Source organism: Triticum urartu, chromosome 3 (genome assembly GCF_003073215.2).
Source record: "Triticum urartu cultivar G1812 chromosome 3, Tu2.1, whole genome shotgun sequence".
NCBI classification, from domain to species: domain Eukaryota; kingdom Viridiplantae; phylum Streptophyta; class Magnoliopsida; order Poales; family Poaceae; genus Triticum; species Triticum urartu.
The window spans coordinates 24,711,520-24,783,608 of NC_053024.1; the positions used below are offsets into that span (position 1 = coordinate 24,711,520).

Below are 72,089 nucleotides of genomic sequence, written 5' to 3' on the forward strand. Positions count from 1 at the left end.
GCTATCACTACATGCATATTTGGCTGGTGGAAAGCTCTATGGTTACAGTTTTTGTGAAAAGCCAATTTTTCCCTACAACAAAGGAATAGATTTTAATTTAACTATCATGGTAGTTGAAACATCATTGAGAAGGTTCCTCCAACTCAATCCCAATTAAAGTGATTAACAACCCAACAATATTAAATAAGAGTGGTGAGATACTTAAGATACTCCAAGTACTAGATACTCAAGATTGTCAATAACCGGGGACACGGCTAACCATGATTAGTTTATACACTCTGCAGAGGTTTGCGCACTTTTCTCCACAAGACTCGATCGCCTCCGTTGGATTTCTCGCACTAGATGATGTTTGAGAAACGGATGACCGAGACACAGTCTTTCAGAAACATTAACTCTACTTCGCGTAGACCATACCAAACATACAAACCCACTACCTATTGATCTACCTCTTCAAGAGCTTCACGTAACTTACTCAACTATGCTAGAGCCCATAATAGCTTGTGGCTGCACATGCAAGTTTCTAGCATGGAAATTCTCAGTTCCCTTTGAGCCTGGGTGGCGGTCCATAGGAAGATCACACGGGTACTCTGGGATTTCCAAAAAAATACAGGCAACACTGGGTACTCCAGGTGCCTCAATCCACCCAGATGTAAATTTAAGTTGCCACCTTAAGTTGAACCATTAATTAAAAATCTCACATCGGTCATGGATTTCACTCACCCAAATCATGTCTACGAGCATAGCATAGCAATATAAGCAACGCGTAGAAATAACTCCCCAGGGTTTGAATGTAACAGGGCAATAGGTTCTACCTCATCATATACTTCCCAACCCACAAGTTAATGTCATCCTAACCATGCAATGTTTGAGGATTGGAGCTAATGCATAAAAACTGGGTGATAAAGGGATATGATCAAAGTGTTACTTGCCTTGCTGATGATCCGTGTAACCTAGAGACTCCAAATAACACACTTCGCACTCCGAGAATTCTAACGCAAACAAACAATAGCATACATAAGCAACTAACAAAGAAGCACGGGAAAAACTCAAATAAGAAGATCTAACATGAAAGTTCAACTTAAGAACTCCGTTTTGCAAAAAGAATCAAACCAAACGGAGCAACGAAACTCAAACGGCGAAAGAAACAAGATCCGTTTACTAATCTCAACGAAGGTCAAATTTTACAGTACCAAAATCTTGTTCAAGTTGGTTATGCGGAAAGAGGGTCTCAAGACGAAGATCTAGGCGTTTGAATCGCCTGATTCCGACTAACGAGCGAAAAGATAAACTGAAAATCGGATCAGAAATCACGATCGAGAATAATCGCGGAAAAATCCGATAAAAGAAAACTGACGAACAGACTAATGAACGAGCGTTCGTTAGCTATAACTAACGGGCGAAAACCATTCGTTAAAACAAACGTATGGACGAACGTTCGCTAAATAGAAGAACCAGGAAAAACCGGCGAACCGATCTACAAAACGAACTAGGGGTTTTTCAAAAAAACCGAATCGGTTTTCTTAAGAAAAACCGGGCGGCGGCGAACGGCGAGTTACCTCTCCGGCGAGGCGGGGCTCGGGCGGCGGGGCAGCGGGCTTGCGGGGCGAGGCGGTGCGGCTCGGCTCGGGCTGCGGGGCGATGGGGTTTAGTGGTGGTGGCGGCGGGGTGGCGCGGTATATAAGGGGGAGAGGTAGCTTGGAGGAGGGGGCAAGGCGGCGGCGGTGGAGGAGTCCGGCTCGGACTCTGGTCCGAGTCGGGGCGGCGGCACGCGCGACTCCGTGCGGGAGATGGCGGCGGCGGCGGTTGGGCCGGCCCGGCTGGGTTTGCTCCTGTCGGTGCTTGGGAGTTCTTTTTTTTAAATAATTCTGCCAAACAGAAAATAAATCCTAGAAAATAAAATAAAATCTAAAAATGCCAAAATAAATTGTCACCATCTAAATAAAATATTTAGAACAAGATGAACATTTTCTTGGCCCTAAATGCAGTTTTGAAAAACGTGCAATTTTTTTAATGCAAACAAAATTGCAATAAAATCCAAATAAAATCAAATAAATTATTTTAATATTTTTCCTCCAATATTTCATTTATTTTGGAGAAGTCATATTATCTCCTCTCATAAATTTTTAATTATGAAATATTTTCGAAGAGAAAAATAATTAAAACCAAAATCCTCGTTTCACCAGTTGATAAAAATCAAATAAGGAAACCAAAATCTCCGTGGGTCCTTGAGTTGCTTAGGATTTCGAGGATTGCTGGACGAAAATGCAATAAAATATGATATGCAAGAATGACCTATGTATAACATTCCAAATTGAAAATTTGGGATGTTACAACCCCGCTGACTACGGGGTTTGACCTCCCCTGGATCCCTGACGTGTGGGCCCAGGCCCCGGCTTAATTAGTGTTAGTTTGGTTAGGGTTAATTAGCTTAGTTAATTAGATGAACCACTGACAAGTGGGTCCAGTCCTGCTAACATTTTAGATAGGGTTAGTTTAACACTAATCAACTCGGTTAACTAACTGAGTCACTGACCAGTGGGCCCCACTGGTCAGGTTTGACCCGGACAGGTGCTGCTGACCTGCTGAGGTCAGCATGATGTGGTGCTGACGCAGTAATGTTTTTCTGGGATTTTAATAAATCAGAAATGATTTATTATTTTCAGAAAATTCCCAAAACTTCTAAAATTCGTAGAAATTAACCTGTAACTCCAAATGCAAAGTTTTATATACGAAAAATGATCAAAAAAATCCAATCCATCCATCTATATCATTTTCATGCATGTTAGAACAACTTATGACTATTGTTTAGGCAAATCAAATGAATGGCATTAGAATATCCACATATGGGGTTTGAATTTGAATCTTGTGTTCAAACCAACTCCATTTAAATTGCTGCTAGTTGCATTGGCTCAAATCACATCATGTTGCCATGTCATGATCATGCATCATATTGTTGCATTGCATTGATTGTGTTTCTTCTCTGTTGTCGGTGTTTGTCCCCTCTCAGTGGACGTAGTTCCGACGATGAGTTCGATGACACCGATGAAGAGCTATATTATCTTCAGATGTGCCAGGCAAGCAGAACCCCCTTGTTCATTTTGTGCATTAGGACAACAATGATTCAACTGTTACATATTGCGGTAGTTGAACCCCTTTCCTCTGCATGACCTATCATTGCCACAGTAAATGGATAAAACCCACTAGCTTGAGTAGGAGTTGTTTGAGCCCTGATGTGCCTACTCATTCATGCCTGTTTGTCATGCCTGCTACTGCTTAGAGTTGAGTCAGGTCTGATTCATCGGGGATGAATTGGAATGTGGTGAACATGTCCTACTATTGAGAGCTAAGTGTGTGAACACGATTTGGTAAAGGTAGGGGTGAGAGGCCATGTAGGAGTACAAGGTGGGTTGCCTCATTGAAACCGTCCTCAGGAACTGAGTTCTGTGTTTGTGATCCATGAATAGTTACTACCACGCATTGGAATGCTTAAGTGCCCCTCTCGGCGTATTAACCGCCTCGATCTCTGTCCAGGAGTTGCAACTAGTTTCTGGTGTTTGTAGGTAGTGTTAGTAGTCTACCAAGTGGCACCCGGTACAGGTGGGCTTGGGACAGACTAGGCACCGTGGCCGGGTATGCCAAGCGTCGCCCGTTTGGTGGGCTTGGAACCCTGTACACATCGTTTGGGGCCGTGAGCGACACCCCGGCCGGATCTCCTTGCGGATGGAACCCGAATAGGCGATAAACCTGGACGAGAGACTTGTGTGGTTAGTCAGGTCGTGGCCGACTCCCTCGCCAGGCTTCCGCTTGAAGGTTGCCGAGATACACGATGTGTACATGGTGGTAAGTGGCGAGAGCGTGTGTGAAGAAGTACACCCCTGTAGGGTTAACATCATATATTCGAATAGTCATGTCCGTGGTAAAGGACTTCTGGGTTGCCTGTACAGTTCATAGACAAGTGGAAGTGGATACTCTAAAATGTGCAAGATAAGCGTGAGTGCTATGGATGATGTTCTCGTAGGGAGACGGGAGCGGATCCATAGTGTTGTATTGATATGGTGAATATGTGGACTCGCGTGCGCCACCTCGAAAGAGTTACTTGCAGTCGTAGTTCAGGATAGCCACCGAGTCAAAGATGGCTTGCTACAGTCAAACCCACCACCCCTTTGTTGGTACTGATGCATATGTAGCTAGTTCTGATGTAAGCCTTGCTGGGTACATTTGTACTCATGTTTGCTTAATTTATGTTTTTGCAGAGAGACTTCAGTCTCGCTAGTTTCCATGTGGACTTCGACGTTTAGCTTGTTACCTCAGCTACGATCTTGTACCCTTGGGAGGGTCTTGTAGATAGTCAGGCTTCTTAGCCTTTTCCTTTTGTAGTTGTCTGTACTCAGACAAGATAAGCTTCTGCATGTACTTGTTGCTTGTATGACTTGAATGCTGGGTCATCAGACCCATGTTTGTAATATCTGGCTCTTCGGAGCCTAATGAATAAATACTTTGAGTCGTAGAGTTTTGTTGTGATGCCATGTTGTATTTACATATATCGGGCATATTGTGTGTATGATTGAAATGCTTGGTATGTGTGGGATTCGACAACCTAGTTGTTTATCCTTGGTAGCCTCTCTTCTGGGGAAATGTAGTCTAGTGCTTCCACTGAGCCATGGTAGTCTGCTACATCCCGGTTTACCGGAGTCCTGCTAGCCCAGTTACTACTGCTCCAGAACACTTAGACTGGTCGGCATGTGATCCACTTCGTTCATATGTCTGTCCCTTCGTGGAAAATTCACGCGGTGACTTCCGGAGTCCTGCTAGCCTACTACAGCCCGGGTTCCCAAAGTCCTACTAGCCCAGTTGCTACAACCCGGATTCACACGCTGATGACCGACACGTTCGATGCTGGTCATATATGCATGTCCCCGTAAGTTAGCGCCACTTTGTGTTCAAGACTAGTTATGTCGGCCCGGGTTCTCTGTCATATGGATACTAGCGACACTATCATATACGTGAGCCAAAAGGCGCAAACGGTCCCAGGCCAGGTAAGGTGGCACCCGTGGGAATACCTTGCGTGAGGCCACAAAGTGATATGATGTGTTACATGCTAGATCGGTGTGACTTAGAAACGGGGTCCTGACAGCTTTGGTATCAGAGCCTGACTGCATGTAGGATTACCAAGCCAAACTGGTCAAAGTCAAGTCTAGAAGGGAATTGATTGTAGAAGGGAACGTAAGGCTCTTTTTACTCCTTTACCTTATGCCCTTCTGATCTGAGTCAACCTCTTCTTTTCTACGGGGGTTAAGAACTAGGCTTCTCATCTTTCTATCAGGTTCACGTGTTAGTAATCCATAGACTTATAGGATTGATGGTTTCAAGCCCCAGTTCAGTTCCTACCTACTCTCGTGTGTTGTTAGTTAATCTCAGAACCTTGATATTATGATGTTGAGTGGTTATGCCACCATTTTGCCGGATGTCTCAAATCTTTTTGAGCATTTACAGCCGTTATGATGTCCGATTCATCCCAGGTTTCTTACTAGTCTGATGCATTTGCAAATCCCTTCCTCCTGTTCTCGATGTCCCTTTGGGCCAGATTAAGCACACTAAAAGGTTTGTTGAGGTACTATATTGCCTTGACATATATGTTGGAGCTAGTATTATGACCCAAAGCATCTTAGAGAACCACCTAGTAATCTAGCAATGCTTTGAATCCCCGGTGTGATGATTCTGGCCACCATTCTCGAAAGCATCCCGTGATGCCATTTTGTTAGTAGGTATTCTATTCCTAGGTTCTTGAACCCGAGATTCACCCTACTTACTTCATGTTGATAGTGTTGCTAGTTCCTTTAGGATATTAGTAACCTTTGCGATAGTCCTCGAGGTCCGTGGTATTTCCTTCTTCCAAATATCATGAACTGCTTATGGCAGAATTCTCTGAACCAAAAGATCACAACAAAAGTGCTCTTGATGAGTTCTCCATTTTTATTGTGACTGCCAAATCTACCTTCTGCATGGTTTATCCGGAAGAAATATGTTGAACTTTGTTCGACATGCTAATCTATGCATCCACAACTATGAAAATCATATGTTCCTTGAGTTGTCCCTCTTTAGTTGTTTTCTGACCTCTGTCTATCAGTTGATAGTCAAGAGCATGTGTGCATTCATGTTCATTGATGCCTTTTACTCTTGTGGTACGTCAAGCCGTTCTGGTTCAGAATGACTAGGAGAAGCAAACTCCAGTACCTCATCCATATCCAGGATTGGGTCAAAGTAGTTGTATTCCGCAGATCACAATGCCATCCAGCTTTTGATTCTGTTCTACCCTGAAGTATTACCCACTCTATGTCAGGAATATCATGAGAAATGCACCACCTCTTATGAATTCTTGATGCAGTGATACTTCTTGCCATCATTATTCATTCATCGGTTCCCGGTTGTAGTAACCGGAATACCAACAAGGGAATCATAATGTGTGCAATTAATACTCCTAGCAACCCTGTTGCTTGGTAGTTAATGGACAATAATCTCATTCTTAGCGTGTTGGTTGTTGAATCATCATCCTAAGGTTGATCATGCCACCTAGTCCATTTTCCCTGGTACACTCTTCGATCAAGAGTTAGCATTGTGTCAATCCTTGCTTAATTGATCACATCATCCTGCCTCGAAAGCAAGATTGTTCTTGAGCTTAATAACATATCGGTGGTTCGTGATATTCCGAATATCTTCTTGGAGGTATTACCAGGTTGTTCCCTGACTATTATGTTGAGCTCGTGATCACGTTAGTTTTCTTCTAAACCACCCATTCTCCAAGATTCTGTGTTGGATACCTTGAGCTAGTTGGTTAAGTTGTACAACAACTTGGAGAGTTGGAAGATAAAAGCTTGCCTAACTTAGTTCATTCCAAAGGGATATTCTTGTGTAGTGTGCGTTGAAGAAAGATGATAGCTTCATCCATTGGTCCCTGTGATCAGTTGTTGGACCTATTGTCTTATCAATCCTTTGATTTGAGTGTGGGTTATCGTCAAATCAAATCAGAACCAATGATGTTCGTAATGTTGTCTTACTCGTGGTCGTTTCCTCGAGCATACCTCATTATATCCTTTGGGTCTGACCAATACTATCACCGTGTTCCCATAATTGTGGAATTCCACCTAGATGGAAGCCTGGATGGATTGTTGTTGAGCCCATTCACAAAAATTTCATCTTGTCCATGATTCATGTTGAACATCTAAGCTAGTGTTGGAAACTTCTATAAGTATTATCTTCATGTTCCGTTCATGAAGTATATGTTTGGATGAAAGTAGTGACTTCCTCTAAGTTCACGTGCAATCGATGCAAGTTGCCGCCATGAATTCGAGAAAGTTTGTTTTTGCTTCCTCTGGAATCATCCCAAGTTAGTCACGCATATGTGCGAAGTACTCTATGGTTTGATAAGTTGGCCGCCTCCACTCCATATGTGTTCCTAGCACACCAAGCCACTGATTAATTTGTTTGAGGAAAAGAGTTGTTGTGTGAATACTAGTTCATGCACAAGATTCCAATATCCTCGATGACGGTTCCCCACCTGAACTCGGTAGTGTTTGTTGTAAGACTTCTACGTGATCATGCTTGTCTTGGACATCGTGTTATTCACATGTATGCAGCAGAACGAGCTCATGTTTTGGAGCTTGCTATCGTACTAAAAGAATCTTGTTAATCCATGACGGCTACAATCTGTCATGGAACAGTGCAAAACCGTCAAGGAGGGTTGTCCGTGATGGATTTATAACTCGTCTTGTATATCGCGTCATAATTTGACAACTGTACCACCATGACGGATCCTAGCCGTCACCGATCATTCCCTAGGCCCGCCTAGGCCCGGTCCTCTATGACAGACTAGTCCGTCATGGATTTAGACGAGGCTGTACAAAAATGGGCTTGACGTGGCATCTACATGGCACCAGCGTGGATGTGACATGGCATCCACTTTTTTTCTCGTGGTAGTTTAGAACATTTATTTTAGTCCAGCCATGATTTCCATCCAACTAGTTAAAGCGCCACCCATTACACATAATCAAACAAGCTTTCACAACACAATTAATTTCTATTGAACAGGCCCATAATTTGAAGCATTTCACAAATTTCTATTCAATTATTTCACTAAGTAAAGCCCTTTTAAAACGTGGCCAATAAAACATCCAACATCAGATCATAGGCCCTTAGTAATAATTACACCATATTACATCAACAAATATACAAGATTAATAATTACACCAGATTACATCAACAAATATACAAGATTGTACAGACCCTCTTAATCATCAAGTTCATGCCTACACCTCGAACTTCCTTTTTTGCCCTGACCACCAAGTAAACATGTAACAGACAATACGCTTCTGTTACAAAATGGCAAGCTGATTGCAACAACATAAATAGTAGGTGTAGTTATTATCATCTGAACCACCATTTTTATTTCGCATGGTTTGAACCTCACTCATGAGGCCTATATACTTAAGAGTTATGCCAGGATTGCTTATCTTTCATTAATCAACAATATTGTTTCATTGCAGCAACACAACATCAACGACTAATCATGAGTAACCTAGTGCCAAATAGTTCAAATCATCCTGAAGGGCATAGGAGCTTACCCATGCCAAAGCGCTGAGGAGCTCCACCTTGTTGTGCAACAGTAGGTACCTTTGAAAAATTATCATCTCAAAGATTAGAGGGGTGTTGACAAATAATAAAGGGATATGGGAACAAGATAAGTTATTGTTTCTGGAAAACTACTTGCAACAAAATTGTACTTTTTACCATAGTGCACACCCTTTTTTTCCTAAACCATGATCATGAACTAACTTGGTGTCATTTTTCTTATGTAAAAAATACACCTATCTACGTGTGAGAACAGACATAATAGGTATATTATAGTACCAAGAACAACCAAGTGACCTCTTTTTTACTTATAAACTTGATCAAATTCAATTTTTTCAGAACTGAGGAAGCAGATTATAAATAATACCTATTAATGGTAGAGAAAATAAGAATAAATGAAATGTTCAAGGTGGAGTCACTTTCAAAGTTGCACTGCACTTAACATGATTTAATAAACTTGAAACACTAACTCTCGATTTTGATAACAGATCCTGCATTAAACAAATGCAATTTTTGATTATTATATTTAGAATTGGTAGAGGAAATCAATCAAACCTAGAACTTATATAATGGGCTATGGCAATCTGATCTCTACCAGTACCACAGGAAATAACCAAGATGGAAGCAATGATGAACAGAAGAGCTATACAGCCAACGATGGTTCACATAACATTTCAAGGAAGTATAGCTAAACTAATATAAAGTAGTTATGATTGATTATGTACTGTAGTATGAGGTCCTAAAGAATTGACACACCAAGTTCTTTTGTATGCAGCATAGTTCTTCAAGTATATTTAATTCTACCAGTGGACTGATTCAGTCGTTCAGTTGTAATCATCAACCTTCGTCACAGATCAAGTGGAGACCTGAGCCAGGAACAGTGCTTAAGATATCATAACAAGCATAATAATACTGCATTAATATATACACTTTACAGTAGTATAGAAATATGCCAGACAAGGAACACTAATTCCACAATACAGAAAGACAAAAAGGAGGCTACTGCGGAATGTAAAGCAACATCCAGTAATTCATAAAGTGGATAACTCGCTTTTCCTGATACATCAAGAAGCATTCTGGAAGTGATTGAACTAGTAATACACTCCCTTTTATTAGGCAGTAAGAAGAGGTTCAATTCTCCATCTCTTTTCGTTCTGGAAAGATACAAAAATGTACAGCACATGCAGTTTTGCACATTGCGTTTTATTAGGAGCTAGAAGAGGTTCAATTCATCTCTTTTGGTTCTGAAAAGATACAAAAATGCACAACAAATACAATTTTGCACTCTGGAGTTTACTTTCACAGAGTAAAGCTAAAAAAGTACAATCAAATAAAACTACAGCTACCTGATTGCAATAGTCAGTTTAATCAAATCAGGAAAGCATCAAACAGTTTACTGACTATGAGCCTAACTTGCTACTATACTATAAATTATATAACAGAGGGAGTAATGTTTGTAAATATTAAAGCATTAATTCTTGAGAGGAAAGATACAAAATCAAGCTGAATCAAGAAGAAGAGGGAGGTAGAGGTCGAAGTGCTCACCGGAGACCTTTGTAAGCAATGCAATGGTCGCAGTGCAGGTCAGACACCATCTCGCGTGACAGAGGAGGTTGCCACAGGACGCACCACTGCGCCGGAGACGCTGAAGAGGGGGTCGGGGTCGCCGCCGTCCAGCCCAATGCAGTCGAGCCCACTGAGCTAGGGGGAGGCGGAGAGGCATGAGGGGGCGCGATGCACAACGAAGTGGTGCTGTTGGAGACACGCCAGTGACAGACGCGTCGCCGTAGCTGAAACCCTAGACATTGGCTAGGGGTTGAGTGCGAGCGCAGGGGGCTGGGAGTGGCGGATCCAGCTGGGCTGGAGGGCGGAGGGGTCGGAGACGAGCTCGTGAGTGTGCTGCACGGTGGCGGACGTCGCCGGAATCGGCAGATCTTGGTGGCGGCGCGATGATTCGCGGGAGAGGGTGAGATGGGTCGCGCGAGAGATGGATTGGTGGGGGTTGCGACGGATCTAGCAGCAGCGAGGTGAGAGGAGGGGAAGGGCTGGCGGCGAGCAGTGGGAGGAGGTGATATGGTGGTGGGTAGAGGCGATGTGTGTGAGGAGATGGGGAATCGAGAGGGGGGCTGCGACGAAGGGAGAGACAGAGAGAGGAGAGGCACTTAGGGTTTGGGTTTTTTATACGCGAATGGTTAGGCGGGCTTTAGCGGGCTTGCGGGGCTCTAGCGGCCATTCATGACAAATTTCGAAAACGTCATGCGAAATCCATCATGGATCAATAGATTTCTTGTAGTAGTTCATTTCCCGAGAATCTCGCAACGTTATCTCATCGATTTTTGTTGGAATTCTTCTTCTCAGACATGTTGAGTCTGAAGTGTCCTGTTACTAACCAGATCTGAATCTCGGGCAGATATGATGGTTGGAACATTCCAACATTTGCATTTTGTACCTAACTTGCACCGCTATTGTGCCATTTTCCTATGGTCTGCCCTCCTCAGTAATTGTTGTTCAGGATCATCTTTAAAAGTGGTCCTACCATGGGTCCCATCTATTTCCAATGATAAGCAAAAATCATCCATTGTGTTGTCTTCAACAAGGTAGTCCACATCATCCATTGTAGTCTGAGTATGCCACTCTTTCGAACTCCGTCAAATGATCGATTGTGATTTGCCTTAGGCTGGTATAGAGAGCTTCAATGATCGCGATATCAAAAGTAATTCTTTTTGCCACTTAAGGGAATAATTATACGAGTCACCTTTCCCAAGGTGTCCCGTTATATATGGAATCATGGCAATTAACTCCTCGCTACTTTGAAACCTATGCACCATCTTACTCAAGCGTGGAATTGTTGCCTACCAAATTGAAACCCTCGTCTTCTACTTCCCTCCATCACTCGGATGTATGTGTTGTGTCTCAGCTCAATATATGCTCCAACATCTCATTGCATGAGTTGATCTTGAGTGTTCGATCTTCGAGGAGATCGTTTTCGGTGGATTTTTCTTTTGTCGTCATCGTGTTGGATAAAGATATCGAAAGCAAAGACGTCAAGATCAATTTGAAGAAATGAATCAACATCTTCGAAAAGGGAAAATGGATCATGGAGATTGTGATAGTTTTGTGACCCCCTTTCCTCTTACCTCACGTCTTGAATCTCAGGACGAGATTCTTGTTTAGTGGGGGTGAGTTGTCACGTCCCTAGCCTTGCTATGCACTTGGACTAGCTTGGTTTTAGCATCATGTCTAAATTTCATTTAAACCTGAATTGGGGACTGTTAAACCCTAGCACCAAATGAAATTCAAATAGGTTCAACCTAAAATAATCTTCAATGAACCCAAAGTGCCTTTTGAAAATGTTCATGACTTCTGATAAAGGTGAAAACCTCTGCCAAAAATGATGAACATATTTCTAGGTCATCTCTGGATTTTTGATTTAAATCATTATGTATTTGAATTTGAGCATTTAATTACTATAAATATTTAAAATGCTCAAATAATTCTGAAACTAAATGTGGGCCACTGGAATAATCCACGGAGTGTCCAAAAATTATTTCAGGATTTTACAAAATGCTTTAGTATTTTTACTAAAGCCAAAACAGTTGTGGGTAAATAGGAAAGAGAAACAAAATATAAAACAGAGGCAGAGAGAGAAAGAAACCCACCTGGGCCTTTTACCTTGACAGGCCGATGGCCTAGCCCACCTCCTCGCACGTCATCTTCCCCGCGCCTACTGGTACTGTGCGTGGCGCGCGGACAGCCGAGCCGCGGCCACCTCCTGCTAGCCACGCAGCTGCTCCCCCTTCGTCCTGCTGCACCGCCCAGGACCGCCTCGACACTCTGCACCTCTCCCCTCCCTCTCTGGACCCCCTCCCTCCTCCCCTGCTCACTCCCTCGCCTCTGCACTACCGCAGTAGAACGCTGCCGTCGTCTACGTTTGCCGTAGTCGTGGCCACTGCCTCCCCCTCGGCCGCTCGACGTGCCCCACAGCTCCGCATGACCTCTTCTTCGTCCCCATCCAGCTACACGTCGTCGGGCGCCCTGCTTTGCTGTCGCCACCGTCTTCTTCCTCCTCGGGTCGCAGAGATCGCCATCGCCCGTTCGTCATTGCCAACGCTTCCCCGAGCCACCCAGCTGCACCAGAAGAACTACCGTGAGCACCTGCGCCTTTCCCCTCTCTCCCCGCAGTCTAACTCACCCTCTAGCGCTAGCGCTGCCGCGCCCGAGAGCTTGCTGCCGCAGTCCATGGCACTGCTGCGGCCACAGCTACTGCCACCCGCGTCCGAGCTCATCAACGTGCTCAGCGCACCCCTAGGAGCACGTAGCACTCTTCGGTTTCTCCTATGGTGCACCGTAGCATCGCCACCGTCTGCACCCGAACTCCGGCCGCCACGGAAGCGGACACCGCCATCGATCTAGATCGTCTCCTGCGACCCCACTAGCACCAGCTGACGCGGACGAGGCTCAGGGTTCCAACGGTGCCATCCATGCCTCGTACGTGGCCTGTGCTGCGATTCCGCGCATCGCCGCCATCCCGGACCTCGTCGATGGCTAATCGCCGGCGGGTTTGACCCCGCTAACTAGGGAGTTTAACCTCCCCTGGATCCCTGACATGTGGGCCCAGGAACTTGCTTAATTAGTGTTAGTTTGGTTAGGGTTAATTAACTTAGTTAATTAGATGAACCACTGACAAGTGAGCCCAGCCCTGCTAACATTTTAGATAGGATTAGTTTAACACTAATCAACTCGGTTAACTAACTGAGTCACTGACCAGTGGGCCCCACTCGTCAGGTTTGACCTGGACCGGTGCTGCTGACCTGCTGAGGTCAGCATGACATGGTGCTGATGTAGTAATGTTTTTCTGGGATTTCAATAAATCAAAAATGATTTATTATTTTCAGAAAATTCCCAAAACTTCTAAAATTCATAGAAATTAATCTGTAACTCCAAATGCAAAGTTTTATATATGAAAAATGATCAGAAAAATCCAATCTATCCATCTGTATCATTTTCATGCATGTTAGAACAACTTATGACTACTGTTTAGGGCAAATCAAATGAATGGCATTAGAATATCCACATATGGGGTTTGAATTTGAATCTTGTGTTCAAACCAACTCCATTTAAATTGCTGCTAGTTGCATTAGCTCAAATCACATCATGTTGCCATGTAATGATCATGTATCATATTGTTGTAGTGCATTGATTGTGTTTCTTCTCTATTGTCGGTGTTTGTCCCCTCTCAGTGGACGTAGGTCCGACGATGAGTTCGATGACACCGATGAAGAGCTATATTATCTTCAGAAGTGCCAGGCAAGCAGAACCTCCTTATTCATTCTGATACAATCCCACTCTCTCGCTCTTGCTCTCTTTTACTGCATTAGGACAACAACGATTCAACTGTTACATGCTGCGGTAGTTGAACCCCTTTCCTTTGCATGACCTGTCATTGCCACAGTAAATAGATGAAACCCACTAGCATGAGTAAGAGTTGTTTGAGCCCGGATGTGCCTACTCCTTCATGCTTGTTATTCATGTCTGCTACTGCTTAGAGTTGAGTCAGGTCTGGTTCATCGGGGGTGAATTGGAATGTGGTGAACATGTCCTGCTGTTGAGAGCTAACTGTGTGAACATGATTTGGTAAAGGTAGCGGTGAGAGGCCATGTAGGAGTACATGGTGGGTTATCTCATTGAAACCGTCTTCAGGAACTGAGTTCTATGTTTGTGATCCATGAACAGTTACTACCACTCATTGGAATGCTTAAGTGCCCCTCTCAACTTATTAACCGAATCGATCTCTGTCTAGGAGTTGCAACTAGTTTCTGGTGTTTGTAGATAGTGTTAGTAGTCTACCAAGTGGCACCCGGTACAGGTGGGCTTGGGACAGACTAGGCACCGTGGTCGGGTATGCCAAGAGTCGACAGTTTAGTGGGCTTGGAACCCTATACACATCGTTTGGGGCCGTGAGCAACACCCCGGCCGGATCTCCTTGCGGATAGAACCCAAATAGGTGATAAACCTGGAAGAGAGACTTGTGTGGTTAGTCAGGTCGTGGCCGAATCCCTCGCCAGGCTTTCGCTTGAAGGTTGCCGAGATAAACGACGTGTACATGGTGGTAAGTGGCGAGAGAGTGTGTGAAGAAGTACACCCCTGCAGGGTTAACATCATCTATTCGAATAGCCGTGTCCGCGGTAAAGGACTTCTGGGTTGCCTGTACAGTTCACAGACAAGTGGAAGTGGATACTCTAAAGTGCGCAAGATAAGTGTGAGTGCTATGGATGGCGTTCTCGTAGGGAGACGGGAGCGGATCCATAGTGGTGTATTGATATGGTGAATATGTGGACTCGCGTGCGCCACCTCAAAAGAGTTACTTGCAGTCGTAGTTCAGGATAGCCACCGAGTCAAAGCTAGCTTGCTGCAGCCAAACTCCACCACCCCTTTGTTGATACTGATGCATATGTAGCTAGTTCTGATGTAAGCCTTGCTGGGTACATTTGTACTCATGTTTCCTTAATTTATGTTTTTGCAGAGAGACTTCAGTCTCGCTAGTTTCCGCGTGGACTTCGACGTTTAGCTTGTTACCTCAGCTATGATCTTGTACCCTTGGGAGGGTCTTGTAGATAGTCAGGCTTCTTAGCCTTTTCCTTTTGTAGTTGTCTGTACTCAGACAAGATAAGCTTCCGCATGTGCTTGTTTCTTGTATGACTTGAATGCTGGGTCATCAGACCCATGTTTGTAATATCTGGCTCTTCGGAGCCTAATGAATAAATACTTTGAGTCGTAGAGTTTTGTTGTGATGCCATGTTGTATTTACATATATCGGGAATATTGTGTGTATGATTGAAATGCTTGGTACGTGTGGGATCCGACAACCTAGTTGTTTATCCTTGGTAGCCTCTCTTATGGGGAAATGTAGTCTAGTGCTTCCAGTGAGCCATGGTAGTCTGCTACATCCCGGTTTACCGGAGTCTTGCTAGCCCGGTTACTACTGCTCCGGAACACTTAGACTGGCCGGCATGTGATCCACTTCATTCCTGTGTCTGTCCCTTCGTGGAAAAGTCACGCGGTAACTTTCGGAGTCCTGCTAGCCTGCTACAGCCTGGGTTCCCGAAGTCCTGCTAGCCCAGTTGCTACAACCCGGATTCACACGCTGATGACCGACACGTTCGATGCTGGTTCATGTATGCCTATCCCCGTAAGTTAGCGCCACTTTGGGTTCAAGACTAGTAATGTCGGCCCGGGTTCTCTGTCATATGGATACTAGCGACACTATCATATACGTGAGCCAAAAGGCGCAAACGGTCCCGGGCCAGGTAAGGTGGCACCCGTGGGAATACCGTGCGTGAGGCCGCAAAGTGATATGATGTGTTACATGCTAGATCGGTGTGACTTAGAATCGGGGTCATGACAGCTTTGGTATTAGAGCCTGACTGCCTGTAGGATTACCATGCCAAACTGGTCGAAGTCAAGTCTAGAAATGCTTTAGTTATATAAGGGAATTGATTGTGGAAGGGAACGTAAGGCTCTTTTTACTCCTTTACCTTATGCCCTTCTGATCTGAGTCAACCTCTTCTTTTCTACAGGGGTTAAGAACTAGGCTTCTCATCTTTCTATCAGGTTCACATGTTAATAATCCGTAGACTTATAGGACTGATGGTTTCGAGCCCCAGTTCAGTTCCTACCTACTTCCGTGTGTTGTTAGTTAATCTCAGAACCTTGATATTATGATGTTGAGTGGTTATGCCACCATTTTGCCGGATGTCTCAAATCTTTTTGAGCATTTACAGTCGTTATGCTGCCAGAGTCATCCCAGGTTTCTTACTAGTCTGATGCATTTGCAAATCCCTTCCTCCCGTTCTCGATGTCCCTTTGGGCCAGATTAAGCACACTAAAAGGTTTGTTGAGGTACTACATTGCCTTGACATATATTTTGGAGCTAGTGTTATGACCCTAGGCATCTTAGAGAACCACCCAGTAATCTAGCAATGCTTTGAATCCCCAGTGTGATGATTCTGGCCACCATTCTCGAAAGCATCCCGTGATGCCATTTAGTTAGTAGGCATTCTAGTCATGGGTTCTTGAACCCGAGATTCACCCTACTTACTTCATGTTGATAGTGTTGCTAGTTCCTTTAGGATATTAGTAACCTTTGCGATAGTCCTCGAGGTCCGTGGTATTTCCTTCTTCCAAATATCATGAACTGCTTATGGCAGAAGTTCTCTGAGCCAAAAGATCACAACAAAAGTGCTCTTGATGAGTTCTCCATTCTTATTGTGACTCCGCCAAATCTACCTTCTGCGTGGTTTATCCGGAAGAAATGTGTTGAACTTTGTTCGACATGCTAATCTATGCATCCACAACTAAGAAAATCATATGTTCCTTGAGTTGTCCCTCTTTAGTTGCTTTCTAACCTCCGTCTATCAGTTGATAGTCAAGAGCATGTATGCATTCATGTTCATCGATGCCTTTTACTCTTGTGGTCCATCAAGCCGTTCTGGTTCAGAATGACTAGGAGAAACAAACTCCAGTACTTCATCCATATCTAGGATTGGGTCAAAGTAGTTGTATTCTGCAGATCAAAATGCCATCCAGCTTTTGATTCTGTTCTACCCTGAAGTATTATCCACTCTATGTCAGGAATATCATGAGAAATGCACCACCTCTTATGAATTCTTGACGCAGTGATACTTCTTGCCATCATTATTCATTCCTCGATTCCCGGTTGTAGTAACCGGAATACCGACAAGGGAATCACAATGTATGCAATCAATACTCCTAGCAACCCCGTCGCTTGGTAGTTAATCGACAATAATCTCATTCTTAGCGTGTTGGTTGTTGAATCATCACCCTAAGGTTGATCGTGCCACCTAGTCCATTTTCCCTGGTACACTCTTGGATCAAGAGTTAGCATTGTGTCAATCCTTGCTTAATTGATCACATCATCCTACCTCGAAAGCAAGATTGTTCTTGAGCTTAATAACATATCGGTGGTTCGTGATATTCCAAATATCTTCCCGGAGGTATTACCGGGTTGTTCCCTGACTCTTATGTTGAGCTCATGATCACGTTGGTTTTCTTCTAAACCGCCCATTCTCCAAGATTCTGTGTTGGATACCTTGAGCTAGTTGGTTAAGCTTAAGAACAACTCGGAGAGTTGGAAGATAAAATCTTGCCAAACTTAGTTCGTTCCAAAGGGATATTCTTGTGTAGTGTGCATTGAAGAAAGATGATATCTTCATTGATTGGTCCCTGTGATCAGTTGTTGGACCTATTGTCTTATCAATCCTTTGATTTGAGTGTGGGCTATCGTCAAATCAAATCAGAACCAATGATGTTCGTAATGTTGTCTTACTCGTGGTCGTTTCCTCGAGCATACCTCATTATATCTTTTGGGTCTGACCAATACTATCATCGTGTTCCCATAATTGTGGAATTCCACCAAGATGGAAGCCTGGATGGATTGTTGTTGAGCCCATTGACAACAATTTCATCTTGTCCATGATTCATGTTGAACATCTAGGCTAGTGTTGGAAACTTCTATAAGTATTATCTTCATGTTCCGTTCATGTAGTATATGTTTGGATGAAAGTAGTGACTTCCTCTAAGTTCACGTGCAATCGATGCAAGTTGCCGCCATGAATTCGAGAAAGTTTGTTTTTGCTTCCCCTGGAATCATCCCAAGTTAGTCACGCATATGTGCGAAGTACTCTTTGGTTTGATAGGTTGGCCGCCTCCACTCCATATGTGTTCCTAGCACACCAAGCCACTGATTAGTTTGTTCGAGGAAAAGAGTTGCTGTGTGAATACTAGTTCATGCACAAGATTCCAATATCCTCGATGATGGTTCCCCACCTAAACTCGGTAGTGTTTGTTGTAAGACTTCTACGTGATCATGCTTGTCTTGGACAGCGTGTTCACATGTATGCAACAGAACCAGCTCATGTTTTGGAGCTTGCTATCATAGTTCATTTCCTGAGAATCTCGCAATGTTATCTCGTCGATTTTTGTTGGAATTCTTCTTCTCAGACATGTTGAGTCTGAAGTATCCTGTTACTAACCAGATCTGAATCTCAGGCAAATATGATGGTTGGAACATTCCAACATTTGCATTTTGTTCCTAGCTTGCACCGCTATTGTGCCATTTTCCCATGGTCTGCCCTCCTTAGTAATTGTTGTTCAGGATCATCTTTAAAAGTGGTCCTACCACGGGTCCCATCCATTTCCAATGATAAGCAAAAATCATCCATTGTGTTGTCTTCAACAAGGTAGTCCACATCATCCACTGTAGTCTGAGTATGCCACTCAAATGATCGATTGTGATTTGCCTTAGGCTGGTATAGAGAGCTTCAATGATCATGATATCAAAAGTAATTCTTTTTGCCACTTAAGGGAATAACTCTACGAGTCACCTTTCCCAAGGTGTCTCGTTATGGAATCATGGCAATTAACTCCTCGCTACTTTGAAACCTATGCACCATCTTACTCAAGTGTGGAATTGTTGCCTACCAATTTGAATCCCTCGTCTTCTACTTCCCTCCATCACTCGGATGTATGTGTTGTGTCTTAGCTCAAGATATGCTCGAAGATCTCATTCCATGAGTTGATCTTGAGTGTTTGATCTTCGAGGAGATCATTTTCGGAGGATTTTTCTTCTGTCGTCATCGTCTTGGATAAAGATCTCGAAAGCAAAGACGTCAAGATCAATTTGAAGAAATGAATCAACATCTTCGAAAAGGGAAAATGGATCATGGAGATTGTGATAGTTTTGTGACCCCTTTCCTCTTACCTCACATCTAGAATCTCAGGACAAGATTCTTGTTTAGTGGGGGTGAGTTGTCACGTCCCTAGCCTTGCTATGCATCATGTCTAAATTTCATTTAAACCTGAATTGGGGACTGTTAAACCCTAGCACCAAATGAAATTCAAATAGGTTCAACCTAAAATAATCTTCAATGAACCAAAGTGCCTTTTGAAAATGTTCATGACTTCTGATAAAGGTGAAAACCTCTGCCAAAAATGATGAACATATTTCTAGGTCATCTATGGATTTTTGATTTAAATCATTATGTATTTGAATTTGAGCATTTAATTACTATAAATATTTAAAATGCTCAAATAATTCTGAAACTAAATGTGGGCCACTGGAATAATCCACGGAGTGTCCACAATTATTTCAGGATTTTACAAAATGCTTTAGTATTTTTACTAAAGCCAAAACAGTTGCACGTAAATAGAAAAGAGAAACAAAATATAAAACAGAGACAGAGAGAAAGAAACCCAACTGGGCCTTTTACCTTGACAGGCCGACGGCCCAGCCCACCTCCTCGCGCGTCGTCTTCCCCGCGCCTATTGGCACTGTGTGTGGCGCGCGCATAGCTGAGCCGCGGCCACCTCCTGCTAGCCACGGAGCTGCTCCCCCTTCGTCCTGCTGCACCGCCCAGGACCGCCTTGACACTCTGCACCTCTCCCTCCCTCTCTGGACCCCCTCCATCCTTCCCTGCTCTCTCCCTCACCTCTGCACCGCCGCAGCCGAACGCCGCCGTCGTCGCCGTTCGCCGTAGTCGTGGCCACTGCCTCCCCCTAGGCCGCTTGACGTGCCCCAGAGCTCCCCCACGACCTCTTCTTCGACCCCATCCAGCTACACGTCGCCGGGCACCCTGCCTCGCCGTCACCACCGTCTTCTTCCTCCTCGGGTCGCCGAAATCGCCATCGCCCGTTCGTCGTCAGTGCTTCCCCGAGCCACCCAGCTGCAACAAAAGAACCGCCGTGAGCACCTGCGCCTTTCCCCTCTCTCCCCGCAGTCTAACTCGCCCTCTAGCACTAGCGCTGCCGCGCCAGAGAGCTCGATGCCGCTGTCCATGGCGCCGCTGCGGCCACAGCTGTTGCCACCCGCGTCCGAGCTCATCAGCGTGCTCGGCGCACCCCCAGGAGCACGTAGCACTCTTCGGTTTCTCCTCTAGTGCACCGTAGCATCGCCACCGGCTGCACCCGAACTCTGGCCGCCACAGAAGCAGACACCGCCGTCGATCTAGGTCGTCTCCGGCGACCCCACTAGCACCAGCCGACGTGGACGAGGCTCAGCGTTCCAACGGTGCCATCCATGCCTCAAACCGTGGCTTGTCTGCGATTCCGCGCATCGCCGCCATCTCGGACCTCGTCAACGGCTAATCGTCGGCAGGTTTGACCCCGCTGACCAGGGGGTTTGACCTCCCCTGGATCCCTGACATGTGGGCCGAGGCCCCTGCTTAATTAGTGTTAGTTTGGTTAGGATTAATTAACTTAGTTAATTAGATGAACCACCGACAAGTCGGCCCAGCCCTGCTAACATTTTAGATAGGATTAGTTTAACACTAATCAACTCGGTTAACTAACTGAGTCACTGATCAGTGGGCCCCACTGGTCAGGTTTGACCTGGACCGGTGCTGTTGACCTGCTAAGGTCAGCATGATGTGGTGCTAACGCGGTAATGTTTTTCTGGGATTTTAATAAATCAGAAATGATTTATTATTTTAACAAAATGCCCAAAACTTCTAAAATTCATAGAAATTAATCTGTAACTCCAAATGCAAAGTTTTATATATGAAAAATGATCAGAAAAATCCAATCTATCCATCTGTATCATTTTCATGCATATTAGAACAACTTATGACTACTGTTTAGGTGGGCTTGGGACATACTAGGCACCGTGGCCGGGTATGCCAAGCGTCGCCCGTTTGGTGGGCTTGGAACCCTGTACACTTTGTTTGGGGCCGTGAGCGACACCCCGGCCGGATATCCTTGCGGATGGAACCCGAATAGGCGATAAATCTGGACGAGGGACTTGTGTGGTTAGTCAGGTCATGGCCGACTCCCTCACCAGGCTTCCGCTTGAAGGTTGCCGAGATACATGACGTGTACATGGTGGTAAGTGGCGAGAGAGTGTGTGAAGAAGTACACCCCTGCAAGGTTAACATCATTTATTCGAATAGCTGTATCTGTGGTAAAGGACTTCTGGGTTGCTTGTACAGTTCATAGACAAGTGGAAGTGAATACTCTAAAATGCGCAAGATAAGCGTGAGTGCTATGGATGGCGTTCTCGTAGGGAGACGGGAGCGGATCCATAGTGGTGTATTGATATGGTGAATATGTGGACTAGCGTGCGCCACCTCAAAAGAGTTACTTGCAGTCGTAGTTCAGAATAGCCACCGAGTCAAAACTGACTTGCTGCAGTCAAACTCCACCACCCCTTTGTTGATACTGAAGCATATGTAGCTAGTTCTGATGTAAGTCTTGCTGGATACATTTGTACTCACGTTTGCTTAATTTATATTTTTGCAGAGAGACTTCAGTCTCGCTAGTAGTTTCGCGTGGACTTCGACGTTTAGCTTTTTACCTCAGCTACGATCTTGTACCCTTGGGAGGGTCTTGTAGATAGTCAGGCTTCTTAGCCTTTTCCTTTTGTAGTTGTATGTACTCAGACAAGATAAGCGTCCGCATGTGCTTGTTGCTTGTATGACTTGAATGCTGGGTCATCAGACCCATGTTTGTAATATCTGGCTCTTCGGAGTCTAATGAATAAATACTTTGAGTCGTAGAGTTTTGTTATGATGCCATGTTGTATTCACATATATCGGGCATATTTTGTGTATGATTGAAATGCTTGGTATGTGTGGGATCCGACAACCTAGTTATTTATCCTTGGTAGCCTCTCTTATGGGGAAATGTAGTCTAGTGCTTCCACTGAGCCATGGTAGTCTGCTACAGCCCGGTTTTCCAGAGTCCTGCTAGCCCAATTACTACTGGTCCGGAACACTTTGACTGGCCGGCATGTGATCCACTTCGTTCCTGTGTCTGTCCCTTCAGGGAAAAGTCACGCATGACTTCCGGAGTCCTGCTAGCCTGCTACAGCCCGGATTCCCGGAGTCCTGCTAGCCCAGTTGCTACAGCCCGGATTCACACGCTGATGACCGACACGTTCGATGCTGGTTCATGTATGTTTGTCCCCGTAAGTTAGCGTCACTTTGGGTTCATGACTAGTTATGTCGGCCCAGGTTCTCTGTCATATGGATACTAGCGATACTATCGTATACGTGAGCCAAAAGGCGCAAACGGTCCCGGGCTAGGTAAGGTGGCACCCGTGGGAATACCGTGCATGAAGCCGCAAAGTGATATGATGTGTTACATGCTAGATCGGTGTGACTTAGAATCGAGGTCCTGACAGCTTTATATATTTATTGTATTTGTCATTATTGTGATCTTTGAAGAGATAAACTTAAACTTTTTCTAAAATTTATGTGGATTTAAAAATTAAACATATATTAAATTATTGAGTACATTTGTGTATCTTCATTCAGGAGCACAAGCACGCACAATTATTCTGTATCTTCATTCAGGAGCACAAGCACGCACAATTATTGTGTATCTTCATTGTACAATTATTAAAAATTGACAATAATGTAATTTAAAACTGTACAACTTGTATTAAAATTATTGTGTAGTAATACTAAATTCTAGAAATGTACAAACTTGTTAAGCACACTTGTGGTCCTGCATCAATATACATAAATTTACACAACAATACTTATTATAAATTCAGTTTTTTAAAATCCAAATAAATTTTATAAAATGTTCATGCTTATCTCTTCAAAGTACACGATAATGACAATATAATAAAAGAATAAAATAAAAAATAATTCCATATTGATAATCATTGTGTTTTTTCAAATAGTAAAATTTATACCCCGCAAAAAAAGGACAATTTATGTATCATGAAAATTAAACAGGAACTTTAGTTGAATAAAAAACATAGGAACTTGAAAAGAAATAAAAACAAGACTGGTAAAAAGTGTACGTGTAATCATCAATATATATCTCATCATTTATACGCAGAGCAAAGCATGGCTGGGTGGTCCGCTCCTTTATCATGCAACGAGGAGGCCCCAAGTTGAAATTTCCTCCATGTTAACTTCCAGTGTATTTTGCTTCCCGCACCCACTGACATGTGGGTCAAGGACACACTAGCATGCCACGCGAGCTCTGGATACGGCGGCATATGTTCAGAGACCGTATTTGAACGCCCGAGTAAGTTACGGCATTATTTTCTGTGTATTTTTCAAGTTTGGGCATCAAATTGACCACTAGTTAAGGCACCCAAAGTGTAATTAACTCCTCTGATTTACACCCATGGCTGCCCACTTCCTTTTAAGATTCACGTGCACTCCATGTACAAGGTAGATGACAAGATCTCTCATAGGACAAGTTATATATACCTTTTCACGTATCGCTCTACAGTTTTCTATTAGTTTTCTTTATATTTTTTCTGATTTGGGCACCATGTTCACGCCTTTTTTCTTTTTTGTTTTGCGGAAATGTTCATGCCTTCTTGCTTCGTGCCATGTCTTGTACCCTCATTTGTGCTTGCTCTTATTTCCTCTATAAATGAAATGAGGTGCAACCTTTGGGTATTCGCGAGAAAAACATACACATATTGTTTTAAAAAGTGCCACGCTTATGCATACATACTCAACACTAAGTGTATAGAAAAATCAACATGGATCATATAATTGTTGAATTTCACATCCGCATACTACAAATACAAAGTAGCTCAGGGATTCCTCATAAACAAGTAATAAAAAAGAATTATTGATGTGAACACCATACAACAATGTAATAAGTCGGGCAAGTCTACGTCGGATCCCTTTTAGCAAGAGGCAAGAAGATTCACCTACAGGGAGCCGATAGTGGACAGGCACAGTAACCATGTGGATTCGTCAAGCTCACATCACGCAACTGTATTTTTTCATATTTATTTATATTTTAAAATACTAAATAGATATATTGTGAAATAATAATTTAGTTGATTTTTTAAAAGGGTTCATCACAAATTTTAAAAATATTCATTCAATGTAAAAAAATCGTTCAACTTTTAGAAAATGTTGGCCTAGAAAAGTGTGACATTTAAAAAATGTTCAAGCATATAAACAATTGTATGTGACATTTTTCCAAAATATTATACTATGTAAAGTAAAATATTTGTGTAATTCAAAAAAAATGCTTCGTACCATTAAAAATGTAAGTTCCATTTAAAAAATGTTCATGTGTTCCAAAAATATGTTTGTGACATTTAAAACTGTTATTTATACAATGTAAAAATGCTTGTATAGTTTTAAATAATTTTAACACAGATTCGGAAAAATGTGCTAAATACGTATTTAAAATTTCTCTTTTTTTGCAGGAAAGGTATTTAAAAATTTCATGTATTTATAAAATTTTATAGGTAAATAAAAATGTTTTAGATGTATACCAATAATTTACAATATGTATTGAAAGACATAGACATCAAAACTAATATTTGAAAAGGAATAATATCATACATTTGAAAATTGTTAATATGTATAAAATTGTTTCTGATGTATCAAAAATGCACACTGTATATGATAAAATTAGACATGTGTTAAAAAATCAAAAATATAAATCAGAAATAAAAAATTGAAGAAAACAAAAGAAAGAAACAAAGAAAACCAACTGAAACAAGAGAAAGAGGAGATTGAAAAAATGGAAGAAAACTAGAAAATTATGAAAGAAAACCCAAAAAAATGATGCAAAACAATGAAAAGAAAGAAAAAAAACTCACGTGCAGCTACAGTATTAGGCCAGCCTAGTAGCGCCGCACTGTAGGCGAGAACTATTATGACTCATATAACAAGCAAGAAATAGCATTTGCGTCACGCTGTAGAACCCCAATCTTGTGTTCAAGAAGCAAAAAACAAATGATGGCTCAAGCACACAACAATTATTAGGGTCGATGAAGATGGTGGGGGAAGTGGAGCGGGATTGCATCAGCTATATGTGTGCCAAGAATGAGGAGAAGGAAGGGGAAGCAAGAAAGGGTGAAGCGTGGCAGAGTGGCGAGGTCATTGCCGCCCTCGTGGGTGAAGATCATGTCCAACAAAGAGGTTGACAAGTGTCACAAGAGAAGAAAACCGAGGGCATGAAGGAATAAAGATACATGCGCTTCATGAGGTGCACATGAAGAAGTGGAACATAAGGAAAGCATTGTACTTGAGAGGGAGAGAAGACAGAGCGCGCCAGAGAGATGGTAAACTTCAATGCAAAGAGAGCGTCACCGAGGAACCGAAGAACATGCTCGTCGACATTAGTATCGTGAATGGGGATGCCAAGAAGTGGCCTCGCACATGATGCAGACCAATATCAATGTGCGCCATGAAAATGGTGGTCATAATTGTTTTAGTCAGTTCAATTTACATGCTATCTTTGAATTGTTTGTGATTGAACATTAATCGTTGAATTATTGTTGGATGTGTGTAATATGATGTAAAAATATTAAATGCTCAGAAATAAATATTGCTAGTGAGTTCGTTCTGTTGTGGATCATGTGTGTTTGCGTAGTTGGAGACGTTTATCTATGGACATCCGCCCAGATGTGCCCACCGATAAAAGTGTGGGGCCGAGTTTTTTAACACAGTACGACGTAGACACTCATACATAAGAACATACACTCACCCATATGAACGTATGTACGCATACTCTATCTTTATGAGCACCTCCGAGATAATGAGTAGACACGTCATTTTAAGATTAATGATATCACCACAGACACCATTGTAGTTGATGGAAACATCTTCTCCCACTAACTATACACTCAGTTTGCATGCGGGCCCGATTTGATGAACCCAAATGATAACCGACACATGTCCGATGTTGTGTCTTGGCCCGAACGCGCTTTTGGCCGTCGCCCGAATCTCGACGTGCCTGCGTGCCATGTCATCACCTGCAAGTGTTCGGGTCAAAGCGACCAAACGAGCCCACCGCTCACAGTGACTCGTAGATCCAAACCCCCCTGCCCCTTACCCCTTCTCAACAATCACCACTCCCACTCCCACACTAACTTCTCCCCTTCGCCGCCATATCTGAAGGCGAGTGGTCGGCGTCGGCCAAGCAGGATGGAGGCGAACGACCGCCTTTGCGTCGGCGAGGTTGGCGGGGGAGGCCGGGTGTCATTGCCCCCACCCCGCGTTGAGTGAGCACACCTTCACTTCGGTTCAGCGGCGCATCGTGGATGACGAGCCGACGACGCATGGGAAGCTTCTAGCGGAGGAGGTCACTAATGTCAGCGGCACCAACCCATGCGACCAGACGATGGCGGCAGCGCCAACCCTTCCAAGCATGCGACGCTTCCAGCACGAGGCTCGGCTGCGGTGGGTGTGGCCCAGCGCGCACACCGACGCCCATGTGGAGACTTGCGCATGGTGGAGTGCTTGAGCGGGTGGAGGCGCACCGTGCCCCACCATCATAACCTCTCATGCGCAACCGTTCCCGTGGCTAGCGATGGCGGAGCCGGGAGCGGGCTACTACACGGAGGAGCTCCACCGGCGAAAGCATCGTAGCGTGGCGGAGGCGGGGCTCGCCACTGATGCTCTCCCCCCATTCCCGTCATTGTCTTGCTTCCTGGGACCCCTCCAAGCTCTTGAAATTTGTTATTTTATAAAGCTTTTTTTGTAATGCTCTCATGGCAAGTTCTTGAAAAAAATGATGTTTTTATATTGCAATGGCAATTCTATCTTTGTTGACATGGCAAATATAACTACACAACCTCGGCAAATTCCACACTTTTATTGCCATGGAAAAATATAGTTTTCATTTTCCATGGCAAATTTACATTCATTCTCACAGCAAAAAAGTACCTATATTGCCATGTCAAATTTACCTTTTTACATGTCAATTTATTAGCTCACGGCAACTTTTTGTTTTTCATGAGACCACGGAAGTTTTGCCATGGAAATTTTACTTCAAGTACACTACGGATGGCAATTTCTTCGTTGTTATTTGCCATGGCAAAATGCAGTTTTCACTTGCCGTAGCAAATTTACATTCATCACCACGATAATTTTAATTGCACAAACATGTCAATTTTATTTACATCACAACAATTTTGCGTTCTTTTACATGTCAAGTTTTATAATCAATTTTGTGTGTTTAAAAACATGGGAAGTTTTAGTTATTTTGTTTGTAATGGCAAGTTTACTTTAACATACATGGCAAATTTTTCATTTATTTTTCTTTGCCATGGCAATTTTTACTTTTGTTTTGCCATGGAAATTTTGCATTCATTGACAAGGCATTTTACCTTTTGTTTTTCCTCGGCATTTTTAAATTCATTTCACGTGGAAAATATACCTTTATTGCCATGGCAAATTATTTTAACATACATGGCAAAAAATTCCTTTCTATTTTTTTTGCCATGGCAATTTTTACTTTCATTCGCCATGGCAAACTTGCATTCATTTCATTTATTATCATGCAAATTGTTCATGTTTATTATTAAGCCACCAACAAGTTTTAGTACATTTATCACATAATGAAATAGTCACATGACAAATTTATGGCAATTTGATCTTCGTATCATTTTTATCTTTTAGAGAACATGGCAATCTGATTAATTAACTATCATTGCCATGGAAAAATTCATATATTCTTCGCCATCACAAATTTTTCTTTTTCTTTTTTGCATGCCAATTTTACATTTATTACCATGGCAATTTTACCTTTATTGCTATGGCAAATTTTTACATTTATTTCTATGGCAATTTTTTCCTTTTTTTACATGGCAAATTTGGATTCATTGGTATTTCATTTTTTTACTTTTTTTGCCATGGCAATTTTTTCATTCATTTGACATGGCAAATTCACTTTAACATACATTTTGCTAAAATTTCCTTTCTAATTTTTGTCATGGTAATTTTTACTTTCGTTTGCCATGGCAAACTTGCATTCATTGACATGGCAAATTTACTTTTACTGTCAAGGCAAATTTACTTCAACATACATGGCACACTTTTTATTTTTGCGATGGCATCTTCACCTTTATTTTTGCGATGACATCTTCACCTTTATTGTCATGGAAAACTTAACTTTATTTGACATGGCAAATAAAGCTTCATTTTTGCCATGGCATTTTTCACTTCAACATACTCAGCAAACGAACTACCTTTTGTAAATAACATTTGGTAAATTTTCTTATATTTCTAGTCCAATGGAATTATCATGGTAATTTTGTTTCTGGTAAGTTAGGGGATTTTTTTATCATTGCAATTTTTGCAACCATGGAAAAATTTCTATTCTTTTATCATGGCAAATATATTTGTAAATATTTTAAAACAAAAAAATTGCCATGTGTTTTTTCTTTTTGGCAAATTTTTTGTTTTTTAACAGTGGCAACATTTTTGTTGTTTGTCCTATAGGTCACATAGGTGAATTGCAATAATTTTTATTTTTTATATCCAGAGAATAGCGTTGTTGAGCTTTCCGCTTGTGGCCTAGTAGGAGGGATCCAGCTTGGACGTGTTCGCGCTGGTGGGATTTCCGATCCAACGAGAACGTTTCATCGATGCTGCCTCCTCACGACACTTTTTCGTTGCGACAGTATGCCTGCAGACCTGACCTCTGGTGGTTAGGCCCCTCCCAATACTTCATCTTGTACAAGTCTAATATTGCCAACTAAGTAAAGAAAAATCTGATGTGGCATGCTAGTAAAGAAGAAAGAGTGATATGGTGACTTTTAGAAGAAACAATGCTAAGGGTGTATACCTAGGTGAAAACACAAATCTGAATCTATACCTAATTAAATGAAAGCAACCAAAAACTAAACACCTATGCATTGAGGAGTTTAGTTACGGAGTCCTTTAATGTACTGAGCGCCTCACCTAATCACCCTGCATTGAAAGAGGCTTTATCAGATACTTCTTCTGTTTTATAATATAAGAACATTTTTAACACTATGCTAATGTCGAAAAGACGGAGGAAGGAGTTTGATAAATGCCGCCGAGAAATGTGACTTGTGAGTTGTGCCTACGTGGACAGGGCAGATCATCTTCATCTTCATTCTGTGTTGAAGACATAACAGAGCCGCTTTTGGAAGCAGGGGAGCTCCATATCTTTTCCCTTTGATTACTGTGGGCGCGCCCCCAAAAAGACACGGTCCGCCGTCGACCACGCGGGCGAGTCGTTAGGCAGCAGCAGGGAGGGTCGGGCTCCGCCGCCATGGCCTCACGCTTCAGCTTCGGCATCTCCTCTGGGGACCTGGTGGGTGGCTCACCCGGCCGCGGCTGTCGCCTTCTTCCTCCGCGCGCCTTCCTTGAATGAAATCTAAATCTTTAACAGCGACTGACTTGCGGCCTTGTTTGATTCTGGTCGCCGCGCGCAGAGGTCGGGGAGCTCGCTGACGGTGGGGGAGCGGCTCTGCGCGGTGGTCCTGCCCTGCGTCGCCATCGCCGAGTTCGTCTTCTTCGCGCTCACCGACTGCCTGGCCGGCATCTGCCCCCCTTCCTCGAACTCCTCCACCCACCTGCGCAGAGATCCCTCCGCTCCGTCCTTCTTCCTCACCGCCAAGAAGGGGAGCCACCACCACCGCCGCGGTCGCGTCGGGCCGGGCTGCACCTCCCTGGTCTTCCGCGACCTCGCACGCCTCGCCGACGAGTCCAGATGCTGTATGGAAAACCATCCATCTCTCTTTTGTCCCTCGATTTCTTGTTACTTCTTACCAGGCGTTAATTGCAATGTCGTTTGATTCGATTCTCCCTTTCCTTGCCGGCCGAATCAAGTCTCGGTGAACGAGGTGGAGGCGCTGTTCGAGCTCTACAAGAAGATCAGCTGCTCCATCATCGACGACGGACTCATCCACAAGGTACTACCACCGAAACCAAAATCGCTCTGTTCTTCTGTAATCTGTAACAAATTAACGCAGTCATAATTTGACAGAAATACATGTCTGATAATGTTTGGGCTTAACGAGTGAGATCCGGATTACTTCGTAGATCGATCTGAAAATACTGCATCACATGTGATAGATTCTTTCCCCAGCATGTGGATTAAAGAGACACTGCCATATGAGCTGTACAGAGGGCGTAATAGTAGTAAATTTGGCTTGACACCCACAGAATTATTGGCCTGTATTTTTATTGGCTTCCGTGTGCAGTTAGACCATAGTATAGTGCCTGCATCTCCAAATGTTTGGTCGCCATGTTCCTTGTTGCGTGACCAAGTTTTTTATAAAGCTAATGGTGCAGTAATTTTGCATGTTACTTGATTGCTGTGCAAGTCGAATTCTGCGAAAGGATATTACTAATTAAGTTTATAGTGCACATATGACGTGCGGGGATGAAAGACGGTATCTAGAAAAGTTTGAATGCCCTTTTCTATTCGATGATTGAACCGTCAAAGAGATTTTTTTTGACCTATCTGTCTTTTCTGTTGAATTGTTATTTAGGAAGAACTTCAGCTAGCATTATTCAAGACTCCTAGTGGACAGAATCTTTTTCTTGATAGGGTAAGCGTTGACAACTTCAAATTTACTATTTTTAAATGCTTCAAGATCATTATTTACCATGTCACAAGGAAAATTCAGAATCGCTCAAATTGTATTTTGCTTTGTGCGATAGCATCCGACTGAAATTGTCCTTTATGATCCAGGTTTTTGATTTGTTTGATGAGAAGAAAAATGGAGTAATCGAGTTTGAGGAGTTTATTCATGCTCTCAGCGTCTTCCATCCATTGGCACCTGTGGAAGACAAGATCAACTGTAAGTACGATTCTTGCAAAAACTGTGTGCTCGACATGAACATGTTGCGATATACTTACGGTTAGGGCTCCCCTTCTGAGTTGTTTCAGTTGCATTTAGGCTCTATGATTTGAGACAGACTGGCTTTATTGAGCGCGAGGAGGTTAGTTCAGATGGATGTTGTATTTCTATCTGTATCATGAACGTAGTTTCTTCACCTCAGCAAGGTGATCTGTTGGTGCTTCTGTTTTTTAGGTTATGCAAATGGTTATCGCCATTTTGATGGAATCTGATGTGGAATTATCGGATGAACTTCTTGAGGCTATCCTAGACAAGGTACGCAATCATATCTGTGGGATTCTTTGGTTACTTATTTACATTTTACATAAACGTAAGTTTCAATTGGTTTCAGACATTTGAAGATGCTGACACCGATAGGGATGGGAAAATTTGCCAAGAAGAATGGAAGGAATTTGTATTACGCCATCCTAATCTACTGAAGAACATGACCCTACCATATCTAAGGTTCGATTCTGAAAGCTGCAGTCAAATAATTGTAAATATTGTCTGCAACTTCCACCAAATATGTTTAGAACTAGTCAGAAATACTTTGGCATTTATTTTCTTCTACAAAATTTCGTCAGTGTTTACTTGAGTGATTTTTTGTCCATTTCTATATCAGAGACGTCACAACAGCGTTCCCAAGTTTTGTTTTCAATACCGCGGTTGAAGACTAAGCATCACAAGACTTGTAATTGATGGTGACAAGTTGGCTGTTGAGTGCTGACAGTGTCAGCAGTTGAAAATTGGGACGCTGAGAAACAGAGCAGCCATGTTCGCTTACTGAAGAATCGCCATTGGTGACTTTTGCTGCTTTAGGATGGCTGTCTGATAACCATTTCGGCAACTGAAGAGTCCCATTCATGATGGCAAATTTGGCAACTAACAGCTTCTGGTATGCCTGTCGTTTTCCCGCATTGTGTTGTAAATGTATATACACAATTCCTTCAGCTCTCAGAAGCACAGGACAGCTCTAGGTACATATAGATATGAGGAATTTAAGTTCCTCAAATGCCAGCCAGTTTCGGGATCAGTCAGGTGCAATTTCTAGAATGCTAACTTCTGATGTTGTAGCGTCCGTTATAGACTATCTTAGTGCTAACATGTCATGGCTTAGCCATGATTGCTGTATATATAATCGAAAACCTTTCCGAGACGCATGCTTTTGCTTGGTGATAGCTACAAGATTGATGCCAAGCATATCCGCCAAGTGTTTGTTCATGAACCAATCATCCCATCTGTGATGTGGACAGTTCACTTGTTCTTTTGTGATGGTGTTCGTTGGGTGATGCAAGTGACAGTTGTTTATGTACTTCTTAATGCTAATCATAGATGTGAACCAAATAAAGTAATTGCGATCATAGATTTGGACAAAACGAACTAAATTTCTTTCGATGGGGATAAGGCTGCACAGTTTATCGATAGATTCGCCAGCGTGGACGATGGACCCCTTCCAGAAAGCAAAGTCACTTGCAAATAAAGAAGCAAAGTCACCGAAAATACAAAGATGAACATGGGTGCGCGCGCACCCATGTTCATCGTAAATTCATAAAAAATAATAAAAAAATAATGAAATTCTGAAATTTCGCGGTATGAACCTTAGTCGATCATTGTACTCACATGTGAAGTTTTATGATGTATTGACACCCATGGTATTCTTAGTAAAGAAAATACAAATGCGATCATACTATGCATTAAACAATCTTTTTTAATATAGCTTCAATTTTGTTTGCTCAGATTACCATGGATGTGATTTCTTCGTGAAACTTCATATGCGAGTATACCGGTTGACTATGTATATGAAAAAAATAAATTCAGATTTTTTTTATTTTTTTTCTAGCTTTTTTTTTGAATTTACTATTCATAAAGGGTGCGCACGCATGCATGTTCACCAAATCCGCGTCCGCAAAGTCACTCGCAAATAAAGAAATTTCAGTACCTAGCATCATGCTTACTTACATTTTTACAAGTTGGCGCACTAAATTATGTGGCTTCAGCGCTACATAATAATGTTGAAAGAGAGGGAAACCAACGACTTTAAGGCTTCTTTGATTCAAAAGTTTTACATAGGAATTTTGGATTATTACAATTATTAGGGAATCCCCCCCCCCCCCCCCCTAAGTGGGTGGTTTGATTTATAGGATGTTTTCTCTGCATATTTTTCATATTACATTTCGTAGAAAAGTTTACATCCACCCAAATATTTTGGGAAGATTCCGCGCATCAGATCCATTTGTTTTGCATAGTTCATAAAACACCATGGATTTTTCAGAATCCTATGAATCAGAAGAACGTGAACAACACGGGGCAACACTACCTACCAAGCGATGCTGCTTGTGTCAACATGCATGGAAAACCCATTTTGTTGATAAGAACGAAACAGGGCGGGCCTAGGTGAGGTAGCATCTATGGTCCTTTTTTTCCTTTTTCAGGAAAGGTAGTATCTATCATACTGGCTGATGTCCCTTTCTTGATGGAACATCAAGGTTTAGATATATGATCACTTAGCTGGCTTCTATGTAGTTAACGTGACAACTGATGCCTCCAATCCAATCATGGTTCTTGGACTTGGGGAGTTTGCGACGAATGGCTGACATCGGTGGTTGCATGCATACATTGCACCAGTACACCGTTGACCGCTGTGAGTTAAAAGGACAAAAGAAACAAGAAAAAGGAAGTGAAAATATCCATCGCCTCCAAAGCGTCGCCTCTTAGGGGGGGAGGCTGCGGCTGTTTTGCTCCAAATCCACGGCGGGTTGGGAACTTTGGAAAGCAATGAATGATACTCCCTCCGTCTTTGAAAGAGTATACTTCCAACTTTGTTGGAGAGTCAAACTATTTGAAAGTTTGACTGAGTTTGTGCAAAAATATATTAATGTTTGTGAAACCAAATAGGTATATGATGAAAAAATATTATATCAAGAATCGAATGCTACTAATTTAACAACATAAATATTAGTGTATTATTGTATAAATACAATCAAATATAAAAAAGTTTGACTTTCCAAGAAAGTTGGAAGTACATTCTTTGAAGGTCGGAGGGAGTATTGTTTTGTAACAACTGCTCGGTGGCGCATGTCCTCCAGCGCTGTCCCGGTTGGATTTCACTCGTGGATCCGAGACGTGGGCGAGAAGTCCCACTCGGCCCCTTTTCCAGAGAAAAATGAGTGAAGTCTGATTAAAACCGAAAATTCAATTCAGTGCCCAAGCTCATGTACACCAGGTGAATAGTAGAATCTACAATTTTTTTTAAAAAAACTGAATTTTTTTATTGTGCAAGATGCTCAAATGCGTGATGTCCGTGCAAAGTTTTAGTTTGTTTGGACATTCGAGGAGCTTGTGGAAAAAAGGACAAACTCCAGTGTGAACAGTGTTGATTTCAAAAGTTTGTCAGACACCCAAATTTTGTCTTATTTGCCACGAGCTCCTCAAATGTCCAAACAAGCTGAAAATTTGCATGAACCTCACGCATTTAAGCATCTTGCACCACCAAAAAAACTGGAATTTTGAGTGGTTTTACTATTATTTTTACTATTCATCAATCCTATTTGATCTCAACCCTATACCAGTTTAGATCAATTTGACACACATGAAAAATAATTAATCCCACCGAAATAAGGCTCTAGTCTCACTGACTAGATGGACCCACATGTCATATCTATCGCTTCAGGAATTGAGTACAGGGCACTGATTTCAGGGATTGAGAGCTTGGGTTCATTTCCGACAAGCCGTATGAATTCAAGGTTTAAAATAGACTTTACTCGAGAAAAATCGGAGCACGTTGGCAAGTCATTTTCTCGAGGGCTCCTATTTGATGCCCTATGCGTTGTCCATCTAGCTAGCGCGCACCCTCCTTCCCCGCGCCCACATTTGGGCTGACCCATGCACGGGACGAGCAGCGCCCTGTTTTTTTTCATTTAATTTTTTTGGCTTTCTGTTTCTGTTTTTTATTCTGTAAAATAATTCAGGATGTCAAAAAGTTTTAAATTATAAAAAATGTGAATTTTTAAAAATGATCAAGAAATCATAAAATGTTTATGGATTGAAAAAAATGTTCCTGATATTGAAAAAAAATACTTGCGTTTCCAAACAATGTTCATGAGTTTGAAAACAAATATTCACACAAATCAAAAAATGATTTTCAATTACAAAAATATTGTGGATTCAGAAAATGTTTACTGATTCATAAAACATTCATTAATTACGATAAACGTTCATGCATTTAAAAAATATTCGTCAAATAAAAAAGTTAACGTTCACAAAATGTTTGTCGATTCAAAAATGTCCACTGATTTAGAAAGTAGCTAGGCCAAAATTACAATTATGTAACCCTTTAGGTAAGCAACGCTTGGGCGAAGCAGCTATATTTTACTCCAAGCGGAAATTTAGAGAGAAAAAGGAAGAACAAGTGGAGAAGGTGGGATGAAACCCACAATCTCCCGGATGAAAGGCCAAGGCTCCAGCCGGGGGGGTGGTCATGATACATTAGGGGATTGCTACATGTTAAGCTAAGGCAACAAAGGATGCAACAACTTACAAAAAGCCAATCGTTCTTTTTCACTTATTTGTGACATGAAGGGTAATCATTGACAGTTAGAGGGGTAATTTGATGACGGACGGGCAGAAGCACTAATACTTTTATTAGTATGTAGGTATAGATAAAGAAAGAAGTGTTTTTTCCGTGCGTTGAAACTTTTGCAGAAAACCCATGACTCTTCTTTGAAATCAACCACGGTCCTATCTTAAGTGAGAAAAAATGATATGATTTTTTTAGAAAACCCCTTGGTATTTTGGTAAATCGTCCCATGGTTTTATTTTAAGTGAGAAAAAACAATTCACTTTTTTCAGAAAAACACCCTGATCTTTTGGTTAATCAACCTGCAGTCCATCTATTATTTTGTAGGTAGATTCACATTCTTTAAGAAAATATCGATACCTTTCAAACCCTAACTCCAATTTTGACATGTTATATATGAAAATAGATTAAAAAATATGCAGAATCTGAATATGATGTCCGTTTACCTGTTAAACATTTTAAAAATGCTATTTAGTGGACAACCTCAATCAATAACGCATGATCCATCTTTCTTTCATACCGATGTAGATATGAATTGGAAATCAACACCTCAGCAAAAATTAGTTTTGAGACAAAAAATATCTATAATCAGGCATGCACTCCTCGGCAAACACCAAGGTGAAAAATAAATTTTCTTATCTTATGCTGGGAGAAAGAGAGACACCTTAGAATTGATCACATTCAAATGTGTTGTGATTGTGTGAGCACTGAGGCCACCATCGACAAGTGTGGGAAGAAGGGTAAGTGGCAACATAGATGGGATGCACGTGGACCTATTAGGGTATTGAGTCATGATTATTGTGTTAGGGATGTGTGGTTATTTTTTTTTCTCCCGTTGCAACTCATAGACACTTTCGCTAGTAATGTAGTAAAACATAAAGGCACAAAATGTGGGTTATCTTGGTTTTGGGAACATTCTAGAAGGTTCCTGCGTACGGGGTTTTTACCTCCCGGTTTCAAAGTTTTCTTTTCTAGATTATTTCTGTTCCTTTTTTTTACTTCTATTGTTACTTTTATTTTTCAAGTTTTTCCTCGAAATTCATGCATATTTTTTTTAAATTTGTGAACATCCTTTAAAACTTAGAGAGTTTTCAATTTTCTGAATAAATTAAATATGCGAACAATTTCTCAAATGTGTGAACATTTTTGCTAATTTTCAAACTTTTTTTGAGAATTTTTAAAATGCATTTAAAATTCATGAAGATTTTAAATTCCATACACTTTCTCAAATTCATGAATATTTTTCCTAATTTGATAATGTAACACATTGTTGAGGAAATCGTTAACTGGTAGCTGCTCGGTTGGCTGGCGAGTAGGGAATTAATAGCCTAGTCGGCAAGTAAATTGACCAGCTAATCAATGAATCTAATGATTTATCAGTTTATCAGCTAGTCGATGACTCTATGCGTAGGGATTAATCGGCAAGTTAACTGGTTAATTGAACGAATTCTTGAATAGTGATGTTTTGAAATTCCACAGTCATTTTTATAAATTAAAAAAAATTGAAGAACTTTTCAGATTAAGATCTTTTTAACAAATTCAAAAAAAGAATTAAAGTTTATGAACATTTTTGTTTCATGAAGAGTTTTTCAAATTGTGTACATTTTTAAATTCAAGAACAATTTTGAAATTCTTGAATATTTGCCAAAGTTCGAAAATTTATTTTTTAGTTTGTCAAAAAACTAAGAGCTGGTTTTATTTGAAGCCAGCAACGGATGGTTTTAAGCCCATAGCCACTGTTTTCTTAGAAGCTAGCGCCATGGATAAAAAGCTATTTTAGATTTTTGTGGTCTTTTTTGGTATTTTACTTTCTCTTTTGTCCTTTCCTTTTTGTTCTTTTAACTTCTAACAATTCATTAACAATTTTTGAAGTTCCAAAACAATTTCCAGTTTTTTATTTTAAAAGAAAACGAGATTTGTTTTGACAATTTCTAAATTTGAGGACTTTTTTAAAATAATTGTTGTGTCAGTTTCGAAAGATGAAGAGGATGTCATCGGGCCCTGCGGGTGCCAACTGCCATCGTCAAGGACTCCTCCCGACTAGCAGCTGCCTCCTCCTCTACTGCCACATCCTCCACCTCGTCGTCAAAGATGTTATCATGCATGTCATCTCGCGTGTCGTCATGGGCACTTCGCCCTGCCTTGTAGGTGGCGGAATTCTCACGGAGGTAGGTGGCCTCGGGACTCCTCGAGCGCTCAAACTAGCGATCCTGGAGCATTGATTTTTCCTAGAGCTCTCAAGCACCGACAAACTGGTAACATAGCATAGCACTCAAGTTCTTTAGATGCAAGTATTTTAGATTCGGCCACATCCAATCTGAGAAAGTGAGAATGACCGCGAGAGCAGCATGCAAGTGTATTTAGGTTTTGGAAAAGCGATTTGCTCCACACAGAAAGGCACCATGGAATGCTTTTCTGTGGGGAGCAAAATCGCTTCCTTCTTTTTTCTCGTCGATGATACCGTCGCTTTACTCCTCTTGCCAAGCACCTTTCACAACTTCCTGAGAACCAGGGATGGCAGTCTAGAAGTTCTTCAACTTGAATGCGCGAGGTTGTTGCTGGCAGCTATCGCCGACGAGAAAAATTAGGCACTGATCCGAGAGTGACGTAGAGACAAGGCGTGAAGCACGTGGAGCAAAGCGCCGATTCTATTGGTGGATATCTCTATGCCAACAAGAATTCAGAGTTGCACGAAAACAGTTTATACGGCTCATGGTCACGCTGCGCTTATTTTTATCTCTAGCTGTGTAAATTTGATTGAAGTCGCCCAGCACCAAACCACCTAACCCCCCTTGGCTGGAACTAATCCACTCTTTTGGGGCTTGATTCGAGAAGCCCCCCCTCCCCCCCCCCCCCCCCCCCCCCACCCACACACAAAAAAAAAATGTTTTTTGAATTCAATTATAGTTGTCGTTATATCATTTCCTTGGTCTGGTCAATATAGTGACCTTGTCATACCAACGGCTCAAAATATGCATGTAGGAGCAAATAAGCCATGGTGTAGTCGGCTTTAGTTACCACTCTAGTGCGAGCATGATTAATGGGATCGTGGTGATGTGGCTAAAAATTAACATCCTCCTGCAAACTCGTACCAACCATGTCTTTAAAAGGCACCCCTCTTCTACTTCCTCACCAATAGGGTACCCAATGCACAAACCTTGTACTACGCTACAGCGAGGCCAAAAAATATAGATATTGTTTCTTCCAAGCTTTCATGGTGTGCCAGTAAGAAATTGTTGAATCGTAGTTGAAACAGCTGAGGAAATATCAAATGTAATTTCTTTCATCGGACTAGGAGGCTCGAGGAAGTTGACGTGATCCCCTTTTGGCACAAAATGTCCACAGTGAATAGCTGCTCTAGTCTAAGATGTAGAGATCACTGAACGGGTCATAGAGCTTTGCTCAAACCTGCTGAACCTATCGAGCCGTTCCCGCCGTTCAAGCTTTTTCCTCCAACAAATTATCTTTACAAAAATTGTTAAGCAAGTTAGACGAAGTGCAGCCTGCTTTTCAAACCGCCATGAGTGTACTTAGAGCAGGATGTGCAGGCCGATCGCCAGTGTTGGCTTTTCTTTTTATTTTTCCTTCCCTAGCTCTGTGACTCTCTTACTTCTCCTTCTTAATGAATGAACTACAGGGCGTCTTGCTGTGCTTTCGTTAAAACAAAGTTTGAGGAAGTGTTGTTGTTCTAGTAAATTATATAAAACTTATAGTGAAATATCTTCTGCTTATAAAGTAAAATAATTATGTTCAGTCAGTATGAAGTCCTAATAAGCACAAAATCAGATCACCAATGACATGGCCCGAACTAAGTGACTGGGTTAAAGGCTGAAGCAGTATTGCCGGCAACGGATAATCGGATCAAATCATATTTATAATGGGTATGCAGTTCCTCTAGGCCAAACCTTCAATGTGGCACACTTTTGGTGATCTTTGCAGCTTTTGCAATTACCTTTTCTTAGAATAGCTTTTGCAATTCCTTTCTCTGATTCCATCCTCGCTTTCCATAGGATAGCTCCCCAAATTGTCACCTTGTATGGCCCAGGGAGTTCAAAACAATAGTAGGAGTAGGGTTTTTGTGCTCTATGATCCATCAATAAAAGAAATAGTAGCTCTGACATGTTCATTTACTTGGATGCACAATTTCCTTATGTTCTTGAGTCTTACGAGTAGAAGGCACGAAGTTCACAATATCCATTGTATCATGAACTGAAGAATGAAGATCCCCGGGAGAGCATGTTGGTTTTTTTTGTGTGTGAATGCGGTGTCAACCACCACACCAGCTGAATCGCACTGGTTAAAAGTTTGTTTCTTTTTCCTTAAAGAAATGAATTCCAACAAAGATGTAACATCACTAGTTTAGTAATTAGTAATGAGTTGTAAACTTGTAATGTGCATCACGATCATTTCATAATATCTTTTTTTTTCAACTGTGAAAATGAAGATATTTCAAATCTCATAAAATGCTATAAAATACATCCAGAAAACCATGCACAAATATATATGCGTAGTTTCATGAAATTTCGATGGACAAAACTTCCCATATAAATTATTAACCCTAATATGCAAGTAGTTGGTAGATCAAAAGTCTACTGAATTGAGGGAATTTTACTTTGTGAGCACTCTTGAAAAGTTGTGAACAGTCTTCCAGTAATATTAGAAATGTATAAGAAAATTTCAATTAAATTTGGAAAGTCAAATAACATCTTGTAGTTCAAAACTCAATTTGAATCAAAACTGACTTTATATTTTTAGAGGTGCATATATAAACTAAAGAAACTTGCAAATATTTTATTTGATCCTATAATGATCCAGGGAAGCCAAGCCTCCTAAATCTTTGCACGCGGTTTGAATCTTCAAATAATCTAAAAGTTGTTCAGATGGATCAAAAAACAAAATAATAAACATAAAGAAATAAATCACCCTCCCCTTACCTTTTGGGCCCACCTCAGCGGCAAGTCCCAGAACCAGCCGAAGGGTGCAACCCATCCCGGGACCAACTCTCTCTCTCTCTCTCTCTCTCTAGCTCTCTATCTCTCTCTCCCCCATCTCTCTCTCTCTCATCCAAACTCGTGTGTTGTATTCCACCTCTTGTGAGTAGACGTCCCGCGCATCGAGCATGCATTGTCATCGCGTGCCACCTCTTGCTAGCCATCGTTGCAGGCTTCAACCCTATAGGTTCAACTTTGAGCTTTGTTGTGCCTTCCGCCATTATGTGCATTCTAATTCGTGCACTAGAGTTTTTGGTGTCATGGGGATGATTTAGACAATGAGAGAGAGAGAGAGGGCTCGGAGTGACGCAGTATCTAACAACCCTATGTCTCGAGATCTAGGAGCTTTCTTCTTTTTCTGTGTCTCAAACTGATTACAAGGAGTGCGAACCTCTGTCTATGAACAAGGGGCGGCTTATACATGTGCCTGACCCCTGGCCTTTGCCATTGCAAAGGAATTAAAGGTTACATTGAATAAATCCATTGTAAGTGGTAACTGACGCAATAAATGCTAGTAACACATGCCACCCGAACCATCCTGGCGCTTTAGATATCCATGTTGTATGTTCATCTTCTCCTATTTGAGTAGCTTAGTCACCTTAGTATGTTCAATCATCCGAGTACCCGGTGAACATATGCGTCCGAGTAACGAGAACGCCAACGTTAGTCGAGTAACTTCTTCGATCACCGAGGTTGGTCTCACATATGGACTCCATGGTTTATTATACCTTGGACCTTCATGGGCCTACCCTTAATGGGTAACCTCGTTAGTCGGGATCATCGCCGGAAGCATCCCACCCATCCGCCATCATCGTGATTCTCACCGCCACCTTGTAACTCTCTCGCGAATAAGACTAGGGCTAAGATCGTATTGCCTTGCCCTACTCATTCTCCCAATCAACCCCCATCATCCTCTTGCTCCCTCTTCCGCAGTGTCCAGACCTCACCCATGTTGCAACTCTCTCGCGAATAAGACGAGGGCTAAGGTCGCATTGCCTTGCGCTACTCATTCTCCCAATCAAGCCCCCATCATCCTCTTGCTCCTTCTTCCGTAGTGTCCAGAGCTCACCCGTGTAATCCAAAGTTCGTTGTCATGGATGCTTGTCTGTGTCGATTTTGCACTCATATGTGATGGATTGAAGCTATGGGTTAACATGTTTCTTGTGTGTGTTGATGGAAAATTTAGGTTAAACCTATGTCTAAGCTTGCCAAGTTGACCAAGAAATAAAAAAAATCCAAAAAATTATGGGATTGGTTTGATTGGGAATAATTGCCGAACGGGTGTTCTTTAAGATAAAATTTTTGTGTGCAACCTAGGGCAGCGAGTAGACAACCATGGCCTCGGTGTGGGACACTGGGTGACGTTTGTGTGAAGCTCGGGGTAGTGGTGTAGCAATTGTGGCACATGGCAGAAGACAAAGATGGGGCAGATGGCGGTGGCCCTATCGCATGAAACTATCACCAGATGGGGAAATGGGGATTGGTTTATTTCGAGGAGGAAGAAGGAAAAAATAAACATACTAGTGTGTGGTATTTCTGTTGTAAAATGGAAATCGGTGGGTAGGAAAATAGGTGAACTGGCCGTTTTGGAACGAGTACGAGTGGAATAAGCCTAAACAAGCTGTTGGATCGATGCACAATTATTTGGAGGGCTCCTTCTGAAGGAGGAGACCCGATTTTGGCTATTTGTTTGGGCTGGTGCATCCATATAGCCCAGAAGTTGTTAGAGCATTAGGGCTCCTCCACCCATTCTAGGAGCGGAGTTGCGGAGTGGAGAGAATCTGAATAGGTTCTTACCTGAGGTCCAACCTTACATATATTTTTCTTTGTGCCATTATATATCTTCAGAGCGTATCCCGAGCCCATTAGGCTTCAATTTCTAGAATTGACATTTGTGCTCGTATTTTTTTGAATTTTTCTTAGGCCTTCTGGCGATGTGCGTTCAATGGGAGAAGACATTCTCGTCGACTACTAAGGCATCTGTGGCGAGTTCGTCAATCTCAAGATGATGTGCTGGCTCATTCTCGAAGGTGCTCATAAAAGTAGGGTGTGCATGCATGCGTTTAAAGTGATAAGTGTATGTCCGCATGTATGAGCGTTTGCATCTCTAATTTCTTTTTTACTCCCGTGAACCACCCAAACAACGACGGTAAAATTAAATACAATTTTTCCACTTTCAAAAACTCCAATGATTCAACTAGGCATGCTATTTCGATTCATATGCTTTTGTTGGTGTGCAATTATTATGGAAGACGGTGATGACGGCCTCTGTAGCGTATGCATACGGTGCCCGCTGAGAGTGTGTCGAACCAGTGTGTGACCCAGAACTAGCAATTTGGCTTGGTTGGGGTCTCTGGCTTTATATGTTGTGCTTTGGTGTGAGGTTTGGGTACGCAGTCCAACAATCTGCACCCCTTCATTAAGTGGATAGGAATAGCGACAGATGTTGTCAAGATGATGGCTTCCTAAGGATGGCAATTTTACCTATGGCATGGGTACCCGCGGATACAGTACCTACATGACCAGGGTATGGCAACAATTTTATACCCATGAGTAGTACCCATATCTTACTCGTTAAGTCATGGGTAGGGCATGGGTAAGGCATGGGTATAGCCTTGTACCCGTTTATACTGATATATGGACCTTACCCGTGGAGGTCCAACATATGCGCAAGGGTCGGTAACGACAAAGAAGCTGGGTGACCTAACTACTCCCATAATTAAGTCTCACACCATCACACGAAATTCCGTCGTCTCCATCAAATGGTTTTTTTTGTCAAAGGTGCTATCAATGAATGTGAAATTATGAACAACTTGTGTACTATAGGTATGGGTACAAGTAAAGTTTCATACCCATAGGTACGGGTATGGGTAGAATTTTTTACCCATTGACTACACATGTATGGGTATAGTATTACTCTACCCGCCCCATATCCTACCCATTGCCATCCTTACTTCGGACATTGATGTGTTATTTCGTAAGGTCTTGTTGAATAATTAATAAAATAGATGTATGCATCGTCCTGACACAGAGGCTGGGGTCACCTCCTTTCCAAAAGAAAAAACATCATGGAAGAAATAAAACCTATTTTTTCATAGCCATCCAAAGTAAAGTCCTTTTGGAAAGGGTGTGACTAGGTCTCCGTCAACTGAGACTTAATCAAGTCTTAGTCAAGTGATATATTATACAAAGGGAACAACTGAAGAAAAAAAATTATGTATGAATCTTCATATAAAATCAAAGAAATATAGCATCGACTGAGACATATCTCGGTCGACTCACACTTAGCAAAACTGTTTTGCGAAATCACCACAGCGAAACAGGATCCATTCAAGTGGTACACACCGATCAAAGCCTGTCCGCATCATGCAACCCATAGAGCGAAGAGGGATCCATGCCGGCGTGCCACAAAGTTATTCAACAAAGTTATTCCCTCAAAAAAGTTATTCCAAGAATGTCAGGGTGAAAACCAGATTCTGGCCTTGTGTGGTTGGATCCGGTGACGACGACGTTTGAGCGTCGCTCCCTTCGTGAAGGCGTTGCTGTTGAAGAAAACCTCGTCGTCCGTGTGGTGTCTTGAAATAATTGGTGCAAATATGGTCACTACTATAATTTGTCGAAGGCGGATCTGGTCGCTCTGGTTTTTTTCCTCGCCAACACATAGCTTTGGTTGTATATGACTTTGCTATTTGTTGGTGTTTTTGTGTGCGTGCATTGATGTTGGCTGTGTGCATCCTAACTATGCAGAAGCCGGGTGTGTACTCATTATGTTTATATCCTCTTGATGCTTCATTTGAGGTAATAAAATTCACCCTATGTCGAAAAAGAATGTCATGTTTCAGTTGGTGCAATTGCATAGTATCCAAAAATTGAATCCACCGAAACCAAGCGTGTACGCGTGGTTCGTTTGATTGACTCTTCCACTACGATCGAGGAAGACTTCACGCTTGGAAGACTCAGAAAACACACACACACACACAGAGAGAGAGAGAGAGAAGACTCCAAGTCTCTCTTGATCGAAGCAGAACGCGTGGAAATGGACTCCAGATTCCTCTCGCTCTATGTAATACAAGCAACCTGACCAGTCTTCAGTAGTTCACTATCACGTTTAATGGCGGAGATTGTTGCTTCCGCGGTGGTCGGCGAGACGCTTACAAGGATCTCCAGCTTCATCATCGACAAGCCTGCTGGCAAGCGGCCATGCGACAGAGACGAGATGGAGAGGCTGGAGATGGCGCACATCAAGATGGAGGCCGCGCTGCAGCTGTCCGACCGGTGGCAGATCACCGCCGCGCCGGTGCTCCTCTGGCGGAGCAAGCTGAAGCGTGCCGCCCAGGAGTGCGACGACACGCTGCGCCTCTGCAGGCAGCGCCAGCGCGCCGTGGTAGATGAAGAGCTCAGGCGGCAGGCATCCTCGCTCCCCACGCGCATCGCCCACGCGGCCAAGTCGCTCGTGTCATCTCTCGTCAGCCGCGGCAAGGACGTCGGCGAACCGGTCCCCGTCCGGAGCTTCGAGAGGTTCGCGGAGGGCGCCGGCGAGTTCGTCAGGTTCGTGGAGCTGGGCGGGACCCCGCGGCAGCACCTCTTCTTCGACCCGCTCATCGGCCACCTCCTCGCGGGCAAGACGGCGCGGTACCAGGCGCTGCAGGGCGGCAGGTTCTACTACCTCGGCATCCGGCCCACGAGCTTCGCGGAGCGCGGGGTGGAGGCCATGGTCGGCTTCGTCCTCCAGGACTTCAGGGCGCCTGCCAAGAGCTTCAGCTCGAGGTTCATGCTGCGCCTCTCCGAGAGCAGCGACGTGCTCGGGATCATAGCCAGGTGCATGTGAAACAAGAGGCTGGAAGCGCATGCCGGGGCAGGGGCGCATTGCGTGTTTATATAGGCCAGACATGTGGCTAAGATTACAAAGGAGGTTAGGGATAGGTTAGGTGTGGATTAATCTCCAAGTTAAGCTAATTACCAAGATCTAATCACAACAACCTAACCTATCCTAATTACAACACACACGTCACATATCTAACCGGCACGGTTTATAACAATACCGTGGCAAGGCATACAATGATGTTTAACACTCCCCCTCAATCACAACTATCTAAGTTAAGATTGCGTCGAAAGACCTCCAGCTGCCGCAGCGATAATGGTTTAGTAAAGCCATCTGCTACTTGATCACCAGTAGGTACAAATTAAATATTCAAAAGCTTGTTAGCAACTCTTTCACGAACAAAATGATAATCAATCTCAATGTGCTTTGTTCTAGGATGAAAGACAGGATTGGCAGAGAGATAAGTAGCTCCAAGATTGTCATACCACAGTGAGGCGGCAGGCAAATGACGAATACCCAATTCTGTCAGCATATTTTGAACCCAAATAATTTCAGCAGTGGCATTCGCTAAGGCCTTGTACTCAGCTTCTGTACTTGATCTGGACACAGTGGCTTGCTTACGTGCACTCCAAGAAACTAGATTGCCACCAAAGAATACTGCAAAACCTCCAGTAGACCGCCGATCATCAGGACAACCTGCCCAGTCTGCATCTGAAAATGCACTAACAAGTGTAGAGTCTGACTTGGCAAGTTTGAGACCATGACTCTTGGTTGCCTGAAGGTACCGAAGAATTCTTTTTACTGCTGTCCAATGAGTGCTAGTGGGTGCATGGAGAAACTGGCAGACTTTGTTGACTGAAAAACATATATCTGGCCTGGTTAAAGTCAAATATTGCAAAGCTCCTACCACACTTCTGTACCTGTTGGAGTCCTCGGCTCCAAGTGCCTCTCCATCATAAAGAGACAACTTCTCTGAAGTGGACAACGGGGTTGGAGAGGGTTTGCAACCTTTCATGCCTACTCGCTCAAGGATATCTTGTACATATTTTTCTTGGTACAGAATGATTCCACGAGCCACATGCTTCACCTCGATGCCAAGAAAAAAAATGAAGATTACCCAAATCCTTGAGAGCAAAATCCATGCGCAGATTCTGAAGAAGAGCATCAACTGCCCTAACGGAGGAGCTGGTGACAATAATATCATCAACATAAATAAGCATAAAAATGGTCACTCCATGCCGATGATAAAAAAACAGTGAGGTATCCCCTTGGAAGCAGCAAAACCAAGAGACTGTAACTTGGAGTACAGGCGATAATACCAGGCTCTGGGTGCTTGTTTCAAACCATAGATTGCTTTGTCAAGCTTGCAGACATGTCGTGGTAAAGCTGAATTTTCATACCCAGGAGGCTGCCTCATAAACACCTCTTCTTTCAGAACACTGTGCAAAAACGTGTTCTTTACATCTAGTTGTCGCATGCACCAGTTTCTAGATATTGCAAGTGAAAGAATCAACCTAATAGCAGCAGCTTTTACCACAGGTCTAAAACTATCCTCGTAATCAATCCCGTACCTTTGCTTAAAGCCTTTTGCCACAAGGCATACCTTGTACCTGTCAATCGTGCCATCAGACTTGCTTTTTACCTTGTACACCCACTTGCAATCGATCACATTTCTCCCTCTGACCAGTGGAACCAAGTGCCATGTCTTGTTTGCTATGAGGGCTGAAAATTCTTTGTCCATAGCCTGCTTCCACTTGGAGTCAGCAAGAGCATCATGCAGATTCTTGGGTTCACCTGTGGCACAAAAAGAATCCCAACGAACACAACCATCTTTATATACCTTAGGCTTGGTAATACCACTTTGTGACCGAGTATGTGATTGGGCAGGAGGCGGCTGAGCTGGTTGAGTTTGCTGAAGCTGTAGACGATTTTGCATGGAAGAGACCATGGAGTCAAACGCAGAAAATCCCGAAGCTCCCTCTTGCGGCGACCCAGGCTGATCCGGTGCGGCAGCCGATGGCGAACTGCCACTTGGCAGTTCTGGAGCGGCCACATCCCTCGAGGAAGGTCGCGCCGCGTCAGAGTCCATGCGCCTCGCCTCGTGAGGGCCAGGTGGACCGCGCCCAGCCGGGCTGGCCGACCCACCAGGAGACCGCACGCCCTCCCAGGCCGGGGACATCGCGGTAGTGCGCCTGGCGGGCCCACTAGAGGAGAGCGGGATAGGGCGCCCGCCTGGCCGCCAGTCTGTTGGCGTGGATCCCGGCGAGGATTCGCCTGACGCTGCTGTGGGCGCGGATCCTGCTGCTGATTCGCCTGGCGCGGCTGCAGCCGCGGATCCCGAGGCCACCGGATCTTCTGTGGCTGTATCAGAATCCTCAGGGTGCTGCATAAAATCATAAGAATTTTCACCAAAGTCTTCAATGTTTGGCTGCCCTGTTTCCTGCACACTTTCACCTGGGTCATTAGCATTGGACAAGGACATATTATCAGCAGTAAAATCAGCTCCCCCTTGAGTGAAAAAGGAGACGACAAGAGATGAGAGGGCAGGAGAAGCAATTCTTTGCGAAGTTGAGCACCGGCATTTGAGTGGAGACTTGCGAAGGGAAAAACTTGCTCATCAAAAATGACATCACGGGACACATACACACGACCAGAAGAGATATCAAGGGATTTGTAACCTTTATGAAGGGTACTGTATCCTAGGAAGGCGCATTGCTTGGACCTAAATTCAAGCTTGTGCTTGTTAAAAGGGCGCAAGTTTGGCCAGACGTACGACACACCCAAAAATGCGGAGAAAAGAGTAGTTGGGCTTGGTGCCAAAGAGTCGTTCTAGAGGTGTTTGGTTCTTGATAACTCTACTGGGGATACGGTTAATAAGATAGACCGCAGCGAGAAATGCTTCATGCCAAAATTTAAGTGGCATAAATGCATGAGCAAGTAAAAAGAGACCAACTTCTACGATGTGCCTATGTTTTCTTTCTGCGGAGCCGTTCTGCTGATGAGCATGCGGACAAGAAACGTGGTGTGTGATGCCAATGCGTTCAAAAAATGAGCTCAACCGTTGGTACTCCCCAACCCAGTCGGTTTGCATGGAAATGATTTTACGATCAAAGAGACGTTCAACATGAGCTTGGAAAAGGCGAAATTTTTTGAAGACATCAGATTTATTTTTGAGCAAATATATCCAGCTAAACTTGCTAAAATCATCAATAAAACTGACATAGTATTTCTGCCTTCCTACAGAGACGGGTCCAGGACCCCAAACATTTGAAAAAATCAGCTCTAAAGGAGCTGTGGATTCACTAGTTGAACGAGAGTAAGGTAACTGATGGCTCTTGGTCATCTGACATGCATCACACAACAGAAGGTGGTCTTGTTTATTCGAGACAGGAAGATTGAAATCACATAGAATCTTTTGAACTACCGGAAGGGCAGGGTGCCCTAGGCGCTTGTGCCACCGAGAGGTGGAAGGCTTGATGGCAGGAAGAACTTGGCGTGGAGGTGCACTTTGCCGTCCGGTCATGGGGAACAAGCCCCATCTACTCTTGTTTTGAAGAATTGTTCTCCGGGTAGCCTGATCCTTAACAAGAAAGAATTCAGGATGAAGCTCAATGAATACATCATTATCTCGCATAAGATTATAGGCAGAAAGAAGGCTTTGGTCGGCACTAGGAGCATGAAGGATGTTGTTGAGATGTAAGGAACCAGAGGGAGTAGATAATACTGAATAACCAATATGCGCTATGTCCATACCTTGCCCACTTGCCGTGTGAATTTGGTGCCGGTGTAGCGATCACGGACGGCTAGCTTCTCCAACTCGCCGGTGACACTAGTAGAAAACAGGGCTTTGGTCCAGGCCGGGTCAGCCCATTAGTCCCGGTTCAGTCCAGAACCGGGACCAATGTGGGCATTGGTCCCGGTTCATGAGCCCAGGGGGCCGGCCGGGCCATGTGGGCCATTGGTCCCGGTTCATCTAGACCTTCTGGTCCCGGTTGGTGGGATGAACCGGGACCAATGGGCCTCGCTCCTGGCCCACCACCATTGGTCCCGGTTGGTGGCTTGAACCGGGACCAAAGGCTCCCCTTTAGTCCCGGCTCATGTCACCAACTGGGACCAATGAGGTGCCTATATATACCCCTCGCTCGCGAGCAGAGCACCCCAGTGCTCTGTTTTTCTCTGGCCGAGGGGGAGAGGGCTTTGTGGTGCTCTAGCTCACCTCCTATGCACATGAGGTGTTCGATGGAATGCCCGAGCCACACTACTTAAGCTTTCTCCTCTCGAAGCTCGACCTCCAAGCTCCATTTTCCTCGAGATTTTTCTAGATTTAGCGGTCCGTCACGCCCCGTCCCCGTCTTCACCGTCGTCGATCACCCGCGCCGATCTCATCACCGACACCACCGTGGTGAGCCTCTTGTTCTTATCTTCTTTCTGAAAGGAAATTTTTTCTTACTTGTATGTTTAGATAGATACTTGTATCATTTTCTTACATTTATTATTGCATCTTATATAGTGCGATGGTTTTGGTATCCGCCCCCGTCGGCCCTCGTCCTGTCTATGATTCGGATGTGGTATGTATATTATCTTTATAACTATTGGTTCATTTATTGTTTATGAAAATTATGCCGACCAATGTGACATAGATTTTATTTATCTAGGATGTATGTGAATCGGAAATGCCAACCGACGCTATTGTCGAGAGGTTAAATTTAGTTGAAGAAGAAAACAATTTGTTGAAGGAAAGAATAAAAAAAATTGAGGAGGAGAAGATGATATTGGAGTTGCATGTTGCGGATGTCGTCGATGATCACAAGATCAAGATGGATGCAATGCGCTTGAAGATTAGAAAGATTAGAAAATATGCCATTCATACCGAGGCTTGGTATCATTATGCCGTTGGATCAATTGTTACCTTGGTTGCGATTATGATCGCATTTGTTTTCGCATTGAAATGTTTTACATAGTTTCAATGTATGGTTTAATTAATTAGATGCTCTGGAGAGCTATATGTTGTTAGATGAGAACTATGTATGCACTTTGGTTTTAATGTGATGATGAACTTCTATTAATTTGGACACTTAATTATATATAATGCACGCAGATGAACCGGCAATGGATGTACGGTGACAGACACACCCGCGAGTACATTAAGGGCGTGCATGAGTTTCTCGATGCGGCTGAGGCAAACAAGCAGAATGGTTTTATGTGTTGTCCATGCACTGAATGTGGGAATACGAGGTCTTACTCTAACCGGAAAATCCTTCACTCCCACCTGCTTTACAAGGGTTTCATGCCACACTATAATGTTTGGACGAGGCACAAAGAAATAGGGGTTATGATGGAAGACGGCGAAGAAGAAGAGTACGATGACAACTATGTGCCCCCTGAATACGGTGATGCTGCAACGGGGGGAGCTGGTGAAGATCAAGAGGAACCAGACGATGTGCCCAATGATGCTGCAACGGGTGAAGCTGCTGAAGATCAAGAGGAACCAGACGATGTGCCCGATGATGATGATCTCTGCCGGGTCATTGTCGATGCAAGGACGCAATGCATTAGTCAAAAGGAGAAGCTGAAGTTCGATCGCATGTTAGAGGATCACAAAAAAGGGTTATACCCCAATTGCGAAGATGGCAACACAAAGCTCGGTACCGTACTGGAATTGCTGCAGTGGAAGGCAGAGAATGCTGTGGCTGACAAAGGATTTGAGAAGCTACTGAAAATATTGAAGAAGAAGCTTCCAAAGGATAACGAATTGCCCGATAGTACATACGCAGCAAAGAAGGTCGTATGCCCTCTAGGATTGGAGGTGGAGAAGATACATGCATGCCCTAATGACTGCATCCTCTACCGCGGTGCATACAAGGATCTGAACGCATGCCCGGTATGCGGTGCATTGCGGTATAAGATCAGACGAGATGACCTTGGTGATGTTGACGGCGAGCCCCCCAGGAAGAGGGTTCCTGCGAAGGTGATGTGGTATGCTCCTATAATACCACGGTTGAAACGTCTATTCAAAAACGAAGAGCATGCCAAGTTGATGCGATGGCACAGTGAGAACCAAAAGAAAGATGGGAAGTTGAGAGCACCCGCTGACGGGTCGCAGTGGAGAAAAATCGAGAGAAAGTACTGGGATGAGTTTGCAAAGGACCCAAGTAATGTATGGTTTGCTTTAAGCGCGGATGGCATTAATCCTTTCGGGGAGCAGAGCAGCAATCACAGCACCTGGCCCGTGACTCTATGTATGTATAACCTTCCTCCTTGGATGTGCATGAAGCGGAAGTTCATTATGATGCCAGTTCTCATCCAAGGCCCTAAGCAACCCGGCAACGAAATTGATGTGTACCTAAGGCCATTAGTTGAAGAATTTTTACAGCTGTGGAATGAAAACGGTGTACGTACGTGGGATGAGCACAGACAGGAGGAATTTAACCTTAAGGCGTTGCTGTTCGTGACCATCAATGATTGGCCCGCTCTCAGTAACCTTTCAGGACAGACAAACAAAGGATACCATGCATGCACGCACTGTTTAGATGACACTGAAAGTATATACCTGGACAAATGCAGGAAGAATGTGTACCTGGGCCATCGTCAATTTCTTCCGACCAACCATCAATGTCGAAAGAAAGGCAAGCATTTCAAAGGTGAGGCAGATCACCGGAAGAAGCCCGCCATGCGCACCGGTGATCACGTGCTTGCTATGGTCAATGATTTACACTACATAATCTTTGGAAAGGGTCCCGGTGGACTAGCTGTTCCGAATGACGCTGAGGGACACGCACCCATGTGGAAGAAGAAATCTATATTTTGGGACCTACCCTACTGGAAAGACCTAGAGGTCCGCTCCTCAATCGACGTGATGCACGTGACGAAGAATCTTTGCGTGAACCTGCTAGGCTTCTTGGGCGTGTATGGGAAGACAAAAGATACACCTGAGGCACGGGAGGACCTGCAACGTTTGCACGAAAAAGACGGCATGCCTCCAAAGCAGTATAAAGGTCCTGCCAGCTACGCTCTTACAAAAGAAGAGAAAGAAATCTTCTTTGAATGCCTGCTCAGTATGAAGGTCATGACAGGCTTCTCATCGAATATAAAGGGAATAATAAATATGCCAGAGAAAAAGTTTCAGAACCTAAAGTCTCATGACTGCCACGTGATCATGACGCAACTAGTTCCGGTTGCATTGAGGGGGCTTCTACCGGAAAATGTCTGATTAGCCATTGTGAAGCTATGTGCATTCCTCAATGCAATCTCTCAGAAGGTGATCGATCCAGAAATCGTACCAAGGCTAAGGAGTGATGTGGCGCAATGTCTTGTCAGTTTCGAGCTGGTGTTCCCACCATCCTTCTTCAATATCATGAAGCACGTCCTAGTTCATCTAGTTGACGAGATTGTCATCCTGGGGCCCGTATTTCTACACAATATGTTCCCCTTTGAGAGGTTCATGGGAGTCCTAAAGAAATATGTCCGTAATCGCGCTAGGCCAGAAGGAAGCATCTCCATGGGCCATCAAACAGAGGATGTTATCGGGTTTTGTGTTGACTTCATTCCTGGCCTTAACAAGATAGGTCTCCCTAAATCGCGGTATGAGGGGAGACTGACTAGAAAAGGCACTCTTGGAAGAGACTCAATAATATGCAGGGACAGATATTCTTGGTCTGAAGCACACTACACAGTTCTACAGAACTCTACCTTGGCGACCCCGTATGTCGATGAACACAAGAACAGTCTGCGCTCCAAACACCCGGAGCAGTGCGACGACTGGATTACATGTGAACACATCAGGACTTTCAGCAGTTGGTTGGAAACACTTCTCAGAGGTGACAACACTGTTTGTGATGAGTTGTACTTGTTGTCCAGGGGACCATCTTTGACTGTATTGACTTACAAAGGATACGAGATAAATGGGAATACATTTTACACGATCGCCCAAGATCAAAAGAGCACCAACCAAAACAGCGGTGTCCGCTTTGATGCAGGAACCGAGAGCGGAAAGGATACATATTATGGTTACATAGTGGACATATGGGAACTTGACTACGGACCTGATTTTAAGGTCCCTTTGTTTAAGTGCAAATGGGTCAATCTGTTAGGCGGCGGGGTACAGGTAGACCCACAGTATGAAATGACAACAGTGGATCTGAAAAATCTTGGATACACTGACGAACCGTTCGTCCTAGCCAATGATGTGGCACAGGTTATCTATGTGAAGGACATGTCTACCAAACCGAGAAAAAGGAAAGATAAGGAAGCGAATACATCATACGATGAGCCAAAGCGCCACATAGTTCTTTCAGGAAAAAGGAACATCCTGGGAGTGGACGGCAAGACAGACATGTCTGAAGATTATGAAAAGTTTCATGAAATTCCTCCCTTCAATATCAAGGCTGACCCAAGCATCCTGATAAACAATGAAGATTATCCATGGTTACGGCGCAATAAGTAAATGACACAAGCGAAGAAAAAGTGAAGACTTTCTCCCGCAACTTTGTAACACACGAACATGCTACCATTGTCCGTTTTGTACATGCACATGCTATGTGGGTGAAATTATGATACCATCCCAACTTTCAACTTTTTCAGAGTTCATTTGAAATGCTTTCATGTCTTATGGTTCGGCCCTCGTGATACCATGACCATTAGTCCCTGGCCCATGCCAACTTTCAACTTTCAACTTTCTAAAACTAATGGCACTAACAGAAAGTTTATAATTTTGCTCCTCGCCCCTGGCCCATGACCATTAGTCCCGGTTTGTGCCACAAACCGGGACTAAAGGGTTGGTCCTCGTTGCGGGCCGAGTTTAGTCCCACCTCGCCAACCGAAGGGGGCTCATACCGGTTTATAAACCCTTCCCTCTCTGCCTTGTTGAGCTCCTCTCAAAGTGAAAATAGATGCCCTAATAGAGAAAAGTTTAACCTAAATTCATAGTGAATTTCTCTGAAATTCATAGAAATTTACTAGGAATTTAGGTTGAATTTTCTCTATAAGCGCATCTATTCTCATTTTTTTAGTAAGTTAATCACAAACTTATGATTCAAACAATTTTCAAAGAATTCAAATTTTAACTATTCAAATTTGAAAACTAATGGCACTAACAGCAAGTTTATAATTTTTCTAAAACTAATGGCACTAACAGAAAGTTTATAATTTTTCTAACCTAAGAGCAAACAAAATTAAAAATTAAAGCAAAAAACAAAAGAAAATAAATAATGCAAAAAACAAATCAAAAAAACAGGAAAAAGCTATTTTTATAGTAAAGTTAATCACAAAATAAAATAAATAAAGCAACAAAGAAAACAAAAAAACTAAAAAAGTGTTTTCAAATTTGAAAACTAATGGCACTAACAGAAAGTTTATAATTTTTCTAAAACTAATGGCACTAATAGAAAGTTTATAATTTTGCTAACCTAAAAGCAAACATAATTAAAAATTAAAGCAAAAAACAAAAGAAAATAAATAATGCAAAAAACAAATCAAAAAAACAGGAAAAAACTATTTTTATAGTAAAGTTAATCACAAAATAAAATAAATAAAGCAACAAACAAAACAAAAAAACTAAATAAGTGTTTTCAAATTTGAAAACTAATGGCACTAACAGAAAGTTTATAATTTTTCTAAAACTAATGGCATTAACAGAAAGTTTATAATTTTGCTAACCTAAAAGCAAACAGAATTAAAAATTAAAGCAAAAAACAAAAGAAAATAAATAATGCAAAAAAACAAATCAAAAAAACAGGAAAAACTATTTTTGTAGTAAAGTTAATCACAAAATAAAATAAATAAAGCAACAAAGAAAACAAAAAAACAAAAAAATTATTTTCAAATTTGAAAACTAATGGCATTAACAAAAAGTTTATAATTTTTCTAAAACTAAAAGCATAAAGAATTAAAAAATAAAGCAAAAAACAAAAGAAAATAAATAAAGCAACAAAAAACAAAAAAAATGCCACCTACTGGGCCACCACGGCCTGAATACGACTAGAAACCCTACCATGGGCCAGGATTCAGGCCCGCAGCAGGCCCAGTAGGCCCACAGGCATTGCAGTGACAGATTAGGCCCGAAAGCCTGCAGTTGAGAGGAGCTCGGGAGGGTGGGCGCAGCAGTGCTTATAAACCACTCCCGAGCCCTCTCAACTAGCGAGGTGGGATTAAACTTTTGGGCGCGGGGCAGCACAAGGCCATTGGTCCCGGTTGGTGGCAGCACAAGGCCATTGGTCCCGGTTGGTGCCACCAACCGGGACCAAAGGCCGCCGCTTCCCGCCCTTTGGGCTGCTGAAAAGAGGCCTTTGGTCCCGGTTGCTGGCACTAACCGGGACTAAAGGGGGAATTAGTCCCGGTTTATGCCACCAACCGGGACTAAAGCTTGGACTATATAACAAACACTTGTGAAAATTTTCAGTTTGCATCGCCAGTTCCCCCCTCCCCCGCTGACGACGCCGTCAGGCTGCTCCACCTCGCCGTCTACGCCGCCACCGCCAACGTCGTCGCCTCCACGAGCCCGCGTCGTCCTCATCGCCGGCATCCCCGAGCCCGCCGTCCTCATCGTCCCCGTCGCTGCGTGCCTCCCCGAGCCAACCCCTCCTCGTCCCTGTCGCCGGCCGCGCGCCGTCCCCGTCACCGCGTACCGCCCCGAGCCCGCCGTCCTCGTCGCCGGACTCCTGCCATCGCCGCCCCCCTCGAAGTGAGCCCCCCCTTTCCCATGGTCCCGATCGAGTGCGGCCCTTGCTCTCTGCCCCTGCTCCATGGTCGCTGCCGGCCCCGACGCATTGAAGAGTGGAAGGAGAGGAGAAGGAGTGGAGCAGCAGCAAACTTTTCTGAAATTTCTGATTTTTTTTACAGATATGAACAGTGCATATAGAGGGTGTTTGATCAAATGCTAGATGGCTTTGGGCATTTTTAGGATTTATGATATTTTTTGTGGTGAGGTACTGATGCAAGACAAAGGTGATGGCAAAATTTCAGAATATTTTGATTGGTTTAGAATAGGTTTTCAGCAAGGAATTTGAATCTGGTTCAAATTTCATTTGAATGAAATTAAAAAATTTAAACTATGGATCAGAAGGTTTTTGGTGAAATGGAGTGTGGGTACTGTCATGAAGTTGGAGTAATTTTTGTGGTTGTAAAAGAGTTAGGAAAATTTAGAATGTGCTAAATATGTCAAAAATTTATGTGAAAAAGAATGAGAGGAAAAAGGAAAATAAGAAGAGGAAGAAAGGAGAAGAAGAGGAGAGGAAGAAGAGGAGAAATAAATAAGAAGAAGAAAAAAAAGAAAAAGAAGAGGAAAAGAAGAAAGGAATAGAGGAGAAGAAGAGAAAATAGAAGATTCTATTTTCTCTTCTTCTCCACTATTCCTTTCTTCTTCTCCTCTTTTTTTCTTCTTTTTTTCTTCGATCTTCTCCTCTAGCTATTCCTTTCTTCTTCTCCTCTTTCTTCTTCTTCTTCTTCTTCTTCTTCTTCTTCTTCTTCTTCTTCTTCTTCTTCTTAATTTTTATCGGGAACGAGGGTGTCGAGGATCGCCGAGGGGTCGAGGGTCGGGAACGAGGGTAGAGGGTCGAGGGTCGGGAACTAGGGTAGAGGGTCGAGGGTCGTTAAGGGGTCAAGGGTCGAGGGTTTCAGGGTCGAGGGTTCTATAGGGTCGAGGGATCAAGGGTCGAGGGTTCCAGGGTCGTCTAGGAGTTGAGGGTTCCAGGGTCGTCGAGGATAGGAAAGAAGAAAATAAGAAGAGGAAAGAAAGAAGAAGAGGAGAAGAAAAGAAGAGGAGAAATAAATAAGAAGAAGAAAAAAGAAGGAAAAGAAGAGGAGAAGAAGAAAGGAATAGTGGAGAAGAAGAGAAAATAGAATATATTCTGTTTTCTCTTCTTCTCCACTATTCCTTTCTTCTTCTCCTCTTTTTTTTCTTCTTTTTTCTTCGATCTTCTCCTCTAGCTATTCCTTTCTTCGAGGGTTCTATAGGGTCGAGGGATCGAGGGTCGAGGGTTCCAGGGTCGTCTAGGGGTCGAGGGTTCCAGGGTCGTCGAGGGTTCGAGGGGTCGAGGATCGCCGAGGGGTCGAGAGAGGTTTCCTAGTGTCAAAGTATTGAAGAAATCCATGGCTTCATCATTAGCCGGAAGTAACCAGGGCATGACGAAGTCCTCCAAAGTTATTTTGGAATGGTGTCCCGGATAGGATAATTTGCCTTTTTGTATGAATTTCAGCAAAGGCCTTCCAAATAATGATATTTGGAAGGTGTTGCTGAACTTTGTACCAAAAAGCGAATTATCTTATCTAGGACTCCGTTTCAAAATAACTTTGGAGAGCTTCGTACCATCATGCACATGTTACTTTCGCCTAATGATGAATACATGGTTTTGTTGAATCCTTTGACACTAGGAAACCTTCCGACCCCTCGGCGATCCTCTCGAACATGAGAGGAAGAAGAGGATAAAAAAAGAAGAGGAAGAAGAAGAAGAAGAATACATGGTTTTGTTGAATCCTTTGACACTAGGAAACCTTCCGACCCCTCGGCGATCCCCTCGTCTCGGCGATCTTCTCCTCTATTCTTTCTTCTCCTCTTTTTTTTCTTCTTCTTCATCTTTTTTTATCGGGAACGAGGGTCGTCGAGGGACATATAGATGTAGTGTCGTCGTTGTCGATATATACCCCCTCCCGATAGCTTCAACACGTGGGGGGGGGTCAAGGCCACTAATTAATATATATGATTCCTTACTATGATTAGGTAGCTACTTCTACGTTTGGCACTAATATATCCATCTGTCATGTTTGAATAATAATTGCCATGTTGTAAATATTTGTAGAAACTATGGACACCGCCCGAGACGAAGCAACAAAAGAAGCGTTGTTGAGGGACATAATCGCAGAAGGAAGTGATGCCATCTCGTTGTTTCTCAACGAAACCGATGGTCTGGAAGGAGAGGGTGAAGAAGCTGGCTACGGTGACCTAATGCCGGTGCAAGAAGAAGAACATGAGGACGGCTCCGGTGACCCAATGCCGGTGCAAGAAGGAGACCGTGATGACGGCTCCGGTGACCGAACCGAGACCGGTGACCGAACCGAACCCCTATATTAGTTAAGCCTGTGCTGACTAGCTGATTGATGCATTCATTGTTTTGGTATGTACACATATTAATTAAGTCTTTGTTCTTTTTTCTAGCCCTCCGGATCGAGCACAACTTCGGTAAAGAGACGAGGCCCGAAGAAAAAATTTGAGCTCGGATGAAAAGTTTGAGATCATAGCAATCGCGCCCGACGGCCAACCGATTGAACCCCTCCGGACAAAGAGCGCATTTGTTGCTCAGTGCGGGGTTCTGGTTAGGGACAAGATCCCGATAAGCATCCAGCAATGGTTTAAGCCAGCTACAGAAGACCCTGAGGTGTCTTATGTCAATGATATGCAGAAAAATGATCTTTGGACTGGGCTGAAGTCAAATTTCACCCTACCGCCAGAGGATAATCCAGAGAACCCAGTTAAAGAGCAATTAATCAAGTCTTTTGCTCTTAAGAGGATGGCAGAACTATTCAGGAGGTGGAAGAAAGAGCTGAATAAGTTTGTCGAAAATAATGAGACACCAGAATTCAAGGGCAGATATGAGAAGATCAGAGATCACTGGCCCGCATTTGTGGCCCACAAGACATCGGAAAAGAGTAAGAAGATGTCGGTGACAAACAAGCAAAATGCTGCGAAGAAGATGCTTCACCATCGCACGGGGTCAGGTGGCTACCTCGTAGCCCGGCCTAAGTGGGCCAAGACTGAGAATGATCTGGTTGATAAAGGGATCGAACCAGAGATAATTAGCTGGCCAGACCGTTGCCGGACTTGGTTCTTCGGGGCTGGTGGAACCTTGGACCCTGTAACAGGGAAGTGCATTTGGACGAACGATCAAATGGACATACCAGTCAGGAAGCTTAAGCAGTATATTGAAGCAGTGCAGCAAGGGAAGTTCTTTCCAGATAGAGAGAACGACGAGCTCACAATGGCCCTCGGGAATCCTGAGCACCCTGGACGGACACGAGGCACGCCAGGCTCCATTCCGTGGAAGGTTGGGTTTCCGGACGCAGGCAGTTACAAATCCCATGAGAGGAGGAAAAAAGTGCAGCAGACCCAAATGCAGGCGCTGCAAGCAAGGGTAGACGCGATAGAGGAAGGAGAAGAAAATCGCAGCAAACGTACTGCCGAAGCTTCCCCCGAAGCTACCCCGCCATCTCAGTGCAGAAGCAGCATGGCTTCCACCGAGCTGCTTCAGCCGGAGCATGCCTTGATGGCTCCTGCCAGCTATCCCGTGGATGCTATCATGGAGTCTCAAAATTGCCACCTTATGACGAAATGGATGAATTTGAAGGTCAAGGTGGCTGTTGGCTCTGCTTATCCTACTGAACCCAGCGCAACTTTTCACTGCCGGCCGATTCCAGAAGGATATGCTAGGGTGATGGTGGATGAAATAACGGAGGGATTTGAGGACCTCCAGCTTGACCACCCTACCGGTGAAGGGGAGACTCGGCTGGGGTCTGCTCTGAAGACTCCATGCCTATGGCGGAAGGAGCTCATCAACCTTCCGAACTAGACGCCTCCGCCTCCTCCTCCTCCTCCGGCGAGTCAGGGCACTCCGCCTCCTCCACCGCCTCCTCCACCGCCTCCTCCTCCGGCGAGTGACGATCAGGGCCCTCGACCGGCTCCTTCTCCGGCACGTGGCGGCACTCCGCCTGCGCCGGCGCGCCCGAGCAGCCAGCCTCCTCCTTCTCCGCCTCGTCAGCAAGGGCGGAAGAGACCCGCCGCTGCTCCAGCAGCTGCTCCGGCGCGTCGTAGTCCTTCTCCTCCGCCTCGTAAGCAAGTAAAGAAGACAACCGCTTCGTCTGCTCGGCCGACGTCTAGCAGTACAACCAGAGGTGGGAGGACATACAGATTCGGTCCTTCTCTGAAGAGTCCACAGAAGTTACCATACGAGAGGACCCCGGAGGAGAACGCGAAGATCGCGTGAACCGAAGTGGATGACTGGTTTCAAGGGTTGAGAGCAAAGAGACATCCACCTCCGGAGGAGAAGGTAGATCCGGTGAAAGTGAAGCGCACTCTGGCTGCCCTGGCAAAACCACCCAAGTCTCCGCCGAAAGGCAACTATGAGCGCATTATTGCAAAGACATGGGCCGAAGCGGAGCGGTCGGGAAGTACAGTCAGTGATCAAAGGCTGAAAGAACGACGAGCAGCTGGGAAACAAATTGCCCAGCTCGGCGAACAAGCGAAGCAATCGTGCCCCCCCCCTCAAGGTGCCTAGCGACATCGTCGATCCGAGGATGGTGCCCGGTTATGGCAATGTTGACGATTACCTGCCCGATGACGTACATTATGATCCCATGGAGGTGCAGATACACAGATACGAGTACGGGAAGCCTCTCGTCAAAGATGAAAAATCTTTAACAACGATGATGCGAAGATTACATGATTGGTACTTGAAAATCTGCAGAGAGTCCGGGGGGAGGAGTACTTTGTATGCGAGAGTTAAACTGGAGCATGACCTCATTGGAATTGAACTGTTGCCTATTCCATTTGAGGAGTTCTATCAGTTTTTCAATCAATTGGCCCTCGATAAAACAACGATCACCTGCTACTGTCTGTAAGTACTACTACTTCTGTCATTAAGTCTCTCTATATAGCTCATCTCTTTCATTGCATGTATTTATAATTATCCTCACTATATTATGCAGAATGAAGATCGCCGAATTGAAGAAAAGACAAATCGGTGATATTGGGTTCGTTAACACATATCTCATAGATGCAACTGAGGTTGAACATCGTCCCGGAGATACCGAGGCCAACTTGCTACGATCATTCAAAAAAAATGAAAACAAAGATATAATACTCTTTCCTTACAACTTCAAGTGAGTGTTACTGTCTTGTGCATATTCGGTTTCCCTTATATATTAGTCCAGGTTATAGTAATGTAATTGATGAGTTATGCATGCGTGTGCAGTTTCCACTATATTCTCCTAGAGATTAGGCTTGAGCAGGGAGTAGTAACCGTCTTGGACTCTAAACGAAAAGATCCCCAGTTGTATGCGGACATGACTGAAATCCTCAAGAAGTAAGTTAAATCGATCATTATCCACCGTATCAGCAACTTTGTTCATTTCCTGATATCAAGTAATTGTTTTCTTTGTCCGGCAGGGTTTGGAGAAAATTCACCAGAAAAGTTCCGGGACTGCCGAAGGAGCTGGAATTTAGACACCCGAAAGTAAGTACTATAGTAGAATGTTCCGCGCATCTCCTAGTGATTCAAGCCCTAGTTTCATCAATACCATTTAGCATTCTTGCTTATCAGTTTGATTGACCTCTATTTCTTGTAAAGTGGTTGTGGCAGGAACAAGGGAATGATTTCTGTGGATACTACGTCTGCGAGTCCATCCGCCACACGACCTGTGAGCGGGGCGGGTACTCTGACGAACAATATGAAGTACGTAAATAACAACATTCACAATTTTATTTTATTACCATCATTTGTATTGAGTTTCATTCATTCATATATATATGTATTGACCCCCTTCAAATTAGATGTTTCGGAAGTAGGATGAACTCCTAGCACCAGCTCGCATGCGAGCAATTCAAGAGGAATTGGCGGCATTCTTTCTTGACCACGTGATCGCTGAAGACGGAGAATACTATGTGGACCATGAGTCCGTATGATTATATTTGTAAGAGATAATTATTGTATACATGTAGCCGGTAGTATCGGATAGATATACGAGAACTTTTTGTTCGACCAATCTCTCGGAGAAGGAGAGGTGGTCGATATCACTTCTCTCTGTATGCATATATGTTCATGACGATCTTCTGTTTCCTTCGTTTGCTTACTAGCTAACTAGCGTGTCTAGTCCTCTCTATACGTATGTATAGTACGTAGCGTCGACCAAGCATGGACATAAGAGAGGACACTTCTCTCTATTAATTATAGCTAGCTAACACAATATATGAAACACCTAAATTAACCCCCCAAAACCCCCAACCCACCCCCCCTCCCCATTTAAAAAAAAACAAAAACCCCAGCCACAGAAATGCTGACGCGTGGATGCCTATTGGTCCCGGTTGGTGCCACCAACCGGGACCAAAGGGTCTCCTGCCTGGGCTCCGCGCACAGGCCACGTGGAGGCCCATCAGTCCCGGTTCTGGATTGAACCGGGACTAAAGGGACAGGGCATTAGTACCGACACTTTAGTCCCGGTTCAGGAACCGAGACTAAAGGCCCTTACGAACCGGGACAACATGCCCTTTTTCTACCAGTGTGACGTGATCTGTGGCGCTGGTGTCGAGATACCAATTGGTATCCACGCCGTAGGAGTGGGCAGAGTTGGCGGAGCGTGGGTTGCCACCACTACCGCCGCCGCCACCGCGCCCACCGCCGCCGCGTCCGCCACCACCGCTGCCTGCAGGGTTACGTACATTGTTGTTGAAGCCTTTATCGAACCTCTTCTTTCAGCGCCATGCACCGTGGCCTTCCTCCTTGCAGATTTGACAGCGTTCGCGGTCACCACGGTCACCGCGGTCACCGTTCTGCTGGCGCGGCGCACCACCGCCACCACCATTGCCTGAGTTATCCGAGTAGTTGCCCCCGCCGTAGCCACCGCGTCCACCACCCCGACCACCGCGACCGCCGCCGTAGCTGCCATGACCACCCTTCGTAGCGAGGTTGGCGGAGTGATGAGCGGAGAAGGCGGCATGCTGGGCGGTGATCCGGGCCTCCGCAGAGAGCAGCAGCGAGAAGAGTTCGCTGAGACCGATCGGCCGATCGGTGGCAGCGCGTGTGGAGATGGAGGTGACGAACCCGTTGTAGTCGGGCTCGTGCATGAGGCCCTCGAGGATGTGCGAGACGATATCCTCCTCCTCGAGGGGCTTTCCTGCAGCAGCAAGTTCATCTGCTAACCCCTTCATCTTCGTGAAGTAAGTAGAGGCGGAGAGATCGCCCTTGCGGGCGTTGCCGATCGCCGAGTGAAGCTGAATTTGACGTGCTCGGGACTGCGCAGAGAAGCTCTCGACCAGGGCTTGCCAGACGCCGGCGGCGGCGGTGTGATTGGACACCTGCATCAGAACCTCACGGGATAGAGATGCGAGCAAAAAAGTTAGGACCTTTTGATCTTGAGTAACCCAGATTGCATGCTCTGGATTGGGCAGCTCGGTGGTCTCCTTCTTCCCATTGGTCTCCTTCTCGGTGACGATGACAGCAGCGGGTTCCTCGATCGAGCCGTCAAGGTAGCCCTTCATCGCCGCAGCCCTGACGTGCGGAAGAACTTGGACCTTCCACACCAGGAAGTTGTCACGGGTGAGTTTCTCCGTGATGGTGCGGCCGAGGGAGGCGAGCGAGGGCATGGCCATGGCGTGGGAGGAGGAAGAAGATGACATGATCTAGATGTGTGGAAGAACTAGGCTCTGTATACCATGTGAAACAAGAGGCTGGAAGCGCATGCCGGGGCAGGGGCGCATTGCATGTTTATATAGGCCAGACATGCGGCTAAGATTACAAAGGAGGTTAGGGATAGGTTAGGTGTGGATTGATCTCCAAACTAAGCTAACTACCAATATCTAATCACAACAACCTAACCTATCATAACTACAACATGCACGCCACATATCTAACCGGCATACAATGATGTTTAACAGTGCATGCAGGCGGTGACGCCGCACCTCAAGGTGGCAGCGGAAGGCCTCACGAGGGAGCTCGTCCAGCTGCCCACGCAGGATTTCTCCTGGGTGGAGAGCTTGCCCTTCAGAGAGACTGAGTACTGGGTCGATATACACAGGACCTTGACCCAATGCCTTCGTCCAGACCCACTCTGCTGCAGCGGCCATGATGGTTTCATCGTCCCTTCCACTTGTAGCAGCAAGAGCGACAAACAATCGTCGGTGTCACCAGCGAAGTCGAGGCTGGCGTGCACACTGTTTCCAGAGCAGGTGATTACGGTCTACCTGCAACGCCATATCTCGCCGCCGCCTCAAGCTCCGCACAAAACACACGAAAGGCACGACGCCGACATGGCGACATGCATCGTCTGACGTGAAGCTCTCGATAGGCCGTCGACGTCGAGCGCCACCTTCTTCGCCAGGTTCCAACCCCCTCTCTGACGCCGCCGCCTTGGGCCGGGTCAGGGCCGCCATGGACGACGGCGGCGCGCAGCTCACAGTCACCGTGCCCAGGGTCGGTGCCGCCGTGACCATGCCCGAGCCGTCCGTCGCCATCGAGGTCCTCGAGCCCAGCCCGTGCTGACGGCGGTCGCGCGCGACGCCGGTGCCGACTCCGGCAGACGTACGTGCAGTACTAAGTTGCCGCTCGTATGTACGCAGGGTTCCACAAGTTTGGATGCATCTCTCTCTGGACAAAACGCCGGCTTGAACGCGGGCAAGCACTGAATCGCGTGCGTATATATGGTAGGTTCCATCGCGACTCGAGAAAAGGAATTCTCGTCTCCTCATGTCTAATTTCTTTCTTTCCTCGGCACCGGCAGGTTCCATCTTCCATCTGCAGGCCATGGACGACGGCGCCGCCCGTACGTGCCGGCAACGGCGGCCATCGGTGTTGGCGATCGACGCAAATCCAAATCGATTCTTGTTTTCCTAGTCGATTGCAGTACGTACGGAGCACAAAAATCACATATTTTCTGTTGCTTCCGCCGGAATCCAAGCCCCCCCCCCCCCCCTCTCTCTCTATATATATATATGAAATGATTGTAAGATTACCTCGGATGAAGAATAACTTGTTCTGCACTCTGGGTGATGAATAGTAACACTATATATATATAATTCAAATAGTTACATTCCTATTGATTCACTACATAAAATTTGACATAAGAAAATAAAAATATAGGTCATAAGACAAGAAAATTTGCAGTTTATGTGTATTTTAGACTATGTTTTTATGTTTGTAATTTTACATAATATAAAATATTTTTTACGGCGATTATATATTTTCTTACGGTCCCTTTTTGCCTCAGAAATAAGACAAAACTTACGGAACGTAAAATTACGGTGCATTGATGGTAAAATAGAGAAGGGTAAAGAATAACTATTCCTTAACCAGGATGACAAGTAGCGCTATATATATATATCAGAAGAACCTCCGTACGTCGCCATCAACGCTTCGTCAAAGAATCAAATCACGACTCTTGACTTGGCGACAAACGAAACAAGATGACATCTTGACAACGCCAACGCTGATGTCGACCGTCGGACTACACGCACGCACGCACGCATGCAAATTGTTTGCTCGTCGGCTCGTCCTTATTAAGCTACGAGATGCATACGTGCTCACCTACATGCGTCGTCGTCGCTCTCGGCCGTCCACGTCGAGCGCAGCAGGGGCGCCACCTTCTTCGGCAGGTCCCACCTCCCGGAGGACGACGCCTTGGGCCAGGTTGGCGGCGCCGCCGTCGCCGTGACCATGCCCGAGCCGGCCGGCCACGGCCATTGATGTCGTCGAGGCCAACCCAGCCATGTTGACTGGAGTTGTCGGCGACGTGCATACGTGGTGGTCGTTGGGCATCGACGAGTCCATATGACTCGGCTACAATGATGTGATGTCAAAGACATGGCGATGGACAAACGAAATGGCATGGGCGCATGGGAGATAAATCAAGGCGTCATAGGGACGGCATCCTACATGTTTACAGTTGAGGCACACACTTTATTTTTATAACCGTACGTGTGAGATGTCATCATCTAGCCAATGCATGAGAAATCAACGAAACACGTGTGTTACGTTTGTGCAACCAAAATTATATGAAGGGTCTGAGCGGTCTAGAGATGAACCGAGGTGACGAGCATCTAGATCTGTCGCCTTGATGCGATTGCCTCTTAGTTAACTTATTTCTAGTGCAAGATGGTTATGAATGATTCAATATAACCAAATTAATATATTGCATTCTTGTTTATGCGCAGTAGATGGTGAGAAACAAAAGCTATAGCATGTACATGCAAAACTTGCAAGTTTTCCATGCACATGCATGGCATATGAAATTGTGCCAATATGGCCCGCTCATTTGTCGTGCGGTGTTTTCCCTCTCATTTTTCATGCCAACATGGCCCGCCAAGTTTTTTTTCCAGTTATTTCTTTCACCATGTCTTATATATGCCCCATCTATGGATATATCTTTGGTAAACTTTGGGTGTTTTTAGCGCAAAAATCGACATGTTAACCAATACATATGAGACTTCTATGTTAATAATTTTCCCCATCATTGTATATTGCATGTTATCAAATCCGAACGCAAAAAAAGAATACTCTTGCCTCTTGAGCAGTGTCATTAGGATCTTGGGCGATTAGAACAGGAGGTAAGGGGAAGGCTGCTTCACAGCTTTAAGGAAAAACCTTAGAAGCTTTGGACAAGTGAATTCGCTGTTGTCTCCCAGGAGCTTTAGGACGCCCCATTAGTCCCTCACACACATTGCTTGTCTGGGGGGTGGGGGTGATTTTAGGAAATTCCCTAGAGTTACTCATAACAAAACTCAATTCCCAACATCTTTCAGTAAAAAAACATGGACGAAAAGGAAGTTATCTCTCTTCTCCCGTAGGCCTGCTTCAGTCCGTCAAAGTCAGTGTCACCCCCGCCCCGGTTACCACTCACCCCTTCCCTCAGAAAGAGAACAAAGCGACCGAAACACACATGCAGTACTCGTCCACCATCATTGCGTTGTTGCGACCCAAAATGATTTTTCCATGAACATGACATGGTGTGGCTGTGACCTTGTGTCATAGAAATGAGTGGCGGTAGCATGTCCTCGTCGGCGGCTAACAAAAGCATCTCTTGGGTGGTGCAATGTGTTGCGCCAGCTTGAGTACTCGCGGACCCCTACCTCGTGTAGTCCCGGGTCATAGATCAGTTCAAGACCATCGCCCAGGCCTTCGATACCATCGACACAAGATCAATGACTGGCTCCTCAAAGTGAGTTGGCCGAGTCAGAGCACTTATCCCGGCTCCAAGGCAACGACGGGCAGTGCCAGTTGTAGTCCGCGGTCGATCGTCACCGCCAGGCTCATTTAATTTAAATCGTTTTGCTAGGTTTAAAATTAGCAGATCGTTTAATGTAAATTGCTATTCTATGTGATATGATGGTTCATACCTATCATTTTAAATGACCAACCATGGTATTTCAATAAAAGTTACTCCATCGGATCCAAATTACTTGACGCGACTTTATTACAACTTTGTACTAAACTTGCATCAATTAATTTGGACAGGGGAGAGTAACATTTTTTAATTCAAAATTTTGAAATGAGTGCCCATGGTGTTTCAATAATTTACTATTTTATGCTAGAAAATACTATGTGTATATTACTACATGTGTCATTCCATGTTTAAACATTATTCTAGTACCATTCTACTCCTGGTATGATTCTCAAATTATTGACCAATACACTTTTGGGATATTTAATTATATAATATTCTAGCTATGCTCCATGATTATAATATGTCGCTACCGTTCACACCCAAATAACGTGGGGAAACATTCCATGGAAAAAGAACTTTTAGTTGATAGAGGGCAACCCTAAGAACCGCTAGCTAAAACCGCCAGAAACGGGAGGAGAGGTGTTGTTATTGAAAATCAGCTAGTACATGTAATGTGCAGTTCCATGGCAAGAAAAGTACCTTCGGTTGCCATGGCAACACAAAAATAGGTTATTGTCATGCAAAACCTATGTACTTGCCATATATATACAATGTTTAGTTGCCATGGCAAAAAACTACCATCAATTGCCATGGCGAACACAAGAAGATATATTTGCCATCGCAACACTTATGTTATTGCCATGGAACCCTAAGTGGTTGCAATTAAAAAGAGAGTTTCAACATTTTTTAGTTCCATATATTTATACTAAAGTTGTTTGTAGATTTGTTTTAGATTTTTAATAATACATTAAGAAACTTACGCCGTAGCGTGGAGAGCAGTAAAAAACCTTGATGGATTGGGAGCAGGGGGTGATCCGCGTGACACGGAGTCTGCACCGTCGGATCTGAGAGGAAGGAATGGCTGAGATTGAATTGATAGGGGTGATCCGTGGGATGAGCAGATTGACCAATGAGGATGCATCAATTTTCATCGATTTTGTTTATTTGATGGTACAGACAGCAAATGCCATGCGCCAAAGTCTACAATAAAGGTGGGTCCGGAATACCTCCCGTCCACTCAAAATGTTTTCGCGGTCCCGAACTTCCTCGGTTAAATCACGGAGCGGAAAAAAGGCCAAATGTTTTAGCGGTCCCGTACTTCTTCAGTTAAGTCACGGAGGGGGAAAAGATCGAAATGTTTTGGTGGTTCCGGACTTCAAATGAAAGGGCGAAGAGAAAGACTTTGGCTAAAGTGAAAATGGTTTCAAACGAGAATCCAACCCCTACCCATCAAACGCACCCAACTGCTAAAAAGATAATTTAAAATAATTCAGTTTCATATATTTATATTGAACATGTGCACTAGATTTTATTTAGATTTATAATAATTCAGAAAGAAGATTAGGCTAGAGGTGATCGTCGGATTTTTTTCAAGGAGCAACGAGCTCAATCCACATGACATGAAGTGTCCACTGTGTAACTCAAGGCCGGCCAATCAAAATCATGCATCTACGCCGAAAACAATGGCTCCCGCTTCCCGCTCACGCGCTTATATATTGGCGCCAAAGTGAAAATCGTTCCCGACAAACGCGCGCAGCCCGCCGCGCCAAAGTGAAAATTATTCTGAGCGAGCAAACGCGCGCAGGCCCGCCCGCGCCAAAACAAAAATAATGATTTCAAACCAAAACCCAACCCAACTCCAAAGCCACACAACCGCTCGAGACGAGAGGCCCGGATCCAAAAGCCAGCCGCTTCCGTCTTTCTTCCTCCTCTCTACCCGATTCCCCCAACCTCCCCAAAAAACCCCAACCAGCCGCCGCCGACGACCACCTCTCCCCTCTCCCGTCCCCGCCGGCGACCTCCCCTCTCCCATCCCTGCCGGAGACCTCTGCTCTGCCAACCCCACCGGCGACCTCCCGGCCTCCGCCTCCTACCCCATCCTCTCATTCCGTCCCTACACCCCATATCCAATCGAGCAGCTCAACGGAATCCCTAGCCCGATGCCATGGCCACCGCGCCCCACCAGCAGCTCTCCCTCCCCCCTCCCTAGCCCGCGCCCATGGCGACCTAGCAGGCAGGAGGAGCCCAAAACTCTCTCTCTCTCTCTCTCTCTCTCTCTCTCTCTCTCTCTCTCTCTCTCTCTCTCTCTCTCTCCCTCCCCCTCCCTCCCTCTCTCTCTCTCTCTCTCTCTCGGCTTGTCCTCACCTCGCCTTCTCTCCCTCCCAGATCAAGCAAGGTCGCCATGGGAGAGGCAGGGTGCTTCCTCCACGTGATGTGCTGCTGCTTGCTTTGGACGCCATGGACGTTCCTCCCTCCTCTGGTTCTTCTCGCTCATCAAGGCAAGCTGCTCAAACCATCTTCTCCTCTGAGATTTGGTACACGAACGAAAATGGTATTTTATTCACATCTGACGTTGCCTATTTTGTTGTTGAGATTGACCGTATCCTGTGTCAAATGAATCTTTTTCCCCTTCTTTTGCAATGCAGAATATTGCTTCCGAGTGATAGACATTGACATCACTGTAGAGCAAAATGTTCATTATGTGTTGTTCTGTTGAATAACGTCTGAAACAGGTCCAACCAATTGCCAAGTTTATTAATAGTTGTTCAAAAAGAAAAGAAAAATCATGTTCTCGCCTATCTGAAGGATATGTGTTTAAAAAAACTGTATCGGCTTCCTAGATGCACTTTCTGTGTCAACGTTGTTTTTAAAAAGCGACAGATGTCTATCCAAAATGTTGAACTTCATGGTCTCGTATAATTTCTTGACTTGGCGAAAGTAATTTCTGGATCGAACAACACTCACCATGGAGTTCGAGTGGACCATGGTCCTGAACCTCTTGTCTCTTTGGTACGGTGATTGACTTCTTTTTTCCTCTGTATGTGCAGGTGCTGATCATTGCTACGTGTTGGTGTACCTCGACAAGCTCACCCAGGGAGGGCACCCCCAAGCTCAACTCCATGGAGCCATGCTTCAGCGTCAAGGACAGGTTTTTGTTTCTGCATCCCTTACCATGACATGATTTCTTCTGTTCTTTCTCGATTTGAGCTCAATTTTTGTGATATCCTTCTGGTGCAGCAGCAGGATTCCGTTGGTACAACAGAGGACAATGGGTTATCTAGGTGCGTGGTGGTAGGCTATTCCGTTGGACCTGCTGCATGTTCATCATCGGCTGCATAACAGCCATGGTGAGCTCCTCTCCTTCCTCTGCTCCCCGCCTCCGGTTGATCTGGGGTAGAACAAATACCTGCTCCATTTATACATTAGATGATAAGATATGGAACATGCACGTCGGCTTCTTCAATCTAAATACGTGTATTTGGCTCCTGCTTATATGTAATAGCCCTAAGGTGACCATTGGCTGCCATGGCATGGTCATCTGTTGACCTAAAAAGATTTGAGAGGTTAACCTGGAAGAGACTGAACCTCATGCATGTAGCAGCTCTGCCTAGGCTAGACCCGATCACCGGAAACAAAAAAGTACTTGAAGAAACAAATAATGGCCTGCGTACATTCAAGTAATCAACTAGTTAATTGATTAGCAGGTCAACCTGGTGCACAAAGAATTCCAAGCCATGTGGAGGACTTTGCTTCCTTTTTCCAGTTAGCCGTGTGGTTGATCTGGTATATTTGCAGTAGTACACATACAAGTTGTCAAAACTAGCTCCTTTCCTGGTCAAGTGCCCAGTGGTAGCAACTAGCAACTGCAGTCTCGCTTTAAATTGTTGGTCATGTCACACAAGTTGTAGCCATGGTAGCGATGTTCAAACTTTAAATTCAGTATCAGCCATTTCCTTTTTTTGGATTGTTATCGTAATACTTTGACATGTAGATAATGATATTATTTTTTCATTTTACAGAACCAACTCGCCTGTCCTTTTATTTGTGGTATTGATGGCCATGGACCACAGTTCCAGTAGTCGGCAAAATCAAGTATATAGTAACTGCTCCTATCCAGTATGCATGCAAAGGTATCACATCATCCCTTTCCTATTCACATTCCACTGACGAAAATTCATTCTACTTGAAAGCTCTATACTACTCCCTCCGTCCCATAATATAAGACGTTTTTCGACACTACACTAAGGTCAAAAAACGTCTTATATTATGAGACGGAGTAGTACTTTCAAATGGAATCTGTCACGAGCATAGGCCCTGGGACTAGCCAGAGTCCAAACACATATTTTATATTTAAGTAAGTTGGAGTATATCATGATCTCTGCGTTGCTGGGTTAGTGTAGCATATAGCTCAGTCTCTGTAAATTATAGACTGAGTGTCTCTGTTTACATGCTCTGGGTCTGCCCCATTACTACCTGGACTACAAGGTTTATGTACATGTGAATATCCTTCCTCAAGATTTCACCATGATCCAAAATCCTGCTTGGTTCTTC

General features: G+C 44.1%; 2 protein-coding genes and 1 long non-coding RNA gene across 3 annotated transcripts in view; all 3 read left to right on the top strand.

Annotated features, from left to right (window-relative positions):
* The first annotated feature begins 29,514 nt into the window (after positions 1–29,514).
* LOC125542485 (calcineurin B-like protein 9) lies at positions 29,515–32,501 on the top strand. Its single transcript, XM_048705538.1, has 9 exons — positions 29,515–29,700; positions 29,822–30,104; positions 30,219–30,301; positions 30,884–30,943; positions 31,087–31,195; positions 31,285–31,337; positions 31,430–31,510; positions 31,587–31,699; positions 31,857–32,501. The coding sequence occupies exons 1-9, from the start codon at positions 29,659–29,661 to the stop codon at positions 31,909–31,911; spliced, it is 879 nt and encodes a 292-aa protein (XP_048561495.1). The 5' UTR covers positions 29,515–29,658; the 3' UTR covers positions 31,912–32,501.
* A 12,288-nt stretch (positions 32,502–44,789) lies between these two features.
* On the top strand, positions 44,790–45,678 carry LOC125547766. The gene has a single exon (XM_048711543.1). The coding sequence runs from the start codon at positions 44,913–44,915 to the stop codon at positions 45,627–45,629; it is 717 nt and encodes a 238-aa protein (XP_048567500.1). The 5' UTR covers positions 44,790–44,912; the 3' UTR covers positions 45,630–45,678.
* Positions 45,679–70,538: 24,860 nt separating this feature from the next.
* Positions 70,539–72,089, top strand: part of LOC125547767 — a 3,162-nt gene continuing 1,611 nt past the window's right edge. The window contains exons 1-2 of the long non-coding RNA XR_007300759.1: positions 70,539–70,885; positions 71,558–71,668. This is a non-coding gene — a long non-coding RNA (uncharacterized LOC125547767). The remainder of the gene's footprint in view (positions 70,886–71,557; positions 71,669–72,089) is intronic.

Bases quoted from the DNA above. Each gene is read 5' to 3' on its own strand.
- LOC125542485 (XM_048705538.1), top strand. From the start codon at position 29,659: ATGGCCTCACGCTTCAGCTTCGGCATCTCCTCTGGGGACCTG. The intron at 30,944-31,086 runs GTAAGCGTTGAC...TTTATGATCCAG, and splicing joins AGAATCTTTTTCTTGATAGG to GTTTTTGATTTGTTTGATGA. The intron at 31,338-31,429 runs GTTAGTTCAGAT...TCTGTTTTTTAG, and splicing joins GCTTTATTGAGCGCGAGGAG to GTTATGCAAATGGTTATCGC.
- LOC125547766 (XM_048711543.1), top strand. From the start codon at position 44,913: ATGGCGGAGATTGTTGCTTCCGCGGTGGTCGGCGAGACGCTTACAAGG.